The sequence below is a fragment of the Zeus faber genome (genome assembly GCF_960531495.2).
Source record: "Zeus faber genome assembly, chromosome: 11".
Classification (NCBI taxonomy): domain Eukaryota; kingdom Metazoa; phylum Chordata; class Actinopteri; order Zeiformes; family Zeidae; genus Zeus; species Zeus faber.
Window position 1 is genome coordinate 33,720,812 of NC_137205.1, and position 72,089 is coordinate 33,792,900.

Below are 72,089 nucleotides of genomic sequence, written 5' to 3' on the forward strand. Positions count from 1 at the left end.
TCATATTTACTATAAATTATATTTACCGTACAACGCTTTATGACATGATCATATTATTTACTATAAATGTACAGATTCTGATTGAGAATGTCCTCTGGTTTTACCCAGTTTTAATGGGAGTTGTCTATTGTGACGAGTGTACAGATGCAGAGTACAGGCGTTAAAGAGTGTACACAATTGTGTTTGATTATATGATCATACCATAATACAGTATATTAGCAAATGTATTGTAACATTCCTGAGCATATAATCAAAAGGGGAACAAAATATATACGTAAAGCACATCACAACTGAAAACAAACGAACAACCAACAACCAATCTCAAAACACAAACCAAAAACTAAAAATCTAACAAAAACAAAACAAAAGAAACGTCAAACCAATCCAACAACATGTAAATGTATACTAAGAATAAAGCGGGAACAAATGCAATAAAATAAATGATCGTTACACAAGAAATAAACGGTAAGCCTGAAAATAACACGTTTATCGATTGGCCGTATATAGTTATCAGAAAAAACCGAGCCCTTGAAGTCCAGTAAACCCTGGGAAACCCAGGAAGTCCTTTTGATGGAAGGGCAAAGGAAATAAATGACCAAATAACAAGGTGGACATGGCCGGGCCAGAGGGGGATCGGACTAGAGGGGCGTGGGGTCAAAGGGCCATCCAGGGCGATGTTGAGTTCTTCACCACCTCCACCCCTAACACTGAGGAGCTCCATGCTTATAGTGGACCTGTCAGAGGGACCATGGACCACAGCCAGAACTCCATTTCTAGCTCGGCCAGGGGTGTAGGTATATCTAAGGAGGAAAGCAAAACAGGAAGACTCAGGTTGCGCCAAAAAAGCCATTTGTTGCACCCCTACAGCCTTCAAAATGAAACCTCGAGCCAGCGGAGCAACACAACATGAGTGTTCGGACAATAAGGACAATGCAGAGAATGATTAAGAATTTAGTGATGATTCTGCACCATTGTCCTGACAGACCATAAAACCAATCCACATCCCACTGGCCTTGGCCAGCATTGTCCTTAAGTTCTTTGCACAGCGTTTTAAGCTTAGACAGGGCAACGGTGAACTTTCCGTCCGGGATGGAATTTTTTCGTTATTGATCCAATTGCCAATTAAAAAAAATATAATAGTGATTGTGCACCAGGGACAGATTATGGATGCAAATCCATTAGAAATTTGGTTCTGGGCCTTGTATTCGTCGCGCCCCCCCCCTTGGGACTCCTCTATCGTGTCAAAACACGAGGGGCGTCAAAAAAACGACCAGCTGAGTCAAAATAGATCGGGGACCTGCCTGGTCTGCCATAGCAGAACCTTGAGAATAGAATAGTCACCCTCCTCTATGGGCATGGCGACATGGCCATTTGCACTCCATTGGTTTTGGGGTCGTAGGTTTGAGGACCCCATTATCTTTTAGCGGTTGAGCATGATGCCACAATATCGAGAGTACTATAAATAAAACTGTGATTCGTATAAATGCAAGGGACCCTCTGACTCCGCAGAGTCGTTTAAATGGGTTAAATGGGTGCCATGTGCTTTGCCAGCTCACAGTTTCGCTGGGTGTAATCACTGGGTGCCAGTTCTTAGCTTTTGGCGGTGGCATCGGCTTCATCGGTGGATGCAGCGCTGATGGCGTCGGTGTCGTTTTGTCCACAGGTTGGAAGAGAAGAGGTGAAACGGTTCTGGTGGTTCAGTTGGGTTCAGTTAGGTTCAGTTGGTTCCGTTGGTTCTGTTGGGGTCAGGTGGTTTCAGTCGGGTTCAGTCGGGTTCAGTCAGTTGGTTCAGTTGGGTCAGGGTGAGTTTGTCGTGGTTACATGTGGGTATTAGTTAATAATTACCGCTATTGTCTGTGCTAAATGTGTGTAACTTGAATTGGGTGGAACTCAAGTGTTTTAATTATAATCTTGCTGTCTGGTGGCAAAGCTGTGAATCCTGGGCGGGATTAGTCACACACACACATTCACACGTCATCAGCAAAGCGCATGCTGTTGGAATCTGTTCCGGAAACTTCTCTCAGTACGCTCTAACCCTCTAGCCGCTCACTTCCTCCTATCTCCGTCTATGACTTTTAACAGTCCTTTCCTTTTCTCATCCACTTTTCCGTGTAGTTATATTTCCCTCACAATATTTCTGTCGTCTTTATCCCAACAGCACTCAAACAACATTCAAACAACATCAATTTCAGCAACAATTTTGCAACACAAAACACAGTGCACATGAGGAGGAAACACACAACTACAACTATTAAGTCTTACCACGTCCCAGACAGTCAATACTAATACAGATTTTCAAAATGGCTCTGCTCACCTAGTTCCTATGGGCCCTGTTCACTGGCTGAGCCGTGGTTTAGATCTTACAACAAACCTTAATACTCAGATTCCGTTTACAGACAAAACACAACAATCGATCATACAACACTTAACGCACACATTCTAACACACAACACAACAGAAAATCGCAAGTCTCGAAACCACAGCCACTAAATTGCCCTGCATGTGCTATTATTTCCACCATTAAATAGCGCTCGGATCATGTTAATTTGTGACCTCTAATATGTAAATCAAGGGTTGAGAACTCGACAGCGGCATTCCAATACATCGACATGTGTATTTCGTCATCACTTATATCATTGTGTATTATTGAATGTGTGTGGGTGCGATTCACCTGATCAGGTTGAAATTGATCATGAACATGGTCCTTCGCTGGCGTTCCATCCCCCTGGCATGATTTCCCTTGGTCGAAATTATCTCTATTGTATCCAGATCGGTTGGGGTGTTCGGGGCAGTCGTGTGCCCAGTGACCAAACTTCCCGCCTTCATTTTGGGGGTCAAGGCCTCGGGGGATGGGAGTCCAGTTCCGGCTCCAGGTACCCTTGTGATGTAACATGAAGAGAATGCTACAAAGACACATTACTACTTCTTGAACGCATTGTGACTACAATTCAACGACTTTAAACACATTGGTTTAGCAAAGAATTAAAAAATAAAATATAAAATTAACAATTTATTTGCAAAAACACTACTGACCTTAAACACGTTGGTTTAACAAAGAATAATAATAAAATAAAAAAATTAGCTAGGTCTATATTTTTTTTTCAACTCCCAGCTGTTGGCTAGAAAAATCAATTACCAGTCTGTTCTTAAATGAATAGAAGAAGAAGAATCTTTAATTATCACACAACACACCACACTACAACACATGCACACACACACACACATGCACATGCTTTCGATGGTGGCTGGTGAAATGAGGCCTCTGCATTTAACCCATCCTGGCTTGTCCTTCCTCCGGGGGGGCAGCCAGGAGCAGTGGGCAGCATTCGTCGATGTGCCCAGGGACCTGGTGACGAGTGTCCATCGCTGGTCAGACAATGATGTGTGCATGTTTTTGGTGGGGGTCCTTATTGACGTTAGATGGAGGAAACACCATGTGAGCACGGGGAGAACATGCAAACTTCAAGAATAAGACCCTGGCGGGTAATTTGTACCACCACAATGCTGTTAATGGCTAACCCCAATGTAGATCGAGGCGCCGCCCTGCAGTCCCACCAAAGTACGGGTCTCCAAACTAGGTTGTTTTATCAGACCTACCGTCTTCGTTGGTCCTCCTGGATGTAGCTTGATCCTCTTCATGATGCCAGATAATGTTACCGTGAAAAATAGGGGTTATTGAATATTAAAAACAAAAGATGAGACAGACGCGAGTTAGCTTTTGATCAAGGGTCGTCGCAGAGACGAACAGTTTATTCAGGACACACACAAGCTTATACAGTCATGGTTCACATTGTGACATCGGAAGGGGTTTGTCCCAATGTAACAGGCAATGGGATGACTAGAACTGGTTTTAAATGATTTCAACGGGAGTTGTCTATTGTGATTAGACAGAGTATACATACGGAGTATGCAGAGAACATGGGTTAAAGAGTGTACACAACTGTGTTTGATTATATGATAATACCATAATACAGTATTGTAGCAAATATATTGTAACAGTAATTAACTGAAAATGTAATTCAAGTAAAAAAATGTACTAAACTTTACAAAAGAACTATGTAAATTACACTGCTATCATAAATCGATGTAAATACGTCATAATTTATGTATTTACATCACACAACATCTGCCGTCACAGAAACTCCGGCTGTACTTCAATTCAGCAAGTTTAAATTATAACATGACAAGATATAGTTTAAAATAAAAAATATAATACCTTTTTTTGGTAATAAACGTCATGTCTAAACATTGTCCTATAACTACACTTAACAAACTGTAATTAAAAGGCAGAGAGTGCTTCTAATCTTGAGTAATTATTCCATAATAATTCTAATTCCAAATAATATTAAATTTGCATTAATGTTGTGTGCATTACAATAAAGAAAAGCCTCATTGCTCACATAAAAAGTACAATAAAGTAGTAATTACAAATAACATATTTTTAAAATGAAATTCATTTGTTGTTACTGTTATGAAAAGTAATTGCAAATATTATTTTTGTTATTGTTACAGATGCTGAAAAATTGCACAAACAATAAAGAGGCCATTGTCCAAAAATCCAGTCATCAAGGTCACTCACAATGTAAAAAAAAGTACTAAAGAAATATCTGATGAAAAAACACAAATGGAAAAGCATTCAATGTAAGTGTTGATTTCCATACCTATCAGTGTTAAGAGGATCATTTCATCAGGATGATTTACAGTTTTCAGACTCCAGGAGCTAGCTGTCAGTTTAACATCAGTTCTTAAAAACAAGATCCAGAATGTTTGCACGTGGACACAAAGTGAAATAGATTATATTTTGATGACATGAACTAATCGTTATCAGGATATGAAAAAGTCTGGTAGAATAAATGATAATGTTCCAGGAAGAGATTATATTGCAATAACAGAATTGCAAACAAGACAAATTATGTTTAATGCAACATTCCAAATAATGTATTGATAAGTTTTTCGTTAATATCTGCTCAGTATGTGGTTCGATTTGGATGAAATTTCAACCACAAGTTTTTTGTGACGTATGTATGTTATGCAGAAGCTGGTTTTCCAGATAGTTTTAGATTTCAAAATACAGAGAATTTTCCCCCGAGCAATAACAGTATGTCTCCAGCCCTAAAAGCTGGGACCCTAATAACTTTGTGGAATGACAGTAAAACTAAATTATCAACTTTTATTGACAAAGTTTTGCCTCAGAGGCTTTCTATGGAAAAAGGGATCTATCTGTCTGTCTGTCTGTCTGTCTCTCTTTCTGCCTTACTGTCTGCCTGTCTGTCTGTCTGTCTGTCTGTCTCTCTGTCTCTCTATCTGTCTGTCTGTCCTTTGATTATCTCGACAACCGTTCATCTGATCTACTTCTGGATGTATTTCTAGGGACCCAAGGGCGTCCAGTGTCCAGTTTGGTGCAGTTTGGACACAACATTAATAATATTAATAAAGTTTGAATAAACAGCAAGCCAGTGCGGGGGAGGGGGGCTTCAGTGTCTTCAGTGTAGGACTTTAACCAACAGTTTCATCTTTCATTGAGGAACACAGGACTGAACCGCTGACGTTTGGATAAACGTTGATATTCAATTGTCTTAGAAAGTCTGTTAGATTAGGGGAATTCCCCACATTGCCCCAACCCCTATGGAGACCGGGCTATGTGATGTATTTGTGACATCATAGCTCCCCCCCTTAACGCTGAATGACAAGCTTCCGTCAGGTTACAACAGAGAAGAAGAACCAGCTGCGGTCAGTTTCCTACAGTGTCCCAGCTCCTATCCTGCCTCTTAGCTCTTAGCCTGTGTCCTGGCCCCTACCCTCTGTCCTAGCTCCAGCCTCATCCTGGTCTCTGTGGAGATGGAGCCTGTCATTTACTTCCCCTCCCTGCAGAGGGAGCTGCAGGACGCTGTCACCCCTAGCCTGTCTCCTAGCTCCTAGCCTGTCTCCTAGCCCCTAGCCTGTCTCCTAGCCCCTAGACTGTCTCCTAGCTCCTAGCCTGTCTCCTAGCCCCTAGCCTGTCTCCTAGCCCCTAGACTGTCTCCTAGCTCCAGCCTCATGCTGGTCTCTGTGCAGATGGAGCCTGTCATTTACTTCCCCTCCCTGCAGAGGGAGCTGCAGGACGCTGTCACCCCTACCCTGTCTCCTAGCTCCTAGCCTGTCTCCTAGCCCCTAGCCTGTGTCCTAGCTCCTAGCCTGTCTCCTAGCCCCTAGCCTGTGTCCTAGCTCCTAACCTCATCCTGATCTCTGCAGATGGAGCCTGTCATTGACTTCCCCGCCCTGCAGAGGGAGCTGCAGGATGCTGTTGCTGCAGAAAACAAACACCAGAGAGAAAACGCTGCCAAGCTGCGAGCGCTTCACCAGAAGGTTTCCACATACCAGGAGTTCAGGTCTGACTGACTGTCTGACTGGATTATTGTAGCTCATTTTTAGGGGTAAAATTAACCCCCTCTGCCTCTCTCTCTCCCTCTCTCTCTTTCCCTCCCCCCCTCTCTCTCTACCTCCCCTCTCTCTCTCTCTCTCTCTTTCCCTTCTCTCCCCCTCGATCTCTCTATCTCTCTCTCTCCCCCCCCCCTCTCTCCCTCCCCCCTCTCTCCCTCCCCCCTTCTCTCCTCCACTCTCTCGCTCTTGTCTCTTTCTCACTCTCTCTCCCCCCCCCCTCTCTCTATCTCTCTCTCTCTGTCTCTCTCCCTCCCCCCCTCTCCCCCCCCCCTCTCCCCCTCCCCCCTTCTCGCCTCCACTCTCTCGCTCTTGTCTCTTTCTCACTCTCTCTCCCCCCCCCCTCTCTCTATCTCTCTCTCTATGTCTCTGTCCCCCCCCCCCCTCTCTGTCTCTGTCTCTCTATGTCTCTGTCCCCCCCCCCTCTCTGTCTCTGTCTCTCTCTCTAACAGAGATATTGTTCTGTCATCTCATCTGAAGCCGCTGGAGAAGAAAGACAAAACTGCATGTCCTCACAAACAGCCGTGGAACACAATGCTATGAGCCCCTAGCAACCGCCATAGCATCACATCTCCAGAGCAACCACCATAGTATCACATCTCCCTCGCAACCACAACAGCATCACATCTCCCTAGCAACCAGACCCTCCTGGGTTCCATGGTGACAAATGAGTTGACATCTCTGTTTAAATGGAAATAAAATCAAATTCTGAGGCGTTGATTCTACTCTAATCTGTAATGTAGTGGAATAAAACAAGACAGACTGGTTACTGTACTGACTGACTGGTTACAGTACAGACTGACTGGTTACTGTTCTGACTGACTCCTTACAGTACAGACTGACTGGTTACTGTACTGACTGACTGGTTACGATACAGACTGACTGGTTACTGTACTGACTGACTGGTTACAGTACAGACTGACTGGTTACTGTTCTGACTGACTCCTTACAGTACAGACTGACTGGTTACTGTACTGACTGACTGGTTACGATACAGACTGACTGGTTACAGTATGGAATTACTGGTTACTGTACTCACTGACTGGTTACAGTACCGACTGACTGGTTACAGTATGGAATGATTGGTTAGTGTACTCACTGACTGGATACATACAGACTGACTGGTTACATGCAGAGACTGATTGGTTACAGTACAGAATGACTGGTTACTGTACTGACCAACTAGTTACATACAGACTGACTGGTTAAATACAGACTAATTTGTTACAGTACAGAATGATTGGTTACCACACTGACTGACTGGTTACATACAGACTGACTGGTTACAGTACTGAGTGATTGGTTACAGAACAGAATGAATGGTTGTCATAACATCCCATGAATTTTTACCTTATGTAGGCACCTGTTTATAAACTTTTTATCTTTCACTCTGAAACCTTTACACACATTTGCTGTGTTTCAGGGTAATCCCTGACTTGTTTTTTCTACACTTGTTTCATTCATATAGCATATAGGCAAGATAATTATTATACTTTATTTATATGTATAGTACATAATATGTTTATGTCCTTTAAACGTGAAGTAAATTGTTCCCATATATCCTCCCTTTGGGGCTTATTAAGTCCCACAAAATAATCAAGGGCTACTTGCCAGACTGCTAGATAAATAATCAGTATTCACATTTTGTTATCAGAAAAACTTACTCCTATTCTCAATAATCTCTTGAACTTGAACTTGAACATTTTTTTCTCACATGGAGCAAGATAAGATTACCAAACGTGCTATACCTTTTAAGCATTTCCACCCCCTGAACTGGTATACATTACAACAAATGTGGTTATAAAAACATGCAATATAGAAATACAAACCTTTGATATGACTACCGTAATTTCACGACTATTAAGCGCACCTGAATATAAGCCGCACCCACTGAATTTTTTAAAAATAATTATTTTGAACATAAATAAGTCGCACATGTCTATAAGCTGCATGTGCCTACCGGTACATTTAAACAAATTAACTTTACACAGGCTTTAACGAAACACGGCTTGTAACAAAAATAAAAAAATAGCGGTAAACAGTAGCCCACCAAGAAAGTCATTGGTCATATCTTCCTCCTCCAGCGCACTGAAACCACTGAAGTCATCTCCTTCGGTGTCGGAGTTGAATAGCCTCGGAATTGCTTCATCCGATGTTGGATCGTTTTCATTGTTGCTCTCGTCACTTTCATGGCAAATTCCCTGCTGAGCTCATGCTGCCCTCTTCAACACGCAGCAGTCCAGCCTTTCGAAACCTGTTGATGATAGTGGATTTTTTGATAATGCTCCACGCTGTCAGGACCCATTGGCAGACACCACGATGGTCCACCTCTAAAATCCTCAAACTTCATTGCGGTGGCAATTGTTTTGGCTTTCAGTCGGATCTGCACAGTTGAAACATCTCGGCCGTCTGCTCTCTGTGTGTTGACCCAGTCTTCGAGCTCATTTTCGGGCCATCTGCTTTTCTTCCCTCTGAAAGCTTTTGTTGTCTTTTTGCACGCGGTTAGTTCCTCACGCTGCTGTTTCCAACGTATCATCGACTCATTAAGGCCAAGCTACCGCAGCAGCTCTATTTCCTTTTTCCTCAGCCAGATCGATCGCCTTCAACTTGAAAGATGCATCATGCATTTCTTTGTGTCTTTGCCATGATGAGGATGACGAAATGACTACCATAAATGATGGGAAGTTTGAGCGCGCTCGATTTAATCTAAACAGTAAACTAAACAGTTACATGGTTTCACTGTAAACCGTTCAGCAATTTCATCCGCCAAAAAACTGAGCACCGTCACATAATGTGTTTTTTGCTCAGTTTTTTGGCGGCATGAAGCTTGTGAAAGCGGGAAAAATCCATGAATTAGCCGCGTCATTGTTTAAGCCGTGAGGTTCAAAGCGTGGGAAAAAAGTAGCGGCTTATAGTCCGGAAATTATGGTATATAAAAATGTGTAACAATTTTAAATGAAAAATAATAATTTTCAATAATGGTGATTATCATAACAGTTAATATAGAAACACATATTAATTTATAAACATAGTATTAAGTGTTATGAAAGCAGTAGCCTGTCTAAGTAGAGCCTTGCATGTATTGTTTCCTCTATAATTTGTGGCATGAACCTCAATTAATATTGGTTATAAAACGTGATTATTCAAAACCCTATATGATTAGAAGGAATATGTGGCCTAAAAATAAAAACCTTAACCATTAAATTTCTCTCAACAAGCATTGACGTGGATGTTCAAGGTAATCTTCATGTATTGGTGTGCTGTATGTTTGTGGGGGTTTTGGGCATTATTGTCATTGATTCCTCTCCCGTCATCTTCAGTTTCTATACTTTTATGAGTCCGATGTTCTTTCTATTTCCTAGTGGTATCTTCCACTCTGGTATATTGTATATCTGGTATATTGTGGTAAGTATGTATATGTATGTGACGAATAAACCTCTTGAATCTCTTCAATGTTGAATCTTGTATACACCAAAGAGGATGTGGCTCACATTACATTTAGCAGACGCTTTTATCCAAAGCGACTTACAATTATTCAAACACCGACGGATGCAGCCATCAGGAGCAATTAGGGGTTAAGTGTCTTGCTCAAGGACACTAAGGCATGCTAGCAGGAGGAGCCTGGGATCGAACCAGCAACCTTTAGATTACTAGACTACCAGCTCTACCTCCTCACACGGAGAGGTTACTAGCAAAATGACATTTGAGCCTCCTCGGGGCCGTCCAATCATCATGCACGCTCCTCAGAGGTTAAACCCTATTTCTTCATATTCTTCCCTATCATCATCACTATTGTCATCTCCAATGCGTACCCATTCCAGGGCGGGACAAGAATATAATTCCTGTAACTTTTTCCATTGTTGTGAGGGACATCTGTTTGTCCAATCTAGATGCTATCATAGATCTCAATACAGGAATACAACAACATAAGATTAGTCCCATTACTATCACACTTATTTAGGCTATCACACCTACTTTGGCCAACACTGCTCCCCATCTCCCAAAACTAAGTTCCATCCATGTTAAGCAGTCTTTTCCATGTCGTGCCATGTCTTTTGCTTCCTGTCTTAGATTTTTAAGCTTGTTCATTGCAAGAGTGAATGATCCCTCGGGAGTGGTATTGTTTGGGATAAAGCTGCAACACGTCTCCTCTAAGAGCCAGTGTAGTTCTTGTCTGTTTTGCCTCTCAAGGTGGATAAGGCATTGTCTGTGTAGCTAATAAATCTCTGGTGATTGTAATAGATGTAATTGATCCATTCTATGTTTTTGGATAATCCTATTGCTGGTATTATTGCTTCAAATCCTGCTGCTATTTCACTACATGCTTTATATCTGTTGAGTATACCTCTAGATTGTCCTATTGAGTCGATTTTTACTGCAGGGTCTGTTATGTATGCTCTTTTATGTCTGCTCAATGTAGATCTAATCTAGACTAAGTCTAATCTCCTTCAAGGGAGGTAATAATACAACTTCCGTAGTTGCTTGTACCCTTGCACATCTACCTTTCTGTGGGTAAGGGAGTGTGGAGCCGACAATATTGTTGCTGCAGATCCAAAAGTGATCTGCCACTACCTCATCCGGGAATTGATACACACAGTCGATAAGATATTCTTTGTTTTAATTACCATTTACAAAAGGTGTTCAAAGTTCAAAATGTTTTATTTGTCAGGTGTACAGTACAACACAAGGTCATCCGGTACAATGAAATTCTTGGGGCATGACAGGCAACAACTGCGTAGTGGGCATAAAAAGATAAAATGACAAGGCAAATATAAGGAGGAAATTCATTTTTTTTAATAAAATAAGAGTCGAATATAAAAAAAACAAGAGTCGATGTTACAGATATGGTCAAGAGGTTGCAGTGTATGTACATAAAATTAAAATAAGAAAATAATCCTAAAACGGAAACTGAAAATTGGAACATTATAGCAGTTCCTACAGAAATAGGTCAGTCCATTGCACAAGACATAGATATAAATATTTAGTGAAGGAGTGCTGGTGGATATGTACATGTAGTTGTAGCATTTCATTTACATAGGTGACTACAGATGTTGCAGGTTGAGAAACCTGATGACCTGGGGGTAAAAACTGTTCGTGAGTCTGGTTGTCCGTGCCCGGATGCTCCGGTAACGTTTACCAGATGGCAGCAGCGTGAACAGTCCATAGCCTGGGTGGCTGTAGTCCTTTATGATTTTCTGTGCTTTCCTAAGGCATCGTGTGCGGTAGATGCCTTGCACAGATGGGAGGTGGCAGCCAGTATGCGCTCCGCTGTCTTCACCACCCTCTGGGCGCCTTGCGATCCGCAGCGGAGCAGCTGCCGTACCAGGCGGTGATGCAGCCAGTGAGAATGCTCTCAATGGTGCATCGGTTGAAGCTAGTGAGGGTCCCGACAGACATGCCAAACTTCTAGAGTCTCCTCAGGAAGAATAGGCGCTTTTGGGCAGTTTTTATTGCCGCGTCCGATTGCCTGGACCAGGAGAGGTCATCACTAATGAGCACACCAAGGAACTTGAAGCAGGAGACTCTCTCTACTTCAGCTCCGTCGATGTGGATGGGGGTGTTCCTCCCCCCCGCTGTCGTTTCCTGTTGTCCAAGATCATCTCTTTAGGCTTGCAGACGTTGAGAGATAGGTTGTTATCCTGGCACCATGTTGCCAAGACGCTAACCTCCTCTCCTTGGACCCGTTGCAGTTTGCGTACCGGCAGAACAGATCCACGGATGACGCGGTCTCCCAGGTACTGCACACCACGCTCACGCACCTGGATGGGCCAGAAGGGGGCCTATGTGAGAATGCTGTTCATTGATTATAGTTCAGCTTTCAACACCATAGTCCCCACCAGACTGGCTGTCAAGCTGTTGGAGCTCGGATTGAATGGTCCGCTGTGCACCTGGATCCTGGACTTCCTCACAGGCCGCCCCCAGGTGGTCAAGGTGGGGAAGTACATGTCAAGCTCCCTCACCCTGAATACAGGATCCCCCCAGGGCTGCGTCCTCAGCCCCCTACTGTACTCCCTGTACACACACGACTGTGTGGCCAGGTCTAACTCCAACACCATCATCAAGTTTGCTGACGACACCGTGGTCGTGGGCCTGATCACCGACTGCGATGAGAAGGCCTACCGCGAGGAGGTGGCTGACCTGTCACTCTGGTGCCAGGACAACAGCCTCCACCTGAACGTCAGCAAAACCAAGGAGCTGATTGTGGACTTTAGGCGTGGATCACAATCGAGGACGCACGCGCCCTTGTGGATTAATGGGACTTCTGTTGATAGGGTGAGCAGCTTCAGATATCTGGGAGTCCACATCACAGAGGACTTAACATGGACTGTTCACACAGACACACTGGTGAGAAAGGCGAGGCAGCGTCTCTACCACCTCAGGCAGCTGAGGAAATTCCGGGTCTCGGTGAGGATCCTCAAGTCCTTCTACTCTGGAGCAGTGGAGAGCATCCTGACAGGCAACATCACTGCCTGCTTTGGGAACTGTACTGCCCAGGACAGGCGGGCCCTGCAGAGGGTGGTGCGTTCAGCTGAACGTACCACTGGAACTACCCTCCCCCCCTTGCAGGAGTTATACACCAGGAGGTGTAGTAGCAGAGCCCGTAGGATCATGAAAGATCCTCATCACCCCAACAACGGACTGTTTCAGCTGCTGCGGTCAGGCAAGCGCCTTCGCAGTCACACAGCGAGAACAGAGAGACTGAGACGGAGTTTTTTCCCGCACGCCAATAGAATTGTCAACGCTGACCTCACCAGGGGTCCTAACTGAGCCATACACTAGGCTCCACTACCTACTGTACTGTATGTAGCATACTGTACCGCATACTGTGTCACCGTTCAGGGTTGTTCGTGATGCCGCATTGCTGCGCCGTACTGTTGTATACTGTGCTGTATTATCCCAAACACTACCTCACACTATTCACATTCACATGCCACTTTAATTCACATGCCACTTTAAATGCACATATCTGTATATACATAGGCATATTCCTTCAACCTATCTCTATATATTGTCCAGGGATTGAACAATAGCCGGTTAAATGCTCGGTTGCGGCGGATTGCAGAATCCTGTCCGAGATCTGCATAGAATTCCGTCACGTTTGCCCCTTCTCTTCCTCCGCCGCCGCCATATTGGTAAACACAGCGGAGGCAGGACAAAGGGATCCAGCACGTATTCCGGTAAGTTGCGAAAAAGTCTGTATTTAGTGTCGAACGGACGTCCAGGAGGGCTTGTCGTTCACATTGTAAGAGCGACAGTGCACTGCATGCAAAAATAAGAACAATACAAATAATAATAAACACAAAACTAGGAGTTGAATGCAAAGCCATTGCCAATGCGTCCATACTACCGCGCATCCAGAAGTCCGTGCTGGCCACCATAGTTGAAACTCCTTACTACAATCTTTTGTGATATTCCAAATTGTGTCACATAACTCCTCTGCCATCATTCCTATATCCGTGGCACCTGTGCTATTTTCTTAATCTAGGTAACATTCTAATCCCTGTTCTATGTAGAGATCAACCCCTGTCGATACTGATAATTCACCAGTTTTTCTGGACAACCTAACGGTTGTCCGGTCCAACGCTCCCATGACCCTGGATGGAGACTCATTGCCCCATTTATCTGTTTGATGGTGGTACTCGTTATATACACTACTCACAAAAACTTAGGGATATTTGGCTTTCGGGTGAAATTTATGGAAAATGTAAAAAGTTTACGCTACAGTGATATTATATCGTGAAAGTAGAGCATTTAAGTAGAAGCATGCAATGGTTATTTCCTCATCTCAAACAATTTATTGAAACAAAATCCAACAACAGCGGTGGGTATACCACAACAAAAAATGTCAATGTCTCAATAACTTGTCATGTGCCCTAGAGCATCAATTACAGCTTGATAACGACGTCTTATGCTGTTCACAAGTCGACTTATTGTCTGCTGAGGCATGGCACCCCACTCTTCCTGAAGGGCGGCCCTCAGGTCATTGAGGTTCTGGGGTACAGAGTTACGAGCCTCTACACGGCGATTCAGGTCTGGAGAAAGTGCAGGCCACTTCATTTGAGGTACCCCAGTCTCCAGCAGCCGTTCCCTAATGATGCGACCTCAATGAGCTGGAGCATTGTCATCCATGAAGATGAAATGAGGCCTGTGTTGTTCATGCAGGGGCACAATGACTGGATTAATGATGTTATTCAGGGAGTATGGGCTTGTCACTGTACCATTCACAATGCGTAGGGCACTTCTGTATTGACTAGACACATCTGCCCACACTGTAACACCACCACCACCAAAGGCTCCACTGGTGACAACAGTGGCTGATGCATAGCGCCCTCCTTGACATCTCCAACATCGTTGGCGGCCATCATTTCTGCTCAACGTGAATCGACTTTCATCAGAGAACAGCACTGAGGCCCACTGGTCCCTCGTCCAGCGTAAATGCTCCCTGGCCCGTGCAAGGAGATGATGCCTCTGCCTGGTGGTGTGGTCAGGTACCCTTGCAGGTCGTCTCACACGCAGACCACGCTGATGTAAACGGTTTCGAATGGTCTGACGTGACACTTGGGTGCCTCTCACCTCCCTTAAATGTGCCTGGAGTTGAGTGGCATTCATCATCCGGTTCCGCAGGGCACTGTTCACAATGAAGCGCTCATCAGTGTGGGAATTGGCCAAAGGACGTCCACTTCTATGCCTTTCTGTGACTCTTCCAGTCTCTCTGTATCTCTGTTGCAACCTGCTGATGACACTCTGTGACACTCTAAGCTCAGTGGCCACTTCCCTCTGAAAACATCCCGTTTGAAGCCTCACAAGGCGAGGTGCTGTTGAAAAATTGTTAGGTGTCGTCTTAGTCTCATGATGTCAAAATGTGAACAGCACGATGAAGAGGACTGTTAAAATACCAATTCTAATTGAACCAGGAAATGTATTGGTCGGTTCATGGATCAAACACCTGTTGTGAATGTTGCCGTTCAGCTCCTTGTTATAGAACAGCAAGTTGTGCAAAAAGTACTGAAACATTGAACAGTTGGACATGTGCATTCAAAAGTTGAGAGAAGGTCAAATTAAGTGAACCTGTAAAGGTTATAGTGCATTTTAGGTTCATCCTGAAATTTCACCCGAAAGCCAAATATTCCTAACTTTTTGTGAGTAGTATATACTCGATCCTATGTACATCAAACATTGCGCCGAACATGTGGGTACTACCACCCAACTATTATCTGAGGGCATCGTTGTTTATACTGTAGTCTCTCTATATTGCTGTCTTATTTGTTCCCACCGTCCAATTTCTTGTTCACGGTTAAGTTTCATCTCCTCTTCACAGTGTCTAGTATTTTTATATACAATACATCCTGACGATTTCTAGTACACATATAACAGTTCTCTACTTGTATCTGTTTTCCGGCGTATGCTACCAGTTTATACTAGTGTTTGTTTGCGTCTGTCTACGTAAACAGCCTGTTTTCACCACGCTTGATCCTTCAAAGGGTTCGGATTCTAAATGTTTTAGTGTTCTTAGTGGAGTGTGGAGTTGGGGTTAGTTTGGGTTAGTTACTGTGTAGTTAGTGGGTTATTTAGTGTGGAGTTAGTTGGTTTGATAAGGTGGGGTTAGTGGGTGAGTAATTGTGTGGTTAGTTGGTTAGTTAGTGTGTGGTTCGTGGGTCAGTTAGTGTGGGGTTAGTGGGTTAGTTAGTGTGGGGTATAGTGGGTGAGTAAGTGTGTGGTTAGTGGGTTTGTAAGTGTGGAGTTAGGGTTAGTTAGTGTGGAGTTAGTTGGTTAGATAGTCTGTGGTTAGTGGTTTAGTTAGTGTGTGGTAAGTGAGTTAGTTAGTGTGGGGTTAGTGTGGAGTTATTGGGTTATGGTTAGTTAGTGTGGAGTTCGTGGGTAAGTTAGTGTGGGGTTAGTGGATTAGTTAGTATGGGGTTAGTGGGTTAGTTAGTGTGGAGTTAGTGGGTTAGTTAGTGTGGAGTTAGTGGGTTAGGGTTAGTTAGTGTGGAGTTAGTGGGTTAGTTAGTGTGGAGTTAGTGTTGATCTAAATGATCACCTGTGATACCTAGTTATGAAAGTGTGTGTTCATGACTTAAAAAGACGACAGAACACCTTCATTGATGCAGCCATGACCATGTATTACAGATAAAACACTGAAACTGAAAGGGTCTCACCCTCTCATGTTACTGTCAAGCTTTTTAAAAAAGACACTGACAACCCCTGTGAGCAACAGCGCCTGGTGTTTCATCTCAACTAGAACCATTCTTACACTTCCAGAAGATACAGCAGAAACACATTTCTGTTGCACCCAAAGTGGGTCCGTCTCCATGGTAGGACTAATAGAACTCAGTACGCTGCATTTGATTGCAAGTCCCAAAAGGAGGTTGGCTCCATTCTTATAGCAGGTGCATTGAGGGTCGGAGGCCAAGGCAGGAAACCTTTACCTCATAGATGGCGTCCTGGTGGTAGCTCTCACTGGAACCAGAAACCTCCTATCCGTATTGAGTCAACAGTGTGTACCATCTTATCTCAACGAAGTAACACAGAGCAAAGACGTCACTGTGATCGGAGGTGGTAGCCTTCACCGGAAATGGGAATTTCAATTCTGTGCACTGTCTCATCTTAATCCAGTCATGGTCCGTTAATTAGCGTCCCTAAATTACGGGTCAAATTTTTCATTTTGACCTCGGGAGGGAAATCCTTTTGACTATTTCTCCGAAGACACACCCTTCTTATAATCCTCTCACTGTATCACAACAGAAACTACAACAACAGCAACAGAAATAGCAGCCGAAGCAGCAGCAGCCACAAAACAAAAACAGCAGCAGCAACATCAACTCCAGCAGCAGCAGACAAAAAACAACAGCAGCAGACAAAAAAAAAAAGGCAACAGCAACGCACACGCAAAGAAGGCACCGGAGCCGGAAGTGGTAGCTCTCACCGGAACCGGAGAAAGTTCCTCCAGTTCATCTAGCTCCTCTAGTTCCTCTAGTTCCTCTACTTCCTCTAGTTACTCTAATTCCTCTAATTCCTCTAGTTCATCATGTTCCTCTGTGACTCTAGTTCCTCTAGTTCCCCTAGTTCATCTAGTTCCTCTAGTTCCTCTAGTTCATCTAGTTCCTATAGATTCGGGGCTATTTTTTAAATATTTTAATATTCTTATTTTTGTGGAAAAACAATGAGTTGATTTGACTCTTTGGAGAATAGGGGAAATAGTTATTGACAAGGAAAAGATCTCCAGACCGGTTTTCCGAGGCTAGGATATCGCCTTGACAAGGTAAAACGCTATTCGGGGAATAGGTGAAATAATAGTTAACAAAGAGTAAAACAAGGTTTCTTTGATTTATTGCTTACACTGCACTGTAACTTTATGCATTCTATGTATTCTATTTATTAACCTTATGCATTCTATGTCTTTTATTGATTTACTTTATGGGTTCTATGTATTTAATTTATTAACTTTATGCATTCTATGTATTATATATATATTTATTATTTTTTTACCTGTGCTGTCAGCATGCTGGGCATACAAAACAGAGTATTTGTGCCGTTGCATTCAAGACAGAGTTAGCCTGCAACCTGCAATGCAACTCTTTATTCTTCAATCATCAATAACTGCTGCAATAACTCTGTTCTTTGGATGACCTGTAGAATGACAAGAGCACAGTTTTTGGTTATAGAGAACCACCACCAACACCCCACTTTGGAGAACTATTGATCATGTTTGGGTCTATAAACATCTATCACTACTCAAAGAGGGAGAGAATCACCACAGGTGAGACAAATAAACATCGAAACAAACAACATCTACACAAAAATATAAAGATTGGACGACAACATGTATTGAAAAACAGTTAAGTAGGTCTAGGAAAATTAGGAAAACTGGAACTACAACTGGTCACGTGGCCTCTTCCTGTCATAGTTATGGCGGTAAATGAGGCAGGAAAGGAGAGGAATCCAACCAGGAGGGTGCTGGGGTGCACTCCAAGCCGGTGTGGTGGTGTGTGTGTGTGCGTCTGTGATGTGATGTCTGTGTGTTTAAGATGTCCACCGGTGAGTGTACATGACTTATCCCTATAGTACTGGTGTAGAAGGTCAGTTTTATGTTGTGGGGCCTTCACGCAGCAGAAAGGGCCCCCGAACTCCGCAGCCTTGTAGACACCCTACGGCTGCAGGAATGCCCTCAGTACCCTGCCCTGATGCCACAGAAGACCCCTGGTCCCAGAGAAGCCAGGGGGCTGTGGAGCAACCCCCACGCCCAGCCTTGAGGAGCATGACCCAGTCCCAGGGAGCATGAAGAGACCCCACACCCCAGGGGCCCACACATACAACCAACCCCCAGGTGCAGGCACAAGATGCAGCCGCAGGCACAGAACCCAAGCTGCGGGCGCAAGGCATGGACTGCAGGCCCAGATCCCGGCCCCATGGCAACAGACCGACAGACCGCGGGGCACCTCGATGTTACCTCACCTATGTATTCTATTTATTAATTTCATGCATTCTATTCTATTAATTCACTTTATGTATTCTATTTATTAACTTTATGCATTCTATGTATTTTATTTATTAACTTTATGCATTCTATGTATTTTATTTATTAACTTTATGCATTCTATGTATTCTATTTATTTATTTCATGCATTCTATGTACGCATTGGATATATTCTATTTATAAACTTTATGCGATGTATTCCATTTTTTTTGTAACTACACCCATTTGTCCTTAATTGGGTGGGGAGGTGAGGTGGGGGTCAACTTCAGCCTTGCAATGGGGGGGGGAGGGGGGGGCACCCTGAAATGGATGTCTGCTAAAGTGTGCAATCTTTTTTTTTTCTTTTTATATCTCTCTTTTCCATCCTTTTAATATATTTTCTCATTTTCTAATCGATAAAGGCAGGGGTCATCAACTACAGGTGTCCAAGGGCCAGAATCATTCTCAGCAGTCAGTGTGGATATTTTGGCTTCACTTTTGGGGAGCTGTCATGTCTCTATCCACTAGTCCTGATGCTAATATGCAGTGTCCTGATTGGTGGCAAAGGCTTGCAGGAAGAGTAACCTGAATTGTTTGTCAGGCAAGCATGTCACTCTCAGAGCCTAAAGCAAAACATTGACGTGGAAAAGCGCAGCTTTAATGAAGAATGGACTGATAAGTACACATTCATCCTGCCAGCTGTATGCCTCATTTGCAATCAATCTGTCCATGTTGCAAAAGAATACAATGTTTGGCGTCACCGTTACACAAGGCAGGCAAATTTCAAAGTCATGTCCAGTTTTCCGATTCCCCATGAACGCAGCATCACTTCCGAGTATTCCGAGTTCCCATTAACGCAGCATCCATTCCTGCTTTTGGAGCGCTTTCAACCAAAGAGCGTCCACGTCTAATAGAGAATGAGTGGATACCTAGGTACATTGCTTGTCATGCCCAAGTGTCAATTTTAATTAGGGATAGTAATTATGGAAAAATTGCAATGACACAGCGAGACCACAGTCTGCACACCATGTTCAGAGGTTAATAATAAAACTGTCATATTCATAAGAAAAGTCATAATAAAAAAATAAAAAAAAGTAAAGTCATGACAATAATGCATGATTACAGTCCATCTTGTCAAGTTACGTTTCTGGTTGCTTCATATGGTAGCTTTTTGAAAATGTTTATATATATGCTGTATATATGTTTATATAAATTATATATAATATATTCTATTAAAAAATACAACCTGGACAGTCACTGTTTGTTTCATTTTTCAAAAAACAGAGTATTCAGAACAGATAAGTCATTTTGGAAATCTCTCAATAGAGGCCTCTACAGTACAGGACAGAGATTAGTCACTAAATAGAGCCATCTACAGGCCAAATGACGTTATGGTGGCCATTTAAGGTGGACTGAAAACTTTGAATTACAGTAGGTTTGAAGTCCACCGGAGCGTTGGAGCAGTGTGCGGCCGCGGTGTGCAGTAACTGCTGCTTCCTATCAAACACACGTTCATTCACTGCTGTGGCTCCACCAGATGCGTCGGCCGCACAGTTTTCCTCTACCTCTTTCTACTGCGCGTGGCTAGAAGAAGAACAATCTTTATTTGTCACACAGCACACTACACTACAACACGCACACACACACACACATGCTTTGGATGGTGGCCGGTGAAATGAGGCCTCTGCGTTTAACCCATCCTGGCTTGTCCTTCCTCTGGGGGCACAGCCAGTGCCAACAGCGCCCCGGGTGGGAATCGAACCCAGGACCTTCTTGCTGTGAGGCAGCAAGATGATGAAGGTGATGTGGCACACTCGGTTTAATGTGTTTCACACTGGTCTACATTGTACCACAGACCTAGAGCTGCTGTTGGATTTGTTTAATGATCATGACCCGTTTTAAATAGAAAGAACAAACATGCTGTGTGTGTGTGTGTGTGTGTGTGTGTGTGTGTGTGTGTGTGTGTGTGTGTGTGTGTGTGTGTGTGTGTGTGTGTGTGTGTGTGTGTGTGTGTGAGTGTGAGTGTTGGGGGGGGTGTTCAAGTTCATTGGTGGGTTGTTATCATGTGCATGAGTTCATCTGATTGGAGGGGATTTGTCAGGGATAGTGTGGGGAGTGAGGAGAGCGCTGGGTGTGAGTGGAAGGAGAGAGTGTCTGAAGAGAAGTCTTTTTTAAAAAGGGTCATGGCCATTCCAGGTTGTTATTTTCCGACTGGACACCTTAACCCCGGGGTAGTTGTAAGCCTGGCAGCAGGGAATAAAAGTGACTCAGCTTTTCACGGAGGTTAAAAAATATTGAAATCGCTGGTGTTTCCAATTTTACTCCTCTCTACGACAACATCTACACATCTGGGACACTTTGCCATGCAGTTGATAGAAAACCATGCTGCGTGGATTTCAGTGGACTTCTACAATTAATGTCCGTCCCTGCACGTCTGTGGTCCCAGCGACACACCAAGCTCATGGGCAGTAGATTGGATGAACGGTTGTCAAGATCTTATCCCTATTATTTTTTATCTTCATATTTGAATTTTATATATATATATATATATATATATATATATATATATATATATATATATATCTCAGAGCATTGTTGTAGGTCTATCCAAGCAGAGCAGTGGATAGACCTATAACCAATCAGAGCATTGGATAAACCTACAACCAATTCGAGCATTGGATAGACCTCCAACCAATCAGAGCATTGAAACATGTGACATAGCACTAAGTAAGTGAGTTGCTAAATTAAACTTTCTATATAAAACAAACCGTCCAGTTGGTTTAATGGTGTCTCCATAGAGGATTCAAAAGACCGTTCCACGTCAGCAGCAGCCATCTTGGTAAGGTGCGTCAGCGGCTCTCCGCTGCATCGTCATGGCTTCAACTCTGCCTCATATTAGATAATTGGTTGTGATTGGCCAACCCTGGAAAGGCGGGTGGAAACCTGTTGCGGAAACCTGTTTGAATGGGATGGTGGCTAGACATATTGTGCAGAACAGATGGAAGATGATCTGCAGGTTCCTCACACTCACACTCACTCACTTCCTCACTATTCCTTCACACTACAATATCTATCTATCTATCTATCTATCTATCTATCTATCTATCTATCTATCTATCTATCTATCTATCTATCTATCTATCTATCTATCGTCTATCCGTATATCGTCTGTCCGTCTATCTATCTATCTGTCAGTGCAGGAAGCGAGAGGCGGACCCCGCCACCGTCACCGAGAAGCAGCTCCTGTTTCAATGGAAACGAGGCTTCGGCTCCTTCCGCCTCGTTCGGGAAACTCCGTCAGTCCAACGGCCCGCGCTCCCACCGAGAGAGACACAGACGGAGGGAAAGAAAGAGCGAGAAGGACCAGGGACGGAGAGAGAGCGAGAAGGACCAGGGACGGAGAGAGAGCGAGAAGGACCAGGGGACGGAGAGAGAGCGAGAAGGACCAGGGGACGGAGAGAGAGCGAGAGACCCGGCGGGATGACGGTGCTGCAGGAGCCCGTGCAGGTGAGAGGCCGAGCTGCGGCTCCACAGGCAGGAGTCAGAGGCTCCCGGGTCGGACAACTGACAACTCCAGCACGGGGCCTGAGGCCTGCAGCCCGGTGCTCAGAGAGAGGAGAGCGGCTGCTTACCGGGTGTCAGCCGGCTGCTTAGCGGGTGTCAACCAGCTGCTTACCGGCTGCTTTAAGGCTGTTTAGTTAGTTAGTTCCGTCAGTGGAGCTGCAAGCAGGATAGTTAGCAGCTAGTTAGTTAGCTAACCCTGAGCTAAGCTAACAACAACATTCTCAACCAGAGACAGAGACAGACAGAGGCAGACAGGGAGGCCGGCACACACAGGCAGGCAGTCAGACAGGCAGGCAGGCAGGCAGGCAGACAGACAGACAGGTCTAAACAAATGTCATATCCATCGATAGTTCTCTATATAATCTGTGTATTTTTAGTAGACTTTCTGAATCCACAAGTATAGGGCTTGTATACTATCCTCTGCGTTGACCATCCCAGTATTTAGGAGCAGTGCTGCATGTAGGTTTAGTGCCTTGCTCAAGGGCACCACAGTACGCTGCCAGGAGAGCCGGGGATGGAACCGGCAACCAAGTCCTTCGGAGTCAAGTGAGGGAAGTCGGTCTCAGGTTGGGACTGTAGGTTTCAGCTCCACCGCCGGGGGGCGCCACAAGGCAACACTGCCACTTTCTAGCACCACGACCAGCACCTGAACAGTCCAGGACCAGCACCAGGAAGCCACCAGGACCAGCACTTGGACAGTCCAGGACCAGCACCAGGAAGATACCAGGACCAGCACCTTGACCAGCACCTGGACAGTCCAGGGCCAGCACCAGGAAGACACCAGCACAAGCACCTGGACTAGCACCTGGACAGTCCAGGACCACCACCAGGAAGACACCAGGACCAGCATCTGGACAGTCTAGGACCAGCACCAGGAAGACACTGGGACCAGCACATGGACCAGCACCTGGAAAAGCACCAGCAGCACCTTGACCAGCACCAGGACAGTCCAGGACCAGCACCTGGACCAGCACCAGGGCAGTTCATGCTGCAATGGATGGAGAGTGGTCAACACAGTACTGGTTCCTATATCTACTGTGTACTGTGTGTACTTACTGTTTACTCTCTTTACTTATTGTGTACTGTGTGTACTTTAGGCTGCAGTATGGCAGGCTCTGAACCACTACGCCTACATGGACGCAGTTTTCATGGCTGAAAGACTTTATGCTGAAGGTATAAATACTACACTACAACAATACTACACTGTACACTTCAATACAGGTATTCCTCACTTAATGACCAAGTTTTATATATATATACACACAGGTATTCCTCACTTAATAACCGAGTTACTGTATTGCTGCGCCGTACTGTATATCTCCACACACACTACCTCACTTTATTCACATGCCACTTTAATGCACATATCTGGATATACATAATAGCCTATCCCATATACATAAGTCTATTCCCTTTATTTCTATTTTATACCCTCACTCTGTTTTACTTTTGAGTTATTTAATTTTATTTAATTTTATTCTATTTTATTCTATTTACTTACTACATTACGTTTTAGGAATCAGTTAGTTTCAGTTAGTCAAGTAGAAATTAGGTAGCTATTGTGCTCAGTCTAGAACATATTGTTCGTATTCACCGGGTGTGTTGCATTGACATTTCACTGCATATATGTATGGAAGTATACATATGTATGTGACAAATAAACCTCTTGAATTTTAAGATATATATATATATATATATATATATATATGTGTGTGTGTGTGTGTGTGTGTGTGTGTGTGTGTGTGTGTGTGTGTGTGTGTGTGTGTGTGTGTGTTCTCCTCACTTAACGACCTACCTGTTTAACCACCGTTCAGACTAAGGACCAGCTCTCTGACCAGTCTGTATTGTACGCTGTGTACAATACCAAGCATCTCATCACCCTTTATATACTATATACACTACATATACTGTATACAATATAAACTGTATATACTATATATACACTATGTACATTTTGTATACTATATAAACCATATATACTATATAAATACTATATACACTAAATATACTATACACACTATATATATTATATTTACTATATGTTCCATATACACTATATATACTATTTATATATATATATATATATATATATATAAATAAATAAATAACCCTAACTCGGTCGTTAAGTTAGGAGTACCTGTATTTTCAAACAAGATATCGGATGAGACAATACCATTTAGCACTGTTCCTGATTTGTGGCGTGTGGTTGTTTTAGATTCACAAACTATTCTCAGGGGGGGGCTCACTCTGTGGGGATTTGTTTTGGATGCAGTTTATCCAATCATGCTCAGCCAGGCAAAGCAGTATTTCACCTAACAATAATGGTATGAGAGTAACAATTGTTTTTTTTATCCAAAGAACAGCAAGCTACTCTCTATGGCTAATGCGCTGATGTGCTATTAGTGCGCTACCTGCACGGTGCAAAAATGTCAACACAGCTTATGAAACCTGGCGAAGATACGGCCTTAGTTGAGGAAGGATGAAGAACAAATGCCCCTGGGCAAAGAGAAAACTGAAAGAAGCCGAGTGCTGGTTTCTGCACGGTCTGCTCAAGGAGGCTACTGTACGGCACCAGTGGAAAGAAAGTGCTCATTGGTCATCCATTTGGTCATCAATGACCCACCGCGGGGCAGAGGGCCAGAGGGATAGTGGGGCCAGAGGGATAGCGGAGGCAAAGGGAGAGTGGGGGCAGAAGGGCAAAGGGAGAGTGGGGCCAGAGGGATGGCAGAGGGAAAGTGGGGCCAGAGGGAGAGTGAGGCCAGAGGGAGAGTGGGGCCAGAGGGAGAGCGGGGCCAGAGGGATAGCCGGGCCAGAGGGATAGCGGGGCCAGAGGGATAGCCGGGCCAGAGGGATAGCCGGGCCAGAGGGTTAGCGGGGCCAGAGGGTTAGCGGGGCCAGAGGGTTAGCGGGGCCAGAGGGATAGCGGGGCCAGAGGGATAGCGGGGGCAGATCCGTGGGGCATTTGTTGGCAGGGAATTGATTCAGAAACAATCTCTGATCCTCCAAGATAATTTTGTATTTCTCAGGGAAGAAAATAGAAATGTGTGAAGAGGCAGTAACCTGTTCAGAGACTGAGATTACAGCTGTCATCCACTTTTCATTTTTCAAATGCAGTTTTATTGTCTTTGCACATTCTATTAATGCAAATAAAATTTAAAAAATATACATTTAAGTAGGGGTTCGGCAGTAATGTGTCCTGGAATTATTATTGCACTTTTTTCGAATTTTTAATATAACAATATTACATATAGGCACTAAATATATGTATCGCCAGCCTCAGTCAAATAAATATCTGTATCGGCCCTTAAAAACCCATATCGTTTTCATATTATTTTGATGGAATTTTTGTCGTCATCTCGTCAGTTGGCTAGACTATAAGTAGCCTGGAGAAAAATAGTTGTTCCTAGTACAACAACACACAGATGAGTGCCAGCACCAGGTCCCGCCTTTTAGCACAATTTGATTAGTTTGGAGCATGACAACAGCCCACTGTGTCGCCTTTTTCTAACCAACTATTCTGCTTGAAGTTCACAAACCTGCGTTGGTTTTACACAGAGTTGTGGCTAGGTCTGGCCACGCCAGATAAGGATGAATGTGAAGCTTCAACAGGAAGCTCTGCATCTGTAACAGGAAGCGACTACTAATGTCTGATCCTGTCACATCCAAATAATCGATTATCTGACCTTTTGTAATGAATATATACTGTATACTGCCCTTATATGGACGTCTCCCTCCCATGACCTTAAATGGACGTGTTTCCCTCAGTGTTTTGACTGACTCTCTCCCTCTCTCCCACTCCAGTTGCCTCGGAGGAGTCTCTCTACCTGTTAGCAACATGCTACTTCCGCTCTGGGAAGCCATATAAGGCGTACCGTCTCTTGAAGACTCACACTTCCTGTAGCCCACAGTGCCGCTTCCTGTTAGCGCAGTGCTGCGTGGAGCTAAACAAGTATGCACACACACTCACTGTTCCTGCTAGAAAGATGCTAAAGAGCAATTTATAGGATGCCCAATAGAATTAATGATGCAGCACTTCCATTTAAGAATTATTTTCTTTTCATTTTTACTTAGAAGTTAGTATAGAACTATAGTATAGTTATTAGAATATACAATCTCCTATTACTCCTAAATAGTCCAAAAAAATCTGTTACTGATAATGTTTGAGACAGAATATTTTCCATTGCTCTCTCATTTATAACAGTGAGTAGCGTTGCCGCGGTTACCGGTGTTACCGCTGTTACACGGTGTTCGTGCATACACCGATTATATTACTTGCCCACCGCACCCACTGTCGCTTTTTAAAAAAAATAGAAATAAAACCCATTTAGTTAATTTTCAAGATGTTTTTTTGTCTTTCGTATACACAACGTTCCAAATTATTATGCAAATGATATTTTTCTCTGATTTTCCTAAATAGTCGATGCAAATGACAGTCAGTATAATTTTCAAGTCATCAACCATTAGGGTATAATTCGAATGTTATTTAACAAACCTCCCAATGATAACAGTATTTTTTTCAAAGATAAAAACCTCAAAATGCACTGTTCCAAATTATTATGCACAACAGAGTTTCAAAACATCTTTTAGGTTGTAAAGAACAGAAAATGGTCATTTGTTGAATTTGCAGCATTAGGAGTCATATTTACTGAAATCAAAAGCTATTTCAATCAAAAACATCTTAACAGGCCAGGTTACATTTTAACATAGGACCCCTTCTTTGATATCACCTTCACAATTCTTGCATCCATTGAACTTGTGAGTTTTTGGAGAGTTTCTGCTTGAATTTCTATGCAGGATATCAGAACAGCCTCCAAGAGCTGCTGTTTTGATGCCAACTGCCTCCACCCGCATAGATCTTTTGCTCTAGGATGCTCCAAAGGTACAATCGGGTTGAGGTCAGAGAGGATGGGGACCACACCATAAGTTTCCCTCCTTTTATGCCCATAGCAGCTAATGAGACAGAGGTATTCTTTGCAGCATGAGATGGTGCATTGTTAGGCATGAAGACGAATTTGCTACGGAAGGCACGGTTCTTCTTTTTGTACCATGGAAGAAAGTGGTCGGTCAGAAATTCGATATACTTTGCAGTGGTCATTTTAAAACCTTCAGGGACCCTAAAGCGGCCTACCAGCTCTCTCCCCATGATTCCGGCCCAAAACATCACTCCACCACCTCCTTGCTGACGTCGCAGCCTTGTTGGGACATGGTGGCCATCCACCCACTATCCACTTCTCCATCCATCTGGACCATCCAGGGTTGCACGGCACTTATCTGTAAACAAGACTTGGAAAATTATAATAGTAGGTCACGTCCGAATAGTAGGTTTATGCACAACTGCAAGCCTCTGGAGGATCCTACACCTTGAGGTTCGCAGGACTCCAGAGGCACCAGCAGCTTCAAATACCTGTTTGCTGCTTTGTAATGGCATTTTAGCAGCTGCTCTCTTAATCCGATTAATTTGTCAGGCAGAAACCTTCCTCATTCTGCCTTTATCTGCACACTGTCTGTGCTCTGAATCAGCCACAAATCTCTTCACAGCACGATGTTCACGCTTAGGTTTTCTTGAAATATCTAATGTTTTCATACCTTGTCCAAGGCATTGCACTATTTAAGGCTTTTCGGCAGCAGAGAGATCCTTTTTCTTTCCCATATTGCTTGAAACCTGTGGCCTGCTTAATAATGTGGAACGTCCTTCTTAAGTAGTTATCCTTAAATGGGCTCAACTGGCAAACTAATTGTCACAGGTATCTGTGATTGATTTCAGTGATCCAAAGAGCCCTGAGACACAATAGCATCCATGAGTTTAATTGAAAGACAAAAAATTAAATGTTTATGACACTTAAATCCAATTTGCATAATAATTTGGAACGCGGTGTACATACGAGCATACATATATGTAGTGAAATGACATACACTCCTCACAAAAAGTAAGGGATATTCGGCTTTCGGGTGAAATTTCAGGATGAACCTAAAATGCACTATAACCTTTACAGAAGAACTTAATTTGACCTGCTCTAAACTTTTGAATTCACATGTCAAACTGTTCAATGTTTCAGTACTTTTTGCACAACTTGCTGTTCTCTAACAAGGAGCTGAACGGCAAAATTCACAACAGGCGTTTGATCCATGAATCGACCAATACATTTCCTGGTTCAATTAGAATTGGTATTTAAACAGTCCTCTTCATCGTGCTGTTCACATGTTGACATCATGAGACCAAGACGACACCTAACAACTGATCAACAGTACCTCGCCATTGTGAGGCTTCAAACGGGATGTTCTCAGAGGGAAGTGGCCACTGAGCTTAGAGTGTCACAAAGTGTCATCAGCAGGTTGCAACAGAGATATAGAGAGACCGGAAGAGTCACAGAAAGGCATAGAAGTGGACGTCCTTTGGCCACATCCCACACTGATGAGCGCTTCATTGTGAACAGTGCCCTGCGGAACCGGATGATGATGCCACTCAACTTCAGGCACATTTAAGGGAGGTGAAAGGCACCCAAGTGTCACGTCAGACCATTTGAAACAGTTTACATCAGCGTGGTCTGCGTGCCAGACGACCTGCAAGGGTACCTGACCACACCACCAGGCACAGGCATCATCGTCTTGCACAGGCCAGGGAGCATTTACGCTGGACGAGGGACCAGTGGGCCTCAGTGCTGTTCTCTGATGAAAGTCGATTCAAGTTGAGTGAATGATGGCCGCCAAGGAAGACGTCGGAGATGTCAAGGAAAGCGCTATGCATCAGCAACTGTTGTCACCAGACGAGCCTTTGGTGGTGGTGGTGTTACAGTGTGGGCAGGTGTGTCGTCAATACAGAACTGCTACACTTTGTGAATGGTACAGTGACAAGCCCATACTACCTAAATGACATAATTCATCCAGTCATTGTGCCCCTGCATGAACAACACAGGCCTCATTTCATCTTCATGGACGACAATGCTCCGGCTCATCGAGGTCACATCATTAGGGAACGGCTGCTGGAGACTGGGGGTACCTCAAATGGAGTAGCCTGCACTTTCTCCAGACCTGAATCCCATATAAAACCCATGGGACCAGCTGAGTCGCCGTGTAGAGGCTCGTAACTCTGTATCCCAGAACCTCAATGACTTAAGGGGCGCCTTCAAGAAGAATGGGGGGCCAGGCCTCAACAGACAATAAGTCGAATTGTGAACAGCATGAGACGTCGTTGTCAAGCTGTAATTGATGCTCAAGGGCACATGACAAGTTATTGAGACATTGACATTTTTTGTTGTGGTAAACCCACCACTGTTGTTGGCTTTTGTTTCAATAAATTGTTTGAGATGAGGAAATCACCATTGCATGCTTCTACCTAAATGCCCTACTTTCATGATATAATATCACTGTAGCGTGAACTTTTTACATTTTCCATAAATTTCACCCGAAAGCCAAATATCCCTAACCTTTTGTGAGTAGTGTAGGGTCACATTTTGGGTATCAGTGAAAAAAAAAAAAAAAAAAAGTGTTTTATCAATCCTTAGTTGGAGGCTACAAAAGTGAAAGTGTCTGCTCTGTGCGCACACAGCTGGGTTGCAGCACAGTCTGATCACATGTCAATGAGCACGGGAGGAGAGGAAGAAGGCAATACAATACAAGACCTTAGATCAGGTCTAAATTGGGACCTGTCGCCGTTTCCATGCGTAATTTGCGGCCGTGATCTCCATCCGCTGCTTGTCCCCATTCCTCACAATTACACATTGAGAGTATTGTGTTTTTTATTATTTATTTTTTTTTATTTTACACCGTTTTATTTTACTTTTTATTTTACTCGGAAACAAAAAATAGAAGTACGGCACCCCCCCCCCCGGTTGTAAAATTTTAAATACCGGTGTACCGGGAAAATTCCTCACAGTGGCATCCCTAATGGATAGTTTAGTGGGGAGTTCCGTCCGACCGGCTCGATGTTCAGTTTCACAGCCTATTTCTCGCCTCAAATTTCATCAGAAACAGATTTTTGTTGGACTGTTTAAGAGAAATTGATTATATATTCTAACAATCAGTTAGAACAGTGATAGCGTGTCTCCGCCTGTGTGAACAGGGATCAGGGTGTTCACTGCACTCCATACCAGATTCAACTCAGTATTTGGTTTCAGGTCATAATGTGTTTCAAGTGTTTACATGCATTTGGAATATTACGATGACTGAAAAAGCAGAGTTCACACAGCAAGTGCTGTAGCCGGGTTAATGACAGAAAGTACTCCCTCCGTCTTCATCCTCTGGGACACTTGGTTCAACATCTGTCCATTTCAGGCAAACATCTCTCTATATGTACTCCCTCATCAAACTCAACTTAGAAACAGTCTGTGCCTGTTCGCCGGTGGTTGCCATGGTGACCAACTATTTTGAGTTTGGATATGGCAATGACATCCAGGTTCTGGCCTTTGCACGTCAAAATAAATAGAGTGATTGAGGAGAAATCCAGGTCTGTTCACCAGGGCGTGGTTATGCCAGTTTTCAGTTCAACTCAGTGCGCTTTCACATCTGCAGCGTTAAATCCATTTGAAGGGAACCCTGGCGCAGTTTCCCCTGGGTGCGGTTGCCCCCTGGGTGCGGTTGCCCCCTGGGTGCGGTTGCCCCCTGGGTGCGGTTCCTTTGGGCAGGTGTGAAAGTAACCAGTCCCAGACCGTCTGGGACTGATTTCAAGCAAACTCTAGTGCGGTAAGAACACAATTCCACACTGATTCCACCGAACTGCTGGAAGTAAACCAAACACACTGTGCATTATGGGTAGCGGGCGGCATTTGTTTACATTTCCTGCCACAGAGACACAATGAGGCAGGACTCTGTGGATGAGAGTGGACGGGCACCTTCTAACTTTTGGAATAAAGGAAGAACGATCTCTCCTCTCAACCTCCTCCACCATGTGACAGAGGCCTCTACATTACCCACAATGCACTGGGTTAAAGACACAGGCCCCATATCTCATAACACCGAGAGAAACCCGATCAGACCAAATTGAAAACAAACCAAAACCTGACTGCTGCAATAGTCTGATTATTATTCTATTACTGTTAGCAACAGAGCAACTACCAGGCAACAGAGCAACCACCAGGCAACAGAGCAGTCACCTGACAACAAAGCTTGACAAGTATTGACCAGTATTTATTAGTATTGATCTCTTTAGGCTGGCAGAGGGGGAGCAGGTCCTGACAGGCGGGATCTTGAACACCCAGAAGAGTCAAGACGACATCATCAGTGAGTTCGGAGAATCAGCCAGTTTCACCCTGTCCCTGCTGGGACACATCTACTGGTAAGTACTACTGCAGTACCCTAACCCATAGCTCCTGCTGGAGTTCCCAAGGCTCAGTCCTGGTTCCTCTGCACTTCTCCTTGTCCTCACTGCCATGCAGTCGATACTCCACTAGAAAAAACATCTGTCTGCAACTCTGCGAACCACCTGTCTGTCTGCGCACCACCTGTATCTCTGAGCACCACCTGTCTTTCTGCGCACCACCTGCTTGTCTGTGCACCACCTCTGTCTGAGTACCACCTGAAGCTCAATCTGGACCAGATGGAGCTCTTCCATTACCATGGCCACCAGTTGTCCTGCTCCGCCCATATCACCATGGCAACCAGCTGCTCCGCTCCACTAACCCTGGCACCAAACTCGACTCGACCCAGCACCGGGTGGAAGATAACCAGCAACACCAGCTGAGACCCAGCAGCAGGAGGAGGCCTAGCACAAGGGCACCACATCAGCGCAGAGCAAGGGCGTCGACAAGAGGAGATGACAAGAAGCGCCAAGGCTAAAGCTACTACTAAGGCTAAAGCCCATGAGCCTAATGGAGGAAATGGATGCAAAAAAAAAAGGAAAAGCTTGGCACGGTGGCATAGTGCATTGCACTGCTGCCTCACAGCAAGAAGGTCCTGGGTTCAATTCCCGCCTGGGGCACTGTTGGCACCATGCTCCGGCGGGTTATCTCCCAATTAGGGGCCTTTCTGTGTGGAGTTTGCATGTTCTCCCCTTGTGGAGACCCCATGGGGTTTCCTCCATCTAACATCAGTAAGGACCCCCACCAAAAACATGCACACATTATTGTCTGACCAGTGCTGGACATATGGAACTAGGTCGCTGGGCGCATCGTTGAATGGCTGCCCCCCCGGAGGAAGGACAAGCCGGGATGGGTCAAATGCAGAGGACCCATTTCACCGTGTGTGTGTGTGTGTGTGTGTGTGTGTGTGTGTGTGTGTGTGTGTGTGTGTGTGTGTGTGTGTGTGTGTGTGTGTGTGTGTGTGTGTGTGTGTGTGTGTGTGTGTGTGTGTGTGTGTGTGTGTGTGTGTGTTGTAGTGGTGTGTCGTGTGACAATTAAAGATTCTTCTTTTCTCTTCATCAGACCTCCACAGGATTCCTGCACCAGCGTGACTGACCTGCCTCTCTCTCTACTTGTCTGTCTGCCTGTCTCTCTCTCCAACAGTAAGACAGATCGAGTTGCCAAAGGGTCAGAATGTTTCCAGAGGAGTTTAATCCTTAACCCGTTCATCTGGTCGTCCTTCCAGAACCTCTGTCACCTAGGTAACCAAACCCCACCCCCTTTTTCACATAGGTAACCAAACACCACCCACCCAGTCTCCGATGTAACCAAACCTCGATCCCTCTGTCACCTAGGTAATCAAACCCATCCCCTCTATCACCTAGGTAACCAAACCCTACCCCCTCTGTCTCCTAGGTAACCACACCCTGCCCCCGTCTCATAGGTAACCACCAGATGTGGTTACCTAGGAGACCGAACACTGTCTCCTAGGTAACCACATCCGGCCCCCTCCATCACTTAGGTAACCTCACCCTGCCGCCTCTCATCTACTAGGTACCACAATCGGCCCCCTCCATCACCTAGGTAACCACACCCTGCCCCCTCCATCACTTAGGTAACTAACCCCCCCCCCCCAAAAGGTAACCACCGGATGTGGTTATCTAGGAGACCGAACACTGTCTCCTAGGTAACCACATCCGGCCCCCTCCATCACTTAGGTAACCTCACCCTGCCGCCTCTCGTCTACTAGGTAACCGCACCCGGCACCATCCATCACTTAGGTTACACACCCTGCCCCCTCAATAACTTAGGTAACCACACCCTGCCCCCTCCATCACTAAGGTAACCACGCCCTGCCCCTCCTGTCACCTAGATAACCAAACCATGCCCTCTATAGCTATACACTGTTTAGAATATGTTATGTGATTATATTGTTTATAAAAAAAAAAAAAAAAAAAAAAATATATATATATATATATATATATATATATATATATATATACTGCTGAGAATAATATACATGGATGAACTGTTTATAGTATAATACATTCCTGTACTCTTTATAATAGATAGAAAGTAATACTGCTTAAAATATAAATGTAGAAGTATAAATATGTAGTAAAACTTCTCAGGGGAGAAGCCGGATCCAGAGCAGATCTTCAGACTGTGCTCGGCTCCTGTAGCTCCGCCCCCTCCAGCCATCAGTCCCCAAAACCCCTCCCACCGCCTGGACACTGTCCTCATGGAGACGCCCCAGGACACGCTGGTACCCTCAGATGAACCTAATACAAATCAAATATTCCTTATCAGATCAATCTGTATTCCTAATCAGACTAACCTGTAGTCCTCATTAGATTACACTGCAGTCCAAATCAAAAAAGCCTCAAATTCAGATTGACCTAATCCTGATAAGATTAACCTGTACTTCTAATCAGATTAACGTTAACTCCTCATCAGATTAATTTGTAGTTCTAATCGGATGCACTGTAGATTAATAAGATTAAGAATAAGATTAATTTATAGTTTATTCACATAAACATTATTAACATGTAGTACTAGTCAGATAAACTTGTAGCCTTTATTGGGTTAACCTGTAGTCATTCTATCAATCACAATCACACCAGTCAAATCAGATTACACTGTAGTCGAAACAGATAACATTGTAGTTCTAAGATTACTGTCGTTCTAATCAGATGACACTGTAGTTCTAATCAGATGACACTGTAGTTCTAAACAGATTACTGTAGTCTAATCAGATTACTTTAGTCTAATCAGATTTCACTGTAGTTCTAAACATGTTACTGTAGTTCTAATCAGATAACTGTAGTCTTATTAGATTACACTGTACTTCTGAACATATTACTGTAGTTCTAATCAGAATACTGTAGTCTAATCAGATTGCACTGTAGTTCTAAACATATTACTGTAGTTCTAAACAGATTTCTATAGTTCTAAACATATTACTGTAGTTCTAATCAGATTACTGTAGTTCTAATCAGATGATACTGTAGTTCTAAACAGATTACTGTAGTCTAATCAGTTTACTGAAGTCTAATCATATCACTGTAGTTCTAAACAGATTACTGTAGTTCCAATCAGATTACTGTAGTCTAATCAGATTACACTGTAGTTCTAGACAGGTTGCTGTATTCTAATGAGATTACACTGTACTTCTGAACAGATTACTGTAGTTCTAATCAGAATACTGTAGTCTAATCAGATTGCACTGTAGTTCTAAACATGTTACTGTAGTTCTAATCAGATAACTAGTCCAATTAGATTACACTGTACTTCTGAACAGATTACTGTAGTTCTAAACAGATTACTGTAGTCTAATCAGTTTACTGAAGTCCAATCAGATTACACTGAAGTTCTAAACAGATTACTGTAGTTCCAATCAGATTACTGTAGTCTAATCAGATTACACTGTAGTTCTAAACAGATTGCTGTAGTCTAATCATATCACTGTAGTTCTAAACAGATTACTGTAGTTCCAATCAGATTACTGTAGTCTAAACAGATTGCTGTAGTTCTAAACAGATTGCTGTAGTTCTAAACAGATTACTGTAGTTCCAATCAGATTACTGTAGTCTAATCAGATTACACTGTAGTTCTAAACAGGTTGCTGTAGTCTAATTAGATTACACTGTACTTCTGAACAGATTACTGTAGTTCTAATCAGAATACTGAAGTCTAATCAGATTGCACTGTAGTTCTAAACATATTACTGTAGTTCTAAACAGATTACTATAGTTCTAAACAGATAACTATAGTTCTAAACAGATTACTATAGTTCTAATCAGATTACTGTAGTTCTAATCAGATTACTGTAGTTCTAATCAGATGACACTGTAGTTCTAAACAGATTACTGTCGTCTAATCATATATCACTGTAGTTCTAAACAGATTACTGTAGTTCCAATCAGATTACTGTAGTCTAATCGGATTACACTGTAGTTCTAAACAGATTGCTGTAGTCTATTCAGATTGCACTGTAGTTATAAACAGGTTACTGTAGTTCTATTCAGATTACTGTAGTCTAATCAGATTACACTGTACTTCTGAGGAGATTACTGTAGTTCTAATCAGAATACTGTAGTCCATACAGGTTGCACTGTAGTTCTAAACATGTTACTGTAGTTCTAATCAGATAACTGGAGTCTAATTAGATTACACTGTACTTCTGAACATATTACTGTAGTTCTAATCAGAATACTGTAGTCTAATCAGATTGCACTGTAGTTCTAAACATATTACTGTAGTTCTAAACAGATTTCTATAGTTCTAAACATATTACTGTAGTTCTAATCAGATTACTGTAGTTCTAATCAGATGACACTGTGGTTCTAAACAGATTACTGTAGTCTAATCAGTTTACTGAAGTCTAATCATATCACTGTCGTTCTAAACATATTACTGTAGTTCCAATCAGATTACTGTAGTCTAATCAGATTACACGGTAGTTCTAGACAGATTGCTGTAGTCTAATCAGATTGCACTGTAGTTCTAAACAGGTTGCTGTATTCTAATTAGATTACACTGTACTTCTGAACAGATTACTGTAGTTCTAATCAGAATACTGTAGTCTAATCAGATTGCACTGTAATTCTAAACATGTTACTGTAGTTCTAATCAGATAACTGTAGTCCAATTAGATTACACTGTACTTCTGAACAGATTACTGTAGTTCTAAACAGATTACTGTAGTCTAATCAGTTTACTGAAGTCCAATCAGATTACACTGTAGTTCTAAACAGATTACTGTAGTTCCAATCAGATTACTGTAGTCTAATCAGATTACACTGTAGTTCTAAACAGATTGCTGTAGTCTAATCATATCACTGTAGTTCTAAACAGATTACTGTAGTTCCAATCAGATTACTGTAGTCTAAACAGATTGCTGTAGTTCTAAACAGATTACTGTAGTTCCAATCAGATTACTGTAGTCTAATCAGATTACACTGTAGTTCTAGACAGATTGCTGTAGTCTAATCAGATTACACTGTACTTCTGAACAGATTACTGTAGTTCTAATCAGAATACTGTAGTCTAATCAGATTGCACTGTAGTTCTAAACATATTACTGTAGTTCTAAACAGATAACTATAGTTCTAAACAGATTACTATAGTTCTAATCAGATTACTGTAGTTCTAATCAGATTACTGTAGTTCTAATCAGATGACACTGTAGTTCTAAACAGATTACTGTCGTCTAATCATATATCACTGTAGTTCTAAACAGATTACTGTAGTTCCAATCAGATTACTGTAGTCTAATCGGATTACACTGTAGTTCTAAACAGATTGCTGTAGTCTATTCAGATTGCACTGTAGTTATAAACAGGTTACTGTAGTTCTAATCAGATTACTGTAGTCTAATCAGATTACACTGTACTTCTGAGGAGATTACTGTAGTTCTAATCAGAATACTGTAGTCCATACAGGTTGCACTGTAGTTCTAAACATGTTACTGTAGTTCTAATCAGATAACTGTAGTCTAATTATATTACACTGTACTTCTGAACAGATTACTGTAGTTCTAAACAGATTTCTATAGTTCTAAACATATTACTGTAGTTCTAATCAGATTACTGTAGTTCTAATCAGATTACTGTAGTCTAATCAGTTTACTGAAGTCTAATCATATATCACTGTAGTTCTAAACAGATTTCTGTAGTTCCAATCAGATTACTGTAGTCTAATCAGATTACACTGTAGTTCTAAACAGATTGCTGTAGTCTAATCATATCACTGTAGTTCTAAACAGATTACTGTAGTTCTAAACAGATTACTGTAGTTCCAATCAGATTACTGTAGTCTAATCAGATTACACTGTAGTTCTAGACAGATTGCTGTAGTCTAATCAGATTGCACCGTAGTTCTAATCAGATTACTGTAGTTCTAATCAGAATACTGTAGTCTAATCAGATTGCACTGTAGTTTTAAACATATTACTGTAGTTCTAAACAGATTACTATAGTTCTAAACAGATAACTATAGTTCTAAACAGATTACTATAGTTCTAATCAGATTACTGTAGTTCTAATCAGATTACTGTAGTTCTAATCAGATTACTGTAGTTCTAATCAGTTGACACTGTAGTTCTAAACAGATTACTGTAGTTCCAATCAGATTACTGTAGTCTAATCGGATTACACTGTAGTTCTAAACAGATTGCTGTAGTCTAATCAGATTGCACTGTATTTATAAACATGTTACTGTAGTTCTAATCAGATTACTGTAGTCTAATAAGATTACACTGTACTTCTGAGGAGATTACTGTAGTTCTAATCAGAATACTGTCATCTATACATATTGCACTGTAGTTCTAAACATATTACTGTAGTTCAAAACAGATTACTATAGTTCTAAACATATTACTGTAGTTCTAATCAGATTACTGTAGTCTAATCAGATAGCACTGTAGTTCTAAACAGATTACTGTAGTTCTGAACAGATTACTGTAGTTCTAATCGGATTACTGTACTTTTATCAGATTGCACTTTAGTTCTAATCAGATCACTGTAGTCTAATCAGATTACACTTTAGTTCAAATCAGAATAATGTAGTTCTAAACCGATTACTGTAATTCCAAACATATTACGCTGTAGTTCTAAACAGATTACACTGTAGATCTTAACAGATTACTGTAGTTCTAAACAGATAACACTTTCGTTCTAATCAGATTACACTTTAGTTCTAATCAGATGATACTGTAGTTCTAAACAGATTACACTGTAGTTCTAACCAGATTACACTGTAGTTCTAAACAGATTACCCTGTAGTTCTAAACATATTACACTGTAGATCTAACCAGATTACACTGTAGTTCTAAACAGTTTACACTGTCATTCTAAACAGATTTCACTGTAGTTCTAAACATATCATACTATTGATCCAAACAGATAGCACTGTTGATTTAAACAGATTACACTGTTGATCTAAACAGATTACACCTTAGTTCTAAACAGATTACAGTCAATCTAAACAGATTACACTGTCGATCTAAACAGTTTACACTGTCGATCTAAATGGATTACACTTTAGTTCTAAAAAGATTATTCCTTAGTTCTAAACATATTTATATGTTTAGAACTAAGATACTAACATATTTAGATCTAAACAGATTCAACCGTTGTTCTAATCATATTACACTGTACTTTTAATCCTTCGCTCTCATTAGATTACAAGTTTGTTTTATCAGATTACACTGTAGTTCTAATCAGATTACTGTAGTTCTCAACATATTACACTGTAATTTTAAATAGATTACATTGTAGTTTGAAATACAGGTATTCCTCCTTTTACAATATATCTGTTTAACGACCGTTCGGATTTAGGACAAGCTCTCCGACCAGTCTGTATTGTATGCTGTGTACAATACCAAGCATCTCATCTTATCACCCTTTTTAAACTATATACACTATATATACACTATATACACTATAAATACGATATATACTATATACACTGTGTACATCTCATCACCGTTCTCAGTCTGTCTCATTCTCGCAGTCTGTCAGTATTCACTACACTAGCGTTCACAATCACCATGCCCCCTTACCGGAAATAACTCTATATACACTATACATACTATATACACTATATATACTATATTCACTATATACACTATACTATATATACTATATACACTATATATACTATATTCACTATATACACTATACTATATATACTATATACACTATATACACTATATATACCAGCCATGTCCCCTTTATGTGAAATAACATGGGTCCTCACTTATCAACCAATTCGCTAAATGACCTGGTTCTAGGAGTGGAACTGTAAACTGTTGTAAAGTGAGGAGTACCTGTAAAGATACATATACTTATTCCGATGCCGAGCTCTTTTTTGTACTGGGAGTACTGGGAAAAAACAAACTTTTTTTTCCAAAACTTGTTCTACTTGATGTAGATATTAACCCTTGAATATAAAAACCACTCATTGAAATGGGTTGAGAAATGTTAAAGTAATAGTGCATTTTATCCAGAAAAACCACAGTTACCCCGTTTACTTGTATTTGTTTACAGTCTTGCCTGTTCCCATCTGGCAGTGACGTTGACGTATCGCAGCAAACAGGCCGAAGCAGTCAATGCAGTGTTAATGGCGTACGGTGCATGCAAGGGCCCGGGCCGCTTGGGTGGAACAAGGATTTTCAGCAAATTGAATCATGAAAGAGCTTGTTGCGAAAAAAAAAAAAAAAAAAAAAAAGCAAAATCCCCCATGGGACTATTATGATTTTAAGCCGGATGCAACCGGCACGCCGAGAGATTGTGTATTTTTTAATCCTCATCCGGTCATTCGTTTCAGTGTGGCGCTGCATGAATAGAACCACAACTCCTAGTAGCTCTATGGTGGTGCATATTATATACGTCGGAATCATGACTTCTTTATTTGAGGACCAACACAGTAGAATGGTTGCGTCAATCTGTGACGGTTTGCCCAACTCCAACTGCCAGTTCCTATTCGTGCTCGCTTTCATTTGCACTTTGCAGGTAAATTATTTTCCAAGTTGAATTCTCGAGGAGTCAGACCATGAAATGGAATTTGGATCGGCATGTGGCTCGGGGACGTCAGTCCGATGGGTGAATGACATCACCCGGTCACCCAATATCGTATTGGCATCCGATACGATATTGGATGGGATCGGTCCCCTATCTAGTTTTAAACAGATTACACTGTCGTTCTATTCATATTGCTCACTCATTATAATCAGATAACACTGTAGTTCTAAACAGATTCTGCTGTAGTTCCAAACAGATTACACTGTAGTTTTAATAAGATTACGCTGTAGTTTTAAACAGATTCTACTGTAGTTCCAAACAAATTTTCCTGTAGTTTGAATAAGATTACACTGCGGTTTTAAACAGAATACATTGTTGTTCTAATCAGATTACACTGTAGTTTTAATCAGATTACATTGTAGTTCAAATCAGATTACATAGTAGTTCTAAACAGATTATACTGTAGTCTACTCAGATTGCAATGTGTTTCGAGACAGATTAAGATGCAGTTCTAAACATATTTCATTTTAGTTCTAATCGGATTACATGGAAGTCTACTCACATTTCAGTGTAGGTCTAATCGGATTACACAATAGTTCTAAACAGATTCGATTTTTGTTCTAATCAGATTACACGTTCATTCTCATGAGATTACACTTTCGTTATAATCAGATTACACTAGTTCTGAATCTTATTAGAACAATGTCCTCATCAGATGACACTGTAGTTCTAAACATATTACACTGTAGTTCTAAAAAGATATTACTGTGGTTCTAAACAAATTCTACTGTAGCTCTAAACAGATTACACTGTAGTTCTAATCAGATTGCACTATAGTTCTAAACAGATCAAGATGTATTTTGATGTAGTTCTCTTCTCCGCTACAAGGAGTTGAATCGTCTGAATCTGGAGTCTTCAAAGCTGACGTCTGATTCGTCGGTTTCCTACATTGACTCTTCCCTCATTTCCCCGGATGCTGGCTCCCTATTGCCCAACTCGGTGGCTCTCGGACCAGCTGCGACGCTATTGGCCAAACAGAGCAACAAGCCCAAGAGTGGGCGGAGCCTCCTAGGGGGCCCCACCGCCCTGAGCCCCCTGACTCCCAGGTACTAATGTTATAGTGTTCCACATCTAGTGTGCTTCCTCTGATGGACGGCTGCAGTACTGCACATTCATCTCTTCAGATCTGTACTGTGTGTAGTTTGTGATGTGCAATTGTGTACTTTAACATGTGTTAAAGTGTACTGTGTAGTTTAAATAGTGTTTACTTCGTACTGTGCAGTTGTGATACAGTGTGTACTTTGTACTGTGTAGTTTTGGCATTGTGCCCTTGGAGCCGAGCCCAGGAGATCCCTCGTACCTGCACAGCTTCTCTGGACCAATGGAAACACAGCAAGCCCCAAGCAAGAAGGTAGTACTAGTATTTATTAATACACACTAATTCACACTTGTATTACTACACACTAGTATTAATACACATGCTCGAGGACTAGGACCTCATTCATCCTCCTGAGGTTCCAGTCTCGTCTGAATCCTCCAATGGGGGAGGCGCAGTGGGATAATCCCCCACTGGTATCCCAGCATTCCGCTCTGCAAGTCCCCTGGTTCTGGTTCCCTAGTGCTGCTCCCAGTTTTCGGGTCCTGGTCAATGGCTCTGTTAGTCTGGACCCTCAACTAAGGCCATGGGGACACTAGAGACACAGCCATCTGGTCCTCTGTTTGGAACTGACCTTATTGTTTCTGTCTGTCAACCCCCCCCCCCTCAGTCTGTCTCTAGAATCTCTCAGTCCAAATCTGTCTTCAGTCAAAGTGGAAACAGTCGAGAAGTTTTACCTCCGTTCAGCCAGAGCTCCGCCCCCCACAGCAGGTAAACACACAGAGCTCCGCCCCCACAGCAGGTAACCACACAGAGCTCCGCCCCCATAGCAGGTAAACACACAGAGCTCCGCCCCCACAGCAGGTAAACACACAGAGCTCTGCCCCCACAGCAGGTAAACACACAGCACTCCGCCCCCACAGACGGTAAACACACAGAGCTCCGCCCCCCACAATAGGTAAACACACCGAGCTCCACCCCCCCAGCAGGTACACACAGAGCTCCACCCCCCGGCAGGTAAACGCACAGAGCTCCACCACCCACAGCAGGTACACACAGAGCTCCACCCCCACAGCAGTTGAACACACAGCTGTTATTGTACATCTTATTACTATTACACATCTTTTTACTTTTATGACATGTCTTAATACTATTATATCTTATTACTATCATTACACATAATATTACTATCATTACACATGTTATTACTATTATTTCACATGTTATTACTATCATTGCACAGCTTACTCTTGACCTAACCTAACTAAACTAACTGTTACTAACCCTAACCCTATTGTGTATCAAAAATGCTATTATTCACATTTTGTTATGTCCAACCTAATGTTCCGGGCTATTTCCCACTATGACTTTTAAATCTTTGTCATTTTTAACATTCATTTTGTAATTTTTGGAAATTTCGCCCGACGGAAAGGTAGGTCTGGCAGTCTCTTTGTCCTCAGAAAGGACCGGAATTGCCGCTGGGCTGGTGTTAGGGTTTTCGATACATGACCATAAATCGGCCTTAAGGGTGAACTCTACCTGTCTGTTTCTCAGTACTCCTCCACAGGTTTTAATCCCAAGTCTTGTTGCGCCACCAAACATTCAACCCAGAAGAAGTAGTAGAATCATCACTACTGCAAGTTCTACTGCTAAGGTACACACAATACTGCTAGTTCTACTGCAAAGGTACACACATGACATTATGTAATTTAGCAAATGTTTTTGTCCGACTTACAATAAGTGCATTAGTCACACAGAACTGCATTAAAGGGAACATTGGCTCGGGTTGCGGGAGGAATGCTATTGTTATTTATGCGGTATTTGAAATACTTCTACTGCGTTCTACTGTGTGCAGGAGAACAGTAAAAAGCTGAAGATGAAGTTTCCAACCAAGATCCCGAACAGGAAGACGAAGAGCAAAGCCAAGACGCCGAGCAGCAACCTGAATGAGTTGGACCTCCTGAAGCCCGAGGACGCCAAGACCCCTGGTCTGCAGGGGGTCCCCCGAGCCGCCACAGGTACTAGTACTGTTAGTACTCATTTAATAGGGTATTAGGGGGTGTTGGTGAACATGCCGTCTCTGCATTGGGACAGGTGGACCAGAGTGTTACCTAATGGGGTTTCTCTGTGTTCCAGACGTCCTGCTGGTCCTGCTGCGGGACCTGGGTAGGGCCTACCAGGCCTTGTGTTCCTACAACTGCAGGGACGCGATCAGCATCCTGTCCTCTGTCCCCTCGCACCACTACAACACCGGCTGGGTCTTGACCCACATCGGGCAGGCCTACTTCGAACTGGCAGAGTACACACAGGTACTCTCTCAATACTCAGGACACACTCGGTACTTGACCCCCAATAAACCCCTTAATACACCCCTTATACACCCGACAACACACCCTTTTATACACCCTCTCATTCTAATTCACCCCCTAATAGAATTATGGGGTGTTACGCACAGTGTTGAAATGAGTGGAAATTGACTAATATAAATACATCTAAATAAAAACACAATGTTTATATTTCCTTTATTTAGAGAAACGGCTCCCTCTCCACCGTTACAAACAATAATATTTAGTGAAGGCACCACATGTGGCGCTTTCGGATGTTTTCCATCCACAGCCTGGGCATGGCACCAAAATGAGGCACCGATATCTGCCTTGCGATTCGGTCCGGGAGATACAGATCGATACCGTTATCAATGTATTTGTTAGACAGAGAGCAAGAGTGGGGCAATCAATGCACTGCGTGCAGCTCGAAGGTGAAATACGATTTTACCCATTATAAATAGTAAAAAAAAATTGAAAATCAATATGTGGCCCTCAACGTTGATATTGTGACGGGACAAAAAAAAAGTCAATGTCTGGGAAACACTGCCCGTAGTACACCCCCTAATACACCCCCTTATAGAACTCTTATACACCCCCTAATACACCTCCTTATACAACCCTAATACACCTTGAATGCACTCATTAATACACCCTAAGCGGGTGTTCAGAGCCTGCCCCCTCGGCCCCTGCTGGCAGTAACTGACGTCATGTTTCTGAGTGTTTAGGCGGAGCGGGTGTTCCAGGAGGTCAGGAGGATCGAGTCGTTTCGGGTGGAGGGGATGGAGATCTACTCCACTACGCTGTGGCACCTGCAGAAGGATGTGGCACTGTCTGCGCTGTCTAAGGACCTGACGGACCTGGACCGCCACGCCCCCCAGGTAGGACCACCCCCCTGGCAGGACTACCATGTCCCCCCTGGTAGGACTGCCATGCAACCTAGGACCGCCCCCCAGTCAGGACTCCCCCAGGTAGGTCCACCCATCTGCAGAAAGGACAGGGTGTTTGACTGGTCTCTTTGGTTTCCTCAGGCCTGGTGTGTTGCAGGAAACTGCTTCAGTCTGCAGAGGGAGCATGATGTCGCCATCAAGTTTTTCCAGCGAGCCATTCAGGTACTGTTTCTAAAGTTATCACAGTAACCAGGGAAATTTGGGGGGTTCTGTGCTGTGGTCCCCACGGTGTGATCCCCACACTCACAACATTTCACGGCCCTTCATGGGGAAAAAGTCAATCACTTCTGATTTTGGATTCTAAACGGGATATGAAACGATTGAATGATACACAGATATTCAAGATTCAAGATTCCTGTCTATTTACGTGCCAGCGTCCGGAACTTCAACCTAAAGGGGCCAAAAGTAGTGTGTCGATATATAAAATTATATATTAAATGACACACCGAGGCTGATATACAGAGACTTATATTATTGATGGACCCTACATTTTGTTGGGTTGTCTGCACTTTTAAACTCATAAATAAATGCACTTTTATAAAACATGTACATTCTTACAGTTAAATAAAAGCTTTTTTTTTTTTTTTTTTTTTAAAGATATGTGTCAATGACGCTGTTCAACATTCCCTCAAAACACAAGAACAATGCAGGATTGCCCCATTCAGCAGGGTGTCAAGTCCCCATTCAGCAGGGTGTCAAGTGGCCATATGGCTGTGTTGGTCCTCCAACTATTTGCATTCTGGGACCTGGCTCAATGAAGCCAATTGTGGTGGAAAACTTTGAAGGTGATTATCTCAGAAACACAGTTTGCCACACCCTTGTCATTAACAAATCATAGCTTTAAATAAATATTTTCTTGTTTTGCACAAGTGACACCTTGTATTAAAGCTCTGATTCTTCACTTTCAAATTATGCGAAAAAATAATAGACAAAAGCCACCAAATGTGCCTAAAGTCTGCGGTGGGTCACAAATGGTGTACCTGTTTACTTAACAAAAAGAGAACCTCTTGAAAATATTTAGTAACTAGTCTTACCATCCGTCCATTAAAATAAAGAATTGTCCTTGTTGGAGAAAAATGACCTGTTCCCTATTTAATCGATAGTTTAAGGGACGTTTTTTATTTCAAATATAGCCTCAGTATGAACAATGATGCCATGTCCGGGTGTCCATTTTCCAAGGATTTGCGCCATTGAGAGCGTGTCTTCCGACCTGATGGCTGTCGCAGTTTGCTGCTCATTTGCCTAAAATTGAAATCTGCTAAACTTTCGTTACACCATGAAGGCGTGCTTTGTCACCGGTCGTAGCTCCGCCCCCTGCAGCTGGATGAAGCCAAGCTCCGTTTGAAATGCATTGCAGCCTGTCAGCAGTGTGACAATACCTTTAGGCTATATCTCTGGTGTTGCAGGTGGACCCGGGTTTTGCCTACGCCTACACACTGTTGGGTCATGAGTTCGTTTTGACTGAGGAACTGGACCGGGCACTGGCCTGCTTCCGGAACGCGATCCGGGTCAACAGCCGACACTACAACGCCTGGTGAGTACACTGAACGTAGTACTGTACACTCGGTAGGACAGTACACGGTTAGAATGTTAGTGAAGGTTCAAGACCCTTTCTTTGTAAACTACTAATGAATCACTTTCTTTGGTAATAGACAGGCTGCATCAAAGAAATGTATTTGAATGTATTTGATTTGTATTCGTATTTTCTTTAAATGTGTGTACTAGGTACGGCCTCGGCATGATTTACTACAAACAGGAGAAGTTTAACTTGGCAGAAATCCACTTCAAGAAAGCTCTGAGCATCAATCCTCAGAGCTCTGTGCTGCTGTGCCACATCGGAGTGGTATGCAGTACTTTAACACCCTGGAGTTCCACAGTACAGCTCTTACATAAATTTACTTTTGATAGAAGTCAGTACTGGGGACTCAGTAGTATTCCTGTGTACTCCGAAGGTACAACATGCCCTGAAGAAGTCAGACAGCGCTCTGGAGACGCTGAACCGAGCAATCGGCATCGACCCTAAAAACCCTCTGTGCAAGTTCCACAGAGCATCCATCTTGTTTGCCAATGACAAGTACAAGGTAAATTCTGATTCCTACAGCATCTTGCACTTGTACCTGGTTGGAGTTGGAAACAGGTGTTCGGGCACTTAAAGAGCAGTGTTCAGGGTGTGCCCGACTGGACTTGTGGAAATTATGCAGCAAAATGATGGACCTTTTTTTACCCCTTTTCAACAAGTTAATATAGGTCTCAGAGGTCCCCAAAACATATCTTTGAAGTTTTCTGCTGAAAATACCACTCTTCATTCTCGTGTCGCCTCCCTCCTGAGGCCCCTAGTTCTGTGAGCCAATGGTGTTTGAGCATCAGTAGTGGGGTTCTGTGAGCCTCCGTTGTATGAAGCACATTAACTTTCACTTATTTCATCTTAACAGTCTCCCAAAATCTGTTTCCTAAACAAATTTGAGGTGAGAAATAATCAATCCAGTTGCCGAATCTTCCCTCGTATTAGATCTACAAGGCCTAATTTAAAAGCTTGTCCGACTTGGCGCTATCCGCATAGCAGGTCAACGTTAACCGACAACACAAGACCATTTTTTAAATACTTACATTTCCATCATCTGCAGTTTAGTCACAGACAGTTGGTTTTAATTCCTTGTTCTTTTAAAAGTGTGAAAAGTGATTTGTGCTGGTCTGTGCGGCCAACAACAGGTCAGTTACCTGGCTTAGCTCTCAGCCACCAGACCTGGTGGTGCTCAAGCTGTGGGTGGAGTCACTCACATGGGGTCCGGTTCTAATTCTACTGAGGCCCGGCGTGACAGTGCAGTGGGAGACAAATCTGAACGGGTTGTTATATTACATGTTTGATGAAAGAGACAGCTCACAAAAAACAGGCTGGGTTGTCTTATTCCACTGTGTGTGTGTGCGTAAGCAGGCCCAACAGAGATCCAAATGTATGTGTACAAGCACTGAAAAAGTGAGTTTTTCAGAATAGGTCCCCTTTAAGATTTAGTTTATTTTTGTATCCTTAAAATTACAGCTGGATTTTGTAAAATGACATGTCAGTTAGCCACGGCCACTTAAAAATCTGAGATTGCCCAGAACTTGAAGGTGACGTGGGGGAGATGGGACAGGGTGAGCGCTGCAGTGTCTTTATTATACATTTAAGTTTATTTCACAGTTTCCTACTTGTGTGAACATCCGCTTCGCCCCACCCAGAGCGGTCCTGCTGAGCCAGGCCTGGATTGGGCCTTGACCTTGTCTCCGTTGTGATGGGATTTTTTTATTTAGTAAAAAAAGTTTTTGCGGAAATGCTGTTAACCTGTGTATAGTAAATCCTAAACACAGTACTTCACATTCTAAATATCAGTAAAACTAAGTGACTCAACTGTGACTCACTACCACCCTGCCACTGCACAGTGGCAGAGACGACCATGCCCCCTGTGATGTCACCGGCCAGATGAGGAGGAAAAAAAAAAGGCTTTTTTACCGGCAAAAACACCAACGTTGTTACCGACATTTCTGCCCTTTCTGCTATAAAAACATTTATCGTTTTTTTCAAACCATTTCTTCAAAATGCAAGGCATTTTTTTTTCTATTAATTAAAAAAAACAACCTGATAGTTGCTCTTTACATTCCAAATTTCGCTCCAATTGTAAATGTCTGCTTTGATTTTTCTAGCCTCTCATGTAAATCTCTTTAGACTAAATCAATCACTGAATAAATGTAAATGTAAAGTTAGTACTTCATGCAAGTACTCGGTAGTACCACACATACATTTTGATTCCTAAAATACTTAATTCAAGCTGGAGCTAAAATATTTAATCAAAATGTTTTTTTTCTTGACCTCTTTGTCCTTCAGGCGGCGCTGCAGGAGCTGGAGGAGCTGAAGCAGATCGTTCCCAAGGAGTCTCTGGTCTACTTCCTGATCGGAAAGGTACAACCTCTGACCTTTGAACCTGTTCATTAGACCTGGGCTACTTCCTGATCGGAAAGGTACAACCTCTGACCTTTGAACCTGTTCATTAGACCTGGTCTACTTCCTGGTCGTAAAGCTACGACCTCTGACCATTGAACCTGTGTATTAGACCTGGTCTACTTCCTGATCGGAAGGGTACAACCTCTGACCTTTGAACCTGTTCATTAGACCTGTTCTACTTCCTGGTCGGAAAGCTACGAACTCTGACCTTTCAACAATGTAATTACATTTTAATATTAAATATTAATGTGAAATAAAAAACGTAATCAGAAGATCTTCTCATTAAAGGCAGCAAGGACTTCTTGTCTGTGGGTGTTGACTTCCTGTCTATATGTACTGACTTCCTGTCAACTACCGGTCTACTTCCTGTCCAGGTGTATAAAAAGCTGGGTCAGACCCACCTTGCTCTGATGAACTTCAGTTGGGCGATGGACCTCGACCCTAAAGGAGCCAACAACCAGATCAAGGAAGCCATCGACAAGCGCTACCTCCCTGAGGACGAGGAGCCAGTCAGTGACCACTTCTTGTTTGACTCGGGTAAGACCACTACCACTTCCTGTGTGAAGATGAGAACTTCCTGTTCAGTTTTACTGTAGAATAGCACCAGATCGTCTGCGTAGTGGAGACTCACCACACACCTATCTCACACCAGTCTCGCCTCGCATCCTACTGACACATATAATACCTGTCTCACCCCACACCTACCTTACCTCACACCTGTCTCATCTCACACCCATCTCACACCTTTCTTACATCACACCTGTCTTACCTTGCACCCGTCTCCCACCTCTCACCTCACACCCGCATCTCACACCCACCTCACACCTGCCTTACCTCACACCTGTATCCACCTCACACCTGTCTCCATACCTTGTCTCACCCATCTCACCTTGAATCAATCTCACACCTGTCTCACCTGTGTCTGGCCTCACGCCTGTCTCACTTGTCTCACCTCACACCGGTCTCACCCCACACCTGTGGCTCACCTCATACCCATGTCACTCCTGTCTCACACCCTTCTCACACCTGTCTCACCTCACACTTGTGTCACCCACATCTCAAATGCTAAGGCTGCCCCCAACAAAACATTTTCCAAGTTGAATATTAGTTATCAGTTGTCAGTTCAAGCCATCGGTTGACTAATTGTCCCACGTTTATGATATTAATTTAATTATTTAAATGTGTTTTTGGGGCATCAGAATATGGTTTCCGAAAGAATGTTATAACTAACATTATTAACACTGTGCTACATTACAGATGAATAATAACCAGCCTCTAAATTAGAAATGTAATTTAAAAGCACTGCGTGGTGTGCATGCCTGGGTTACTACACAGTTAAACATGACACATGGCTTAAATTTATCACTTTTTTATTTGATTCATTTTTACATCTAATTTACATATTGACATCATTTGCACTGAAATGTGGTGTACAGAAGATCGAGTCTCCAGTGCTGGCTTCCCCTCGTTAGGGACACCTCGTTAGGGACACCTCGTTAGGGACCCCTCGTTGGGTGCATTTCCAGGGGCCAAGGCCTGTAAATTCCGCTGTCCAGCTCCAGCTTGGATGCTCCTTCCAGTCAGTGCTCACTGGGGCTCGCACCACCGCCTTGAAATACAATTTGGTTATTGAATTATGTGATTAACAGTTTAAAAGGGCTTTTATAATATACTCAATATTTTTTATCATATACAATATTTATCCAAACTTTGAGACTACACGCATGAAGCGACCTGTTAATTACCGGCAAGAGCCACTGATAAAAAACTAAAGTTGTAATTATTTTTCTGACTGTGTCAGATCAACCAGCAAGGAGACTGAACATTTATATATTTTTAATTAGTTTTAAAATGAAAAGCCCTCTAGTTTTTTTTATATATATATATGTGTGTATATATATATATATATATATATATATATACGAACTCTGACCTTTCAACAATATACATATATATATATACACAGGGGTCCAGTCGTTTAGGTTTTAAGGTTCATTTTGACGAGTTGAAGCCCCTGAATGTTTCTTTTTTTTTTTTTTTTCCCTGCGACCTACCGACCAATGACAAAACTTGGTTGACTAAGACTTTTTTGTCATCTAACATTTAGTCCACTATTTGGGGACAATCTTAATAAATACATGCATGATAAATACCTGATAAATACACAATAAACATCTCATGAAAACATAATAAATACCCGACGAATACATAATCAATACTTGATGAATACCTGAGGAATACATAATAAAAACATGAAAATACCTGAGGAATACAAAATAAAAACATGATGAATACCTGAGGAATACATAATAAATACCTGAGGAATACATAAATACCTGAGGAATCCATAATAAAAATATGATAAATACCCGAGGAATACTTTCCCTCTTGTGCGGTGAAGCCACTGCAGATGATACAGAATGTGGCGGTGCGACTGGTGCTCAACCAGCCAAAGAGGGCACACGTTAGTCCGCTGCTTATCGAGCTCCACTGTTTACCTGTAGCTGCTCGCATCAAGTTCAAGTCTCTGATGCTGGCCTACAGAGTGATTGTTGGAAATGCTCCCACTCACTTAAATGCTCTTGTAAGAAGAGCACATGTTACCCCCTGGATGCTGCATTCGTCAAATGAGCGTTGCCTGACTCTGCCGGCTGCACAACCACGGCAATCCAGGCTATTCTCATTTATAGTTCCACGTTGGTGGAACGAGCTGCCAAAAACCATCAGAGCAGGGGCCTCCTTCTCTGTCTTTAAGAAGCACTTGAAGACCCAGCTATTCAGAGAGCACCTCCTCTCCTAACTTACAATTACTTAGCACTACCTAGCAGTATTTATTTATTGTTACACTAATGTTTCTGTTGCAATGTATGTTGAATGTTATTCTCCCTTGTAAGTGGCTTTAGATAAAAGCGTCTGCTAAATGACGTAATGTAATGTAATAATAAATACCTGAGGAATACATAATAAATACCTGAGGAATACAAATTAAAAACATGATGAATACCTGAGGAATACATAATAAATACGTCAGGAATACATAATAAAAACATGATTAATGCCTGAGGAATACATAATAAATATGTGAGGAATACAAAATAAAAGCTTGATAAATACCTGTGGAATACATAATAAAACATGATGAATACCTAAGGAATACAAAATAAATACCTGAGGAATACACAATGATGAATACCTGAGGAATACATAATAAATACGTTAGGAATACAAAATAAAAACATGATAAATACCTGAAGAATACATAATAAATTCCTGAGGAATACATAATAAAAACATGATGAATACATGAATACATAATAAATACATGATGAATGCATAATAAATACATGAGGCATACATAATAATTAGCTGAGGAATACATAATAAATACATGAGGACTAATAATAAATACACAATGCATACATAATAAATAGCTGATGAATACATGATCAATACTGTACAAATATAGTCGTAGAATGCCATCCATCCAATTTCCTCCGCTTACCCGGGGCCGGGTCGCGGTGGCAGCAGGCTGAGCAAGGAGCTCCAGGCGCCCTTCTCCCACGTTTTCCAGTTCCTCCTGGGGGACCCGAGGCTTTCCCAGGCCAGCTGGGATATGTAATCCCTCCAGCGCGTTCTTACAGATTACAGATTACAGATTACATTACATTTAGCAGACGCTTTTATCCAAAGCGACTTACAATTATTCAAACACTGACGGACGCAGCCATCAGGAGCAATTAGGGGTTAAGTGTCTTGCTCAAGGATACTACAGCATGCTAGCAGGAGGAGCCTGGGATCGAAATAGCAACCTTTAGATTACTAGACGACCAGCTCTACCTCCTGAGCTACCATCCCCAACATTCTGGGTCTGGGTTCTGGGTCTACCCGGTGGTCTCCTACCAGTTGGACTTGCCCGGAAAACCTCCAAGGGAAGACGCCCAGGAGGCATCCTGATCAGATGCCCGAACCACCTCAACTGGCTCCCTTCGACGCAAAGGAGCAGCGGTCCGAGCTCCTCACCCTATCTCTAAGGCTGAGCCGAGCCACCCTCCGGAGGAAACCCATTTCGGTCACTTGTATTCGTGATTTCGTTCTTTCGGTCACTACCCAAAGCTCATGACCATCGGTGAGGGTTGGAACGTAGATGGACTGGTAAATTGAGAGCTTTGCCTTCCGGCTCAGCTCCCTCTTCACCACATCGGTCCGGTACAATGCCCACATCACTGCTGACGCCGCACCGATCCGCCTGTCCATCTCACGCTCCATTTTCCCCTCACTCGTGAACAAGATCCCGAGATACTTGAACTCCTTCACTTGGGGCAGCCACTCGCTCCCAACCCAGAGGGAGCAATCTACCATTTTCCGGCAGAGAACCCTGGCCTTCGACTTGGAGGTGCTGACTCTCATCCCGACCTCTTTCACACTCGGCTTCAAACGCCCAAGTGCGTCATGGAGGTCTGATGAAGCCAACAAAACCACATCATCTGCAAAAAGCAGAGATGCAATTCTGAGGTTCCCAAACCGGACACTCTCCTCACCTCGGCTTCGCCTTGAGATCCTGTCCCTGAACATCACAAACAGAATCGGGGAGTCCAACACCCACTGAGAACGTGTTCGACTTTGTGCTGAGAATGTGAACACGGCTCTCACTTTGGTTGTACAAGGCCCGGATGGCTCGTACCAACGGCCCTGGTACCCCATACTCCCTCAGTACCCCCCACAGGATCCCCCGAGGGACACGTCGAAAGCCTTCTCCGGGTCCACAAAACAAATGTGGACTGGATGGGCAAACTCCCACGACCCCCCCAGCAACCCTGCAAGGGTAAGGAGCTGGTCCACTGTTCCACGTCCAGGACGGAATTCGCATTGCTCCTCCTGAATCTGAGCTTAGACAATCGGCCAGAGCCTCCTTTCCAGCACCCTGGAGTCAACTTTCCTGGGGAGGCTGAGCAATTTGATACCCCTATAATTGGAGCACACCCTCCAGTCCCCCTTTTTAAAAATGGGAACCACCACCCCGGTCTGCCACGCCACAGGTACTGTACCCAACATCCACGCAACACTGAAGAGGCGTGTCAGCCAAGACAGCCCAACCAGACCATGTCCAGAGCCTTCAGCATCTCAGGGCAAATCTCATCCACCCCCGGCGCCTTGCCACCGAGGAGCTTTTTGACTGCCTCAGCGACCTCTGCCAGGCATATGGATGAGACTTCCCCCGAGTCTTCAGACTCTTTCACTGAGGACGTATTGATCGGGTTCAGGAGTTCCTCAAAGTGCTCTTTCCACCGCCCTACAATATCCCCAGCCTGGGACAGCAGTTCTCCTCCCCGGCTGAATGCAGCCTGAGCCAAGCCCTGCTTTCCCTTTCTGGTCGGATTCAAATCAGGCTGGCCGTTCCTCCCAATCACCCACTTCCAGGTTTCTCCATCGTTCCCCATGTGAGCGTTGAAGTTTCCCACTAGAACTATAGAGTCCCTAGACAGTGCCCCTTCCAGGACGCCACCCAGAAATTCCAAGAAGGCCGAATACTCTGAACTGGTGTTCGGTGCATAAGCACACACAACAGTCAGAGCTTTCCCCTTAGCAACTTGTAGTCGCATAGAGACGACCCTCTCGTTCACTGGGGAGAACTCCAACACAGCGGCACTCAGCCGGGGGCTCGTGAGTATCCCCACACCCGCCCAGCGCCTGTCAGCATGGGTAACTCGGAAAAAGGAGAGAGTCCAGCCCCTCTCCAGGAGTTTGGTTCCAAAGCCAGTGCTGTGCGTAGAGGTGAGCCCAACTATATCTAGTTGGTACCACACCACCTCCCACACCAGCTCCGGCTCCTTCCCTGCCAGAGAGGTGACATTCCATGTCCCTAGAACTAGTCTACGAGGCCGAGGATCAGCAGGCCCAGGCCCCCGCCTTTGCCCGCTGCCCGGCTGACATTGCACCCGACCCCAACGTCTATCCCTGCAGGTGGTGGGCCCACAGGGTGTAGTGGTAGAATGGTAACATGAAATACTATGTTAAAGGACTAATATTCAGTAACTGTTAAAGAACCTTAAATTCTTTAACATAAAAACAACCAGGATGACTCACCTAGGATCCTCATCGAGGATCCTAGGTGAGGATGCTTATCCCCCCCGCCCCCCCAGTGGTTAGGGTTGATGTCTCACCTGTTTACAGTAACATTTCTGCCCCCCCCCCCCCCCCCCAGTGGTTAGGGTTGATGTCTTACCTGTTTACAGTAACATTTCTGTGTGTGTGTCCCCCCCCCCCAGTGGAGGTAGAGAGCAGTATGGCGGATGCAGACGACAGTCAGCTGCAAACGGCCGAGAGCGACGACGTCCTTTAACCCACCCCCACTCCCTGTCTGGGTTGGACGGCGAGCATCTTGGTTCTAGGTTTGGTTTGGCTCCATCCCCACGGCTCCTCCTCTTTATCACTTCCTGTCGAACAGTTTTTATAAGTTCTTTTTATCATTGAACCAGAATAAAGTCCTGAATCCTGAGTTGTGATTGGTCAGCTCTTTGTGTCACTGCAGTACCACCTTCAGCCTCTGGTGGTGCTCTGCTAACCCTCAGAGTAAGGGTAAAAATTGCAAGCACAGCAGGCAGGTAGATTCAAGATTCAAGAAATGTATTTGTCACATACATATACATACTTTCATACATACAGTATATGCAGTGAAATGTCAATGCAACGCACCCGGTGACTGAACACAATAGCTACCTAAGAATTTCTACTTGACTAATTAACTGTTTCCTAAAACGTAATGCAGTAAGTCGAATGCTATAGTATAAAAAAAAATATATAGAATAAAATAAAATAAGAACTCAAAGGTAATGCGGGGTGGGGGTACAAACTAGATAAAGGGAATAAGCTTATGTATATTGGATAGACTTATGTATATGGGATTGGCTATTTTGTATATACAGATATGTGCATTAAAGTGGCATTGGAATAAAGTGAGGTAGTGTTTGTGAGATATACAGCACAGTATACAACAGTACAGTGCAGCAATATGGTGACCAGAACAGTGACACAGTATGCAGTACAGTATGCTACATACAGTACAGTAAGGTAGTGGAGCCTATGTGTGTGGCTCAGTAAGGACCCCTGGTGAGGTCTGCATTGAAATTTCTTATGCCTTGCGGGAAGAAACTCCGTCTCACTTTCTCTGTTCTCGCTGTGTGACTGCGGAGGCGCTTGCCTGACCGCAGCAGCTGGAACAGTCCGTTGTTGGGGTGATTAGGATCCTTCATGACCCTACGGGCTCTGCTACTACACCTCCTGGTGTATAAGTCCTGCAGGTAGGGAAGGATAGTTACAGTGGTACGTTCAGCTGAACGCACCACCCTCTGCAGGGCCGCCTGTCCTGAGCAGTACAGTTCCCAAACCAGGCCGTGATGTGTTGCCTGTCAGGATGCTCTCCACTGCTCCACAGTAGAAGGACTCACCGAGAACCGGAATTTCCTCAGCTGCCTGAGGTGGTAAAGACGCTGCCTCGCCTTTCTCACCAGAGTGTCTGTTTGTAAAGTCCATGTTAAACCTCTGTGATGTAGACTACCAGGTACTTGAAGTTGCTTACCCTGTCGACAGAAGTCCCATTAATCAACACCTTTGTGATTATGTGTAATCCAATCCGAAACACTTCAGGACCACCGAGGTGAGGGCCACCGGACGTCAAGCTCAGACCCTGAGAGTGCGCAATCATAGCTCCACACTCTCTCTGTACGTCCGTTTAACGTCCTCCACTGCCCTCCGCAGATTGTTTGACGCCGTTTTTTAATTGTCCATATTTCCGGATACAAGACCGTCGTCGTAGAAGAAGAAGAAGAACAGTCTTTTATTGTCACACAGCACACTGCAACACATGCATGCACACACACATGTTTTGGATGGTGGCCGGTGAAATGAGGCCTCTGCGTTTAACCCATCCTGGCTTGTCCTTCCTCCGGGGGCATAGCCAGGAGCAGTGGTTCAGCATTCGTGGACACGCCCAGCGACCTGGTGATGAGTGTCCATCGCTGGTCAGATGATGATGTGTGCATGTTTTTGGGGGGGGTCCTTACTGACGTTAGGTGGAGGAAACCCCATGTGAGCACTGGGAGAACATGCAAACTCCACACAGAAAGGCTCCTATTTGGGAGATAACCCGCCGGAGCACGGTGCCAGCAGCGCCCCAGGCAGGAATCGAACCCAGGACCTTCTTGCTGTGAGGCAGCAGTGCAATGCAATATCCAAACTTTCACTGTGGGAACGATGCTGTCCGCTTACGTAGCCACGAAGCTCCCCGCTACATCCGTAAACTCCCTGACGTCACTTGAACTTGATTGGAACATATCCTAGTCGACGTCAGTCAGCCTCTGATTGGTCGGTCCACCCCTTCACTTCCCTCGTCACCACCAATTCTCGTGCGATCAGAGGCCTGTAAACGGGAACCAGCAAAATTGTGGTGTGATTTGATTTCCCGAAAGCAGGGAGCGAGACGGTCTTGTATCTGTTCTTGTAAGGTGTGTAGCAATGGTCCAAAGTTCTATCTCCCCTTTTAGCACTCGCTATCTGTAGAAATTAGGCAGACCTTTTTTGAGGTTGCCCTGTTAAAGTCCCTAGTCACCACCACAGCAGCGTCGGGATGTTTGTTTTGAAATCCTCACAACACATCATACAGGTCTGACAGTGCTGTGTCGGTGTCTGCTTGTGGTGGAATATAAACGGCTGTAATGATAACCGTGCTGATTTCCCAGGGGAGATAAAATGGACGGCATGAGATGGTCAGCTGTTCCAGGTTTGGCGAGTGGGAGAGTGTCTTGGTGTTGTTGGGGTTACACCAGCGGTTGTTTACCATGAGGCACACGCCTCCACCTTTGGATTTTCCCGACTCCCCCGATCTGTCACCGCAGAACACGGAGAAGGACTCAGCTGGACGAATGGCTTCATCCAGCACCAGCGGGTTCAGCCATGTCTCTGTCAGGCAGAGGACGCAACAGTTTCTCGTATCCCGTTGAATTTCATCCTCGCTCGGAGTTCATCCATCTTGTTCTCCAGAGTCGTAACGTTGGCAAGGAGGATGCTTGGCAGAGGTGGACGGTAAGGTTGCGTCCTCAGCCGAATTCCGCCTCGTTTACCACGGTGCTTTCTCCTCGGGCCCGCTCGTGGAACAGCGGCTCCATTTTTGTTGTTTTTGTTGTTGATTGTTGGCGCGTAAAATTTCAATCGGCCACTCTAGTTCCACGGAACTAAAACTAAAAACTCCCAAAGTTGTTCTTTCAGGGTACTTTTTATATCAACGAGTGTATCACAGTCGTAAGAGATAACTGCCGATGCTTTTTTGGCGGACATTATGATAAAAAACTGAAAAAATACAAAAAATGTGCGAAGTCGACTGGAGCGTCGGTGCAGGCGACCACAAGGGGCTGCATTACTATCACCACCCTATCAGACAGACAGAATCAGAATAGTCTTTATTGCCAGGTAAGTTAACACGAACAAGGAATCTGTCTTGGTGTTCGATGCATACATGAAACATAAATGGAAAACAATGAGTAAAATATTGGTGAAATATATAAGCATGTGTAAACTAAGGCTGTTTTTTTTTATATATACAAAGCTGTACAGTTTGTGCAGGAATGTGCAAATGTTCAGTTCAGACAGGTAGATCAGACAGACAGATAGGTAGGCAGATCAGACTGACAAGCAGGTAGATAGATCAGACAGGCAGGCAGGTAGATCAGAAAGACAGGCAGGCAGGCAGGTGGATCAGACAAACAGGCGGGCAGGCAGGTAGATCAGACATGCTGGTAGATCAGGCAGGCAGTTAGATCAGACAGACACGCAGGCAGATAGATCAGACTGGCAGGCAGGTAGGTAGATCAGACAGGCAGGCAGTTAGATCAGACAGACAAACAGGGAGGTAGATAATCAGGAAGGCAGGTAGATCAGACAGACAGGCGGGCAGGCAGGTAGATCAGACATGCAGGCAGGTAGATCAGACACGCAGGCAGGCAGGTAGATCAGAGAGACAGGCGGGCAGGCAGATAGATCAGACATGCAGGCAGGTAGATCAGACATGCAGGCAGGTAGATCAGACAGGCAGGTAGATCAGACAAACCGGCAGGTAGATCAGACATACAGGCAGGTAGATCAGACAGGCAGGTAGGTAGATCAGACAGGCAGGCAGGCCGGTAGATCAGACAGGCAGGTAGATCAGACAGACCGGCAGGTAGATCAGACATACAGGCAGGTAGATCAAACAGACCAGCAGGGAGGCAGATCAGACAGACAAGTGGGCAGGCAGGTAGATCAGACAGGCATGCAGGTAGGTAGATCAGACAGGCAGGCAGGAAGGTAGATCAGACAGGCAGGTGGGCAGGCAGGTAGATCAGACAGGCATGCAGGTAGGTAGATCAGACAGGCAGGCAGGCAGGCAGGTAGCTCAGACAGGCATGCAGGTAGGTAGATCAGACAGGCAGGCGGGCAGGCAGGTAGCTCAGACAGGCTCAGGGAGGTAGATCAGACATGCAGGTAGATCAGACCGACAGGCACGTAGATCCGACAGACAAGTAGGGAGGTAGATCAGACAAGCAGGCAGGTAGATCAGACAGACAGGCGGGCAGGCAGGTAGCTCAGAAAGGCAGGCAGGTATGTAGATCAAACAGGCAGGCAGGTATGTAGATCAAACAGGCAGGTAGGTCGATCAGACAGGCAGGTAGGTTGATCAGAGAGACAAGCCGGCAGGCAGGTAGATCAGACAGGCAGGTAGATCAGACAGACAGGCAGGTAGATCAGACAGACAAACAGGGAGGTAGATCATCAGGCAGGCAGGTAGATCAGACATGCAGGCCGGTAGATCAGAGAGGGAGGCAGGGAGGTAGATAAGACAGGCAGGTAGATCAGACAGACCTGCAGGTTGATCAGACAGACAAGCAGGGAGGTAGATCAACAGGCAGGCAGGTAGATCAGACACGCAGGCAGGCAGGTAGATCATAAAGGCCGCCAGGTAGGTAGATCAGACAGACAGGCAGGCAGGTAAATCAGACAGGCAGGCAGGTAAATCAGACAGGCAGGCAGGTAAATCAGACAGGCAGGCAGGTAGATCAGACACGCAGGCAGGCAGGTAGATCAGACAGACAGGCGGGCAGGCAGGTAGATCAGAAAGGCTGGAAGGTAGGTAGATCAGACACGCAGGCAGGCAGGTAGATCAGACATGCAGGCAGGCCGGTAGATCAGACAGGCAGGCAGGCCGGTAGATCAGACAGACCGACAGGTAGATCAGACAGACCGGCAGGTATATCAGACAGACAAGCAGGGAGGCAGATCAGACAGACAAGTGGGCAGGCAGGTAGATCAGACAGGCATGCAGGTAGGTAGATCAGACAGGCAGGCAGGAAGGTAGATCAGACAGGCAGATCAGACAAGCAGGCAGGTAGATCAGACAGACATTAAGGGAGGTAGATCAGACAGACAGGCTGGCAGGAAGGTAGCTCAGAAAGCAGGCAGGTGGATCAGAGAGACAGGCGGGCAGACAGGTAGATCAGTCAAACAGGTAGGTAGGTAGATCAGACAGGCAGATCAGACAGGGAGGTAGATCAGACGTGCAGGTAGATCAGACATGCAGACAAGCAGGGAGTTAGATCAGACAGGCAGGTCGGTCAGACAGACAGGCAGGTAGATCTGACAGGCCGGCAGGTAGATCAGACAGGCCGGCAGGTAGATCAGACAGACCGGCAGGTAGATCAGACATACAGGCAGGTAGATCAGACAGACAAGCAGGGAGGCAGATCAGACAGACAAGTGGGTAGGCAGGTAGATCAGACAGGCATGCAGGTAGGTAGATCAGACAGGCAGGCAGGAAGGTAGATCAGACAGGCAGATCAGACAAGCAGGCAGGCAGTTAGCTCAGACAGGCTCAGGTAGGTAGATCAGACAGGCAGATTAGACATGCAGGTAGATCAGACATGCAGGTAGATCAGACAGACATTCAGGGAGGTAGATCAGACCGACAGGCTGGCAGGAAGGTCGCTCAGAAAGGCAGGCAGGTGGATCACAGAGACAGGTGGGCAGGCAGGTAGATCAGTCAAACAGGCAGGCAGGTAGATCAGACAGGCAGATCAGACAGGGAGGTAGATCAGACGTACAGGTCGGTCAGACAGACAGGCGGGCAGGGAGGTAGCTCAGAAAGGCAGGCAGGTAGATCAGAAAGGCAGGCAGGCAGGCAGGTAGATCAGACAGACCGGCAGGTAGATCAGACAGGCCGGCAGGTAGATCAGACAGGCCGGCAGGTAGATCAGACATACAGGCAGGTAGATCAAACAGACCGGCAGGTAGATCAGACAGACAAGCAGGGAGGCAGATCAGACAGACAGCCAGGTAGATCAGACAGAGAGCCAGGTAGATTAGACAGACAGGCAGGTAGATCAGACAGACAGGCAGGTAGATCAGACAGACAGGCAGGTAGATCAGACAGACCGGCAGGGAGGCAGATCAGACAGACAAGGGGGCAGGCAGGTAGATCAGACAGTCAGGCAGGCAGGTAGATCAGACAGCCAGGCAGTTGGCGAAGACAGGCAGGCAGGTAGATAGATTGGACAGGCAGGCAGGTGGGTAGATCAGACAGGCAGGCAGGTAGATCAGACGGGTAGGCAGGTAGATCAGACAGGCAGGCAGGCCGGTAGGTAGATCAGACATGCATGCAGGTTGATAGATCAGACAGGCGGATCAGACAGGCAGGCAGGTAGGTAGATCAGACAGTCAGGCAGACAGGTAGATCAGACAGGCAGGTAGATCAGACATACAGGCATGCAGGCAGGTACATCAGACAGGCAGGCAGTTAGCGGAGACAGGCAGGCAGGTAGGTAGATTGGACAGGCAGGCAGGTGGGTAGATCAGACAGGCAGGCAGGTAGATCAGACAGGCAGGCAGGTAGATAAGACGGGTAGGCAGGCCGGTAGGTAGATCAGACATGCATGCAGGTAGGTAGATCAGACAGGCAGATCAGACAGACATGCTGGCAGGTAGATCAGACAGACAGCCAGCCAGGCAGGCAGGTAGTTCACCCTTAGTCTGTTTGTATGTTTCAGAAATATAATCTACTGTAAAATGTTCGTTTTTGAAAACCCCCTGGCTACATGTTGCACAACACCTGCATAGTGTTAACGGCCAATCAGAACATTTTGTTTATAAGGTAATACTGAGTGAGGGTACAAAATCGAAATAAAGGCAATAGACATGTATATGGGATAGACCAGGGGTGTCCAAACTAGGGCCCACGGGCCAACTGCGGCCCATGGTCCATTTTTAATTGGTCTGCAACAAATTCTAAAAATATAATAGAATATGGCCCACACATGAAACTTGCGCTTGACTGTATTGTACTTCTTGGTACTTCTTGGACGTACGAGAACGAGAACGAGAATTCAACAACGTGAGCATGTCAAGAAACACAGTTGTGCGGCGAATCGAAGACTTGCCAGCTAACTTAAAACATCAAATGTCAGTTAAAGGTTGTGCTTTTGATTTATACCCGATTGCATGTGATGAGAGCACAGATGCTATTTTTTTTTTTGCGGGAGTTGATAATTTTTGCATTACGGAGGAGCTGTTTATCTTAGGAGTCTCAAGTGGAAGGACATTTTTGAAACTGTGTCTGATGCAGTTGACAAGATGGGACTTAAAAGGGGTGGCTGTGTGGAGTTAAAACGGATAGGGCTCCAGCAATGACAGGCGAGCGCAAAGGACGCCTCTGGTGTGCGCCAAGGTGCAAGAGAGTGGAGGTGAGGCTGTTAAAAGGCACTGTATCATCCACGAAGAAGCCCTCTTAGCCAAGACAGTCCAGCTTGGTGATGTGATGAACACTGTTGTGAAAACAACATAATTCAAACACAAGGGCTCTACCACATAGTTGATGCTGAATACGGGGACCTACTCTACCATTATGATGTGCGCTGGCTAAGTTGCGGCTCTCTGCTGAAGCGGTTTTATTCCCTCAGATCAAATCGCCCAGTTTTTGAAAGAGAAGCTCTTCATGAATTAAGTGACCCTCTATGGTTTGCAGACCTGGCTTTTTTAGTTGATCTTACAATCTTAACACACTGAACAAGAGCCTACAAGGTAAAGACCAGCTTATACCACAACTTTATCCGCACATGAAATTATTCTGTGTGACGCTCCGTCTCTTTAAGACACAACTACGCAACTTCAATGTTGCACACTTCCCCACCCTGTCCAAAATCAAATTTACTTTTCCAAAGGCCAAGCTTTCTGCTAAAAATGGGAAATATGTGTCTGTGATCACATCTCTCATGAAATAATTCAGTCAGAGCTTCCAAGATTTTTCTGTCATTGAGAGAGAAATCAAGCTGTTCTCGACTCCCCTCCTGATGGATGCAGAAAAAGTGGAAGAGAGTCTGCGTTTAGAACTTATGGAAATGCAGTGTGATAATTCTCTGAAGAAGCAACATCAGCTTCTCTCCCTACCCGACTTCTACCAGAGCTTGGAAAAGGCCAAGTTTCCTCTGATGAGATGCCACGCAAAAAGAATGAGTGTTCAGCTCAACATACACATGTGAGCAAACAGTTTCTCAGTTAACTTTGAACAACAACAGATTGAGAACCAAAATGACCGACAGCAATCTCTGCGATGTCCTTCGCATCTCAACCACCATACTTACTTCTGACCTGCCAGCCATCCTTCAGTCCAAAGCGCAGCATCACTGCTCCCACTTAGTGCAACGCTGTTCCCATTATAGGTGAGTTAGAATATATGACAGAGTATTCATGTGTTAATAAGCCCAATTACTTAATAAATTCAGTCAATTGAAGTTGATGACATTTTTTTCTAACAAACATTAGTTGATGTGTTAACAAGCCCAATAACCTATTTGCATAACAAGCTTGAAATACACCCATCCTCTTTTCCCTTATTCCCTTATTTTCCCTCCTTTATACAGGGCTGTGAAGGGGATCACCATCCTGACGAAGAAGCATTCTGAGGCTCTTTTGAGAATGTGCTGCCAACCATTTTTGGAACAAAATACAGGAAAGCTCATTAATGGAAGCTGTGATGTAGGCTGTTTTTTTCTTTAAGCATCTTCAATTATCAAGTGTAATTTACCTTCATTTGATTGATTTTGCTAACTTTAATAACTAGAGGTGAGGCGATTTACCTCACCTATCTAATGAGTGTCCCAGCCCTTTGTAGATTTTTCTGTATGTGGCACTCATTGAAAAAAGTTTGAACACCCCTGGGATGGACTATTATGTATCTAATATATAACACTATAAATATATATATATATATATATATATACATATATATAGTGTTATATATTATTATATGAGGCAGCAAGGAACAGTCAGTTCACTTGCTGCAGTCAGAAGCAGCATAAGGATCTGAGCCACTTTGACAAGGAGCACATTGCGATGCTAGACGACTGGGTCGGGTCTCCAAAACCACAGGTCTTGTGGGCTGTTCCCGCTATGCAGTGGTTACTTCCTACCAAAAGTGCTCCAAGGAAGGACGACCGGTGAACCGGCAACAGGGTCATGGGGCCCAAGGCTCATTGATGCACGTGGGAGTCAAGCCTAGTCCGTCTGGTTCAATGCCACAGAAGAACTACTGTAGCAAAAAGTGGTGAAAAAGTGAATGGTGCTTTGATAGAAAGGTGTCAGAACACACAGTGCATGCTGAGACAGCGGGGATGTCGTACTGCGCTCCCGTCAATCCACCTGGTCAATGTCTGATCTCTGGCTAACAAGATGGACAAACTACTGCTCCTCAACAGAGCAAACCCGGACTAGCAGATCTGCTGCCCTGTGCTTCACTGAAACCTGTCTTGGAGAGCATATCCCGGACAGCTCACTCCATTTACCGGGCTTCCAACTCCTCCCAGCAGAGCGGGACACGGAACTAAGTGGAAAAAAACGGGGGCGGCGGACTTTGCTTCTACATAAACGAAGGTTGGTGTACAGATGTCAGAGCACTGAAGAAATCATGCAGCCCTGACGAGAGACCATTTTCATTGACTGTAAACTATTTTTTTCAGCATGCGAGTTCTCCTTTATCCTGGTCTGTGTTGACATCCCACCTCAGGCCTGTGTTAGTGAGGCTTGACAACACCTGGCTGACCAGATAACAAACATGGAGGGAGAACACCCAGACTCTGTGCTCATTGTTCTTGGGGCCTTTAACAGAGCAAACCTCAGCCACGAACTGCCAAAATACAGACAGCACATTGAATGTCCAACCAGAGATCAGAAAACACTGGAGCAATGCAACACAGTATTAAAGGACACCTATTGCTCTGTCCCCCGAGCAGCTTTGGGACTCTCTGATCACTGTCTGGTTCATCTTCTCCTGACTTACAGTCAGTAACTAAGGTCTCCTAAGACTGTGGTCAAGACTGTGAAGAAACGGACCAACCAGACAAAGCTGGAGTGACAGGCCTGCTTTGACTGCACTGATTAGAGTGTTATAGAGGCTAATACTACAGATCTGGATAAACTCACTGAAACTGACATCGTACATCAATTTTTGTGAGGACGTGTGTTCCGACTAAAACCTTCTGCGCCTGCAACAACAATAAACCCTGGTTGACTGCACATCTCAGGCAGCTTTGTCACGCCATGGAGGAGGCCGATAGAAGTGGGGACAGGATCCTGTACAACCAGGCCACAAACACACTGACAAAGGAGATCAAAGTAGCAAATGTCTCCCTCCTGCCTGAAAGTCTGTGCTGACCACCTGGCCCCCATATTCACACAGATCTTCAACAGATCACTGGAGCTGTGTGAAGTCCCCTCGTGCTTTAAACGCTCCACAATCATCCTCGTCCCCAAGAAACTTTCCATCTCTGGATTAAATTCAAGATTCAAGATTCAAGATTTTTATTTGTCACATACATATACATACTTCCATACATATATGCAGTGAAATGTAATGCAACGCAACCGGTGATAGCACACAATAAGTCCTAGGAAAAAGTACAAAAATAAAATAAAAAGTAGAAAATTCCTTTCTAATAGACCGACTAACTGACTCCTAAAACATAATACAGTAAGTGGAATACTTATAGAATAAGATAAAAAATATATAGAATAAAATACAATAAAAATAAATTGAAATAAAATGGAATAGGTTGAAGGAATATGCCTATGTATATACAGATATGTGCATTTAAAGTGGCATGTGAATTAAAGTGGCATGTGAATGTGAATAGTGTGAGGTAGTGTTTGGGATAATACAGCACAGTATACAACAGTACGGCGCAGCAATACGGCATCACGAACAACCCTGAACAGTGATACAGTATGCGGTACAGTATGCTACATACAGTACAGTAGGTAGTGGAGCCTAGTGCATGGCTCAGTTAGGACCCCTGGTGAGGTCAGCGTTGACAGTTCTGATGGCTTGAGGGAAGAAACTCAGTCTCAGTCTCTCTGTTCTCGCTGCGTGACTGCGGAGGCGCTTGCCTGACCGCAGCAGCTGAAACAGTCCGTTGTTGGGGTGATGAGGATCCTTCATGATCCTACGGGCTCTGCTACTACACCTCCTGGTGTATAACTCCTGCAAGGGGGGGAGGGTAGTTCCAGTGGTACGTTCAGCTGAACGCACCACCCTCTGCAGGGCCCGCCTGTCCTGGGCAGTACAGTTCCCAAACCAGGCAGTGATGTTGCCTGTCAGGATGCTCTCCACTGCTCCAGAGTAGAAGGACTTGAGGATCCTCACCGAGACCCGGAATTTCCTCAGCTGCCTGAGGTGGTAGAGACGCTGCCTCGCCTTTCTCACCAGAGTGTCTGTGTGAACAGTCCATGTTAAGTCCTCTGTGATGTGGACTCCCAGATATCTGAAGCTGCTCACCCTATCGACAGAAGTCCCATTAATCCACAAGGGCGCGTGCGTCCTCGATTGTGATCCACGCCTAAAGTCCACAATCAGCTCCTTGGTTTTGCTGACGTTCAGGTGGAGGCTGTTGTCCTGGCACCAGAGTGACAGGTCAGCCACCTCCTCGCGGTAGGCCTTCTCATCGCAGTCAGTGATCAGGGCCACGACCACGGTGTCGTCAGCAAACTTGATGATGGTGTTGGAGCTGGACCTGGCCACACAGTCATGTGTGTACAGGGAGTACAGTAGGGGGCTGAGGACGCAACCCTGGGGGGATCCTGTATTCAGGGTGAGGGAGCTTGACATGTACTTCCCCACCTTGACCACCTGGGGGCGGCCTGTGAGGAAGTCCAGGATCCAGGTGCACAGCGGACCATTCAATCCTAGCTCCAACAACTTGACAGCCAGTCTGGTGGGAACTATGGTGTTGAAAGCTGAACTATAATCAATGAACAGCATTCTCACATAGGCCCCCTTCTGGCCATCCAGGTGCGTGAGCGTGGTGTGCAGTACCTGGGAGACCGCGTCATCCGTGGATCTGTTCTGCCGGTACGCAAACTGCAACGGGTCCAAGGTGCGGGGGAAGGAGGCGCAGATGTAATCCTTAATCAGCCTCTCGAAACACTTCATGACCACCGAGGTGAGGGCCACCGGACGGTAGTCATTCAGGCAGGTTGGAGAGGCGATCTTCAGGACAGGAACGACGGTGGACCTCTTGAAACAGGATGGGACCACTGATTCAGCCAGGGAGATGTTGAATATTGTGGTGAACACCGGAGCTAGCTGGTTAGCACAGGTCTTCAGTACTCGTCCAGATATGCCGTCTGGGCCCGCAGCTTTCCTGGTGTTCACCCGCATCAAAGCCCTCCTGACCTCGTGCACGGACACAGAGTGCGCGCTCGTCCCCAGCGGTGTAACTCCAATTAGCCGGCGAGCTAGCGGTGCTGCTGCCAGGCTCGAACCGCGCATAAAAGGAGTTCAGTTGGTTGGCCAGGGAGGCGTCCGCACTCGTGGCTGGGGAGGAGCTGCTCTTGTAGTTTGTTATTGTTCGCAGCCCCTCCCACAAGCGTCTTGTGTCCCCCCGCTCCATCTGCAGCTCCACGGTGTCTCTGTACGTCCGTTTAGCGTCCCTCACCGCCCTCCGCAGATTGTATGACGCCGCTTTGTAATTGTCCATGTTACCAGATACAAGTCCGTCGTTGTAAGCGGCCGTGCGCGCATTCAGAGCGCAGCGGATGGATTTATCAACCCATGGTTTCTGGTTTGGAAATATCCGAACTTTCACCGTGGGAACGATTTCATCCGCTAGCGTAGCCACAAAACTCACTACAACCTCCGTAAACTCGCTGACGTCACTTGAACTTGCTTGGAACATGTCCCAGTCTACGTCAGTCAGAGCGTCCTGAAGCGCAGCCTCTGATTGGTCCATCCACCGCTTCACTTCCCTCGTCATCACCAGATCCCGCGCGATCAGAGGCCTGTAAACAGGAAGCAGCGAGATCGCGGCGTGATCTGATTTCCCGAAAGCAGGGAGCGAGACGGGCTTGTATCTGTTCTTGTAAGGAGTGTAACAATGGTCCAGAGTTCTGTCTCCCCTGGTGGAACACGTGATGTGTTGGTGGAAATTTGGCAGAACTTTTTTAAGGTTGGCCCTGTTAAAGTCCCCAGTCACCGCCACAGCCGCGTCGGGATGTCTGTTCTGAAATCCGCACAACACATCGTGCAGAACCGACAGAGCTGCGTCGGTGTCCGCTTGCGGTGGGATATAAACGGCTGTAATGATGACCGTGCTGAATTCCCGGGGGAGATAAAATGGACGGCATAGGATGGTCAGCTGTTCCAGGTTCGGCGAGCAGGAGTGGGAGAGGAATTTGGTGTTGTTGGCGTTACACCAGCGGTTGTTTACCATTAGGCAGACGCCTCCACCTTTGGATTTCCCCGACTCTCCCGTTCTGTCGCCGCGGAACACGGAGAAGGCCTCGGCTGGACGTATGGCTTCATCCGGCACCAGTGGGGTCAGCCATGTTTCCGTCAGGCAGAGGACGCAACAGTTCCTCGTGTCACGCTGGAATTGAATCCTCGCTCGAAGTTCATCCATCTTGTTCTCCAGGGACTGGACGTTAGCAAGAAGGATGCTTGGCAGAGGTGGACGGTAAGGTTGCGTCCTCATTCTGACCCGAATGCCGCCTCGTTTACCTCGGTGCTTCCTCCGTGGGCCCGCTTGTGGAACAGCGGCTCCATTTTTGTTGTAGTTGCTGTTGCGAGTGTTCCCGCGTAGGATTTCCGCCGGCCACTCTGCTCCCACGGATAAAAAGTCCCAAAGTTGTTCGTTTAGGGAAATTTTTATATCCATGAGTGCATCGCGGCCGTATGAGTTAATTGTTGATGTTTTTCTGGCGAACATTGTGATAAAAAAAGGAAAAAAATACTAAAGAGTAAGAAAGTAACCGGACCGCCGGCGCAGGCGACCGCTAGGGGCGGCGCCACTATCGCCACTAAATGACTACAGGCCCGTCACCCTGATGTCTGTGGTCATAAAATCCTCAGAGAGACTAGTGTTGGCCCACCCGAAGGAGATCACAAGGCCCGCTGCTGGACCACCTACAGTTTGCCTACATGCAAACAGGTTGGTTGACGATGCGGTCAACATGGGACTGCACTACATCCTGCAACACTGACTCCCCAAGGATATACGCAAGGGTCCTGTTTGTGGATTTCTGCTTGGTATTCAACACCATCGTCCCTGAAATCCTCCGCCCCAGACATACCCAGCTCACTGTGCCAGCCCCCACCTGCCAGTGGATCATTAACTTCCTGACAGACAGGAGGCAGCAAGTGAGGCTGGGGAAAACCGCATCCAGCACCCGGTCCATCAGCGTCGGTGCCCCCCAGGGATGTGTGCTGTCCCCTCTGCTCTTCTCCCTCTACACCAGCGACTGCACCTCAAGAGACCCGTCTCTGAGACTCCTGAAGTTTGCAGGCGACACAACCGTCATCGGCCTCATCTGGGACGGTGACGAGTCTGCATACAGACGGGAGGTTGAACAGCTGGTCCTCTGGTGCAGTCAGAACAACCTAGAGCTGAACAAGCTCAAAACTGTGGAGATGACAGTGGACTTGAGGAGGAGCACCCCCTCACCATACTCAACAGCCCTGTGTCTGCTGTGGGATCCTTCCGGTTTCTGGGATCCACAATCTCCCAGGACCTAAAGTGGACACCCAACATCGACACAATCATCAAAAAGGCTTCCTGTGCTAGCTCAGGAAGTTCAACCTGCCTCAGGAGCTGCTGATCCAGTTCCACACTGCAATCAGCCAGTCTGTCCTCTGTACTTCCTTTTTTTTCAATTATTATTATTTTTTTAACCTGTGCTGTCAGCATGCTGGACATACAACACAGAGTATGTGTATGCTATTGCATCTAAGAAAGAGTTCTGCAAGGGGAGTTCAACTTCCCAACCTGCAATGCAACTCTTTATTCATTCGTAAATCATCAACAACTGCTGCAATAGCTCTGTCCTGTGGACAACCTGTAGGATGACAAGAGCACAATTTTTGTTATACAGAACCACCACCAACCCCCCTCTTTGGAGAACTATTTTACCATGTTTAGGTCTACGTTGCACAGAATCCGGAGAACTGTAATACATACCTAACCTAATGACTAAACTCGACCCTGTGTATTGCTGCCTGCAGCTATATTTATTATTATTATTATTTTTTTCTTATTATTATTATTATTATTATAATTACTATTATTATTATTCTTATTATTATTAATAATAATTTATTACTTGATATTATTATTACTATTATATTTTTTTATTCTATATTGTTATATTATTACTATTATATTTTACATTATAATTATTGTTATTATTATTATTATGTTATCACTATTATTACTATATTTTATGTTGTTGTAATTATTATTATTTTTTTTGCTGAATTTCGTGTTTTCAGTACAATTACAAATTAAAAGTTCCAAGAAGTTTAATTTGTGCAGGAAGTGATGGATGTGATATGGAATTACTACTTCCTGTAAAGATCACAAACAGGAAGTGGATCAGCAGAGGAAAAGTCTTTATTTAAACAGAAACACAAAGTACAGCAGAGAGTTCAACAGACCTTTCGATCATCTATCAATAATCAGCTCGTAAACAAGTGGAGGGACTACATCACTGAGGGGCAACACCACAATGTGAGGGGCTCCAGGTGTGACTCACCCTGGTTCAGATTTCAGGGATTTGGATCCAGATCAGGGTCTGAATCTAGATCTTGATCTGAATCTGGATCTGGATGACTGACGACCAATCAGAGCTCAGACTATGAAGATCAACATCAAACCACTTCCTTTCTGCATTGGATCACAGGAAGTGATGTCATATGATGGCGAGTCGAAAACAAATCACATAAAACTTCACAACTTGGTTGGAGTTAATCAACTCTCAACTTTCTGCAAAATCAGCTCTTTGTTACAAGGATCATAAAACGAGGATTCAAAGTGGTTCCAGATGCCACGTGCGCTACTTGGCGTCAGGGGCAAATCCTAAAGGGACTGATCTCCAAAAAGAGACAAACTTTTCATCACTAGGGGGCACTCGGAAAACAACAATCTTTGGTATAAACTAGGAAGGGGCGAGGCCGGGTTAATCAATGGGGCGGGGCTACAGAGTGCAGTTGTCCTCGGGAGAAAGACGACACTTAGCAACAGTCAGGTATGTCTCCACCTACAGGACACAGAAAGAAGAATGAGTTCAAATGACAGAAAATAACAACGTATGTTTAATCAAGTTACGCTACGGCTAGTGCTACAGTTGCAAACTAAAGGATAGCTCCAGCTAAGGGTATACTCCAGACTAGCGTTAGCTCCAGATTAGCATTAAATTCAGGTTAGCAATAGCTCTGGGTTAGCGTTAGCCACGGATTAGCGTTAGCTCTGCATTAGCGTTAGCTCCGGATTAGCGTTTGCTCCAGAATAGCATTAGCCACCTTGTGCATGTCCTTCTTAAAACACGCTAGCAGCTCAAAGCTGTGCTGCAGGGAGTCGTCGCTCCGCGCGCTCTGATAGAAGCTTCCAGAGGGAACCAACTGGAACAGCTCGGGGTCCACCAGGCTCTCCATGCTGCCCTGGTGAACCTGCAGATCCATCCATTCATCAGTCCATCAATCAATCAGGTAATCAGTTAATTGGTTAATCAGTAAATTCATCAGTAAATCAGTCAGTTAATCAATCGGTTAACCAATAGATCGATCCATCCCTTTTTCACCTTGATTAGCAGATCGATTCCCGTCTTGAGTTCCATCAGTTTCTGTGGAATCTGGTTCCTGATCCCAGCAGCGAGGAACCGGCTGGGGAACTCCCAGGACCCCACCAGCCGGTAGGAGACCGAGAGCAGCTTCAGGACCTGGACCACACCCAACCACAGGGGGACCAGCTGAGGACCTGGGGTCTACCAGGACCATACGAGGACCTGGGGTTTTACCAGGACCTGCGGTTTTACCAGGACCTGGGGTCTACCCGGACTACAACCGGACCAGCTCGCATCAAACCTAAGAGCTAATCATGGGAAGTGCTCTGTTGGCTTCACAGACCAGCACAAATCTTTTAAAAGAAAGAGGAATTAAAACCAACTGTCCGGGAC

At 44.5% G+C, this 72,089-nt stretch overlaps 2 protein-coding genes across 3 annotated transcripts in view; one reads left to right on the forward strand and one right to left on the reverse strand.

Annotated features, from left to right (window-relative positions):
• Window positions 1-22,188: 22,188 nt before the first annotated feature.
• Window positions 22,189-55,071, forward strand: cdc27 (cell division cycle 27). 2 transcript variants are annotated; one of them, XM_080009933.1, is made up of 20 exons: window positions 22,189-22,378; window positions 23,533-23,608; window positions 26,237-26,384; window positions 31,581-31,706; window positions 32,872-32,969; window positions 33,840-33,973; window positions 41,121-41,338; window positions 41,547-41,643; window positions 41,999-42,099; window positions 42,883-42,982; window positions 43,184-43,346; window positions 43,465-43,637; window positions 44,378-44,530; window positions 44,681-44,761; window positions 46,006-46,133; window positions 46,325-46,442; window positions 46,552-46,680; window positions 48,459-48,533; window positions 48,950-49,112; window positions 54,842-55,071. In XM_080009933.1, exons 1-20 carry the CDS (start codon window positions 22,352-22,354, stop codon window positions 54,913-54,915), a joined length of 2,382 nt encoding a protein of 793 aa, XP_079866059.1. In that variant the 5' UTR covers window positions 22,189-22,351; the 3' UTR covers window positions 54,916-55,071. The 2 variants fall into 2 exon arrangements, with proteins under 2 accessions (XP_079866059.1, XP_079866060.1); XM_080009934.1 differs by lacking the exon at window positions 31,581-31,706.
• Window positions 55,072-71,111: 16,040 nt separating this feature from the next.
• The window catches only part of gh1 (growth hormone 1), a gene marked incomplete at both ends in the record, with an annotated part of 3,882 nt that continues 2,904 nt past the window's right edge, over window positions 71,112-72,089 (reverse strand). The window contains 3 exons of the mRNA XM_080010160.1: window positions 71,112-71,174; window positions 71,437-71,583; window positions 71,715-71,852. Of these exons, the coding sequence (XP_079866286.1) occupies window positions 71,112-71,174; window positions 71,437-71,583; window positions 71,715-71,852 (348 nt within the window). The remainder of the gene's footprint in view (window positions 71,175-71,436; window positions 71,584-71,714; window positions 71,853-72,089) is intronic.

Excerpts from the sequence above, each read along its gene's own strand:
- cdc27 (XM_080009933.1), top strand. The coding sequence starts at position 22,352 with ATGACGGTGCTGCAGGAGCCCGTGCAG. Across the intron at positions 22,379-23,532 it reads TGCTGCAGGAGCCCGTGCAG|GCTGCAGTATGGCAGGCTCT; the intron begins GTGAGAGGCCGA and ends TGTGTACTTTAG. Across the intron at positions 23,609-26,236 it reads TGAAAGACTTTATGCTGAAG|TTGCCTCGGAGGAGTCTCTC; the intron begins GTATAAATACTA and ends CTCCCACTCCAG.